This window comes from Panicum virgatum, chromosome 1N, assembly GCF_016808335.1.
Source record: "Panicum virgatum strain AP13 chromosome 1N, P.virgatum_v5, whole genome shotgun sequence".
Lineage (NCBI taxonomy): Eukaryota > Viridiplantae > Streptophyta > Magnoliopsida > Poales > Poaceae > Panicum > Panicum virgatum.
The window spans coordinates 45,698,884-45,767,951 of NC_053145.1; the positions used below are offsets into that span (position 1 = coordinate 45,698,884).

The 69,068-nt window shown below is 50.5% G+C and overlaps 4 protein-coding genes and 1 long non-coding RNA gene across 8 annotated transcripts; 2 read left to right on the plus strand and 3 right to left on the minus strand.

Moving 5' to 3' along the window:
- Window positions 1-21,682: 21,682 nt before the first annotated feature.
- On the plus strand, window positions 21,683-22,605 carry LOC120656097. Its single transcript, XR_005667815.1, has 3 exons — window positions 21,683-22,082; window positions 22,165-22,225; window positions 22,431-22,605. It is a non-coding gene; the product is annotated as an uncharacterized LOC120656097 (long non-coding RNA).
- A 2,809-nt stretch (window positions 22,606-25,414) lies between these two features.
- On the plus strand, window positions 25,415-28,330 carry LOC120656096 (probable serine/threonine-protein kinase At1g54610). The gene is made up of 5 exons (XM_039934109.1): window positions 25,415-26,026; window positions 26,141-26,971; window positions 27,094-27,297; window positions 27,383-27,769; window positions 27,863-28,330. Exons 1-5 carry the CDS (start codon window positions 25,586-25,588, stop codon window positions 28,019-28,021), a joined length of 2,022 nt encoding a protein of 673 aa, XP_039790043.1. The 5' UTR covers window positions 25,415-25,585; the 3' UTR covers window positions 28,022-28,330.
- A 319-nt stretch (window positions 28,331-28,649) lies between these two features.
- Window positions 28,650-30,973, minus strand: LOC120656094 (putative 12-oxophytodienoate reductase 8). Its single transcript, XM_039934103.1, has 4 exons — window positions 30,683-30,973; window positions 30,135-30,406; window positions 29,509-29,682; window positions 28,650-29,340 (listed from the first exon to the last, which is right to left on the minus strand). Exons 1-4 carry the CDS (start codon window positions 30,745-30,747, stop codon window positions 28,745-28,747), a joined length of 1,107 nt encoding a protein of 368 aa, XP_039790037.1. The 5' UTR covers window positions 30,748-30,973; the 3' UTR covers window positions 28,650-28,744.
- A 175-nt stretch (window positions 30,974-31,148) lies between these two features.
- LOC120656095 (COX assembly mitochondrial protein 2 homolog) lies at window positions 31,149-34,211 on the minus strand. 4 transcript variants are annotated; one of them, XM_039934108.1, is made up of 5 exons: window positions 34,205-34,211; window positions 33,630-33,701; window positions 33,428-33,532; window positions 33,182-33,310; window positions 31,191-31,773 (listed from the first exon to the last, which is right to left on the minus strand). In XM_039934108.1, the coding sequence occupies exons 2-4, from the start codon at window positions 33,672-33,674 to the stop codon at window positions 33,212-33,214; spliced, it is 249 nt and encodes an 82-aa protein (XP_039790042.1). In that variant the 5' UTR covers window positions 33,675-33,701; window positions 34,205-34,211; the 3' UTR covers window positions 31,191-31,773; window positions 33,182-33,211. The 4 variants fall into 4 exon arrangements, with proteins under 4 accessions (XP_039790039.1, XP_039790040.1, XP_039790042.1 ...); XM_039934107.1 differs by having other exon boundaries at window positions 31,191-31,956; XM_039934105.1 differs by having other exon boundaries at window positions 31,149-33,310.
- Window positions 34,212-39,737: 5,526 nt separating this feature from the next.
- LOC120654112 (monooxygenase 1-like) lies at window positions 39,738-43,027 on the minus strand. Its single transcript, XM_039931681.1, has 5 exons — window positions 42,933-43,027; window positions 41,843-41,989; window positions 41,650-41,706; window positions 41,372-41,540; window positions 39,738-40,849 (listed from the first exon to the last, which is right to left on the minus strand). Exons 1-5 carry the CDS (start codon window positions 43,007-43,009, stop codon window positions 40,109-40,111), a joined length of 1,191 nt encoding a protein of 396 aa, XP_039787615.1. The 5' UTR covers window positions 43,010-43,027; the 3' UTR covers window positions 39,738-40,108.
- Between the last annotated feature and the right edge of the window lie 26,041 nt (window positions 43,028-69,068).

Genomic DNA, 69,068 nt, shown 5'->3' on the forward strand with positions numbered 1-69,068 from the left:
TAGGGGAATACAGAGGGTTTCAGCCCTCGAATATGTGTGAAGTTTCCTCCGTGGGGGCGCGTCAGTGCACCCACGGGTGTAGACCCCGAGGCCTTGGAGGAGTGCTTGTATTTGTCCAAGGGCTATAAATGTCGCCCCGCTGGGTTGCTTCACTGGGGTGGCCGTCCAGCGTCTTTTTCAGCCGGTATCGGCACTCTTTCAGCCGCCCTCTGCATTCTCAATGCTGGTACAGCGACCTGGTGTTCAACTTAACCATCAGGCGGGCGCGCTTTAATAGTAGGGGATTTGCTTAGACACGCGGAGCTTCACAATCGACGGTCGTCGACTTATTTGAGGGTGCGGCCTGAGCCGCGGTGTGCGAGGAGCCCCCGAGCCTAGGCCCTCGTGAAGGTGTTCAGGGGAACCCATGACTTTGATTACGACCCTCGTCGCCCTTCTGCAGGGAGGAGGGGTGAAGCACACCATGCTACCCATGCCCGGGCCGCGAGCTATGGCTGCTTCTGTGAGCTATTAGCGGGTAGTTCAAGCGGACGTCTGTGCCCCGTTCGATAAGGGTCGGCTCATGGTCCATGGACACGTCACATAAAGTGCTTGCGAAGGTTCGCTAGGCGGGGCTCGGACCCGTTCGATAGGGTCCGAAGGCTCGATGCTCTCCCTCGATGGGATCCCCCTACTAGGCACCCTCGACTGGCCTTGAACACTGCGCAGGATGTCTCAAACTCCGCATTCGAGGGTAGCTTGTACAACACATCCATGCAGTCCCTGACTCTGGCGATCTGGGGCGGTTGTTGAACCCTCGACGGGCCAGGCTTCGAACCCCTGATCAGTAAGGCCTCAGAATGTAATTCCTTCGAGGGTAAAGAGCCCCCGGGAGAAATATTCCGTCACGATTCGCGAACGGCGCGGAGTCGCGGGTCACGCGAGCGGGTTTTTCACCGGTCGTGGGCGACGTGGCCCGGTTCGTGCGGTGAAATGTGGGCGCGCCTTTTCAGGCATCTACCTCGGGCAGGCGAAGCGGCGTGGGCGGCGGCTGACGGATGGAACAGCGCAACAGTCGCGCCACGCCCATCGATTACCGCGCTGTAATTATTGCCGAGTGCGCGCGTGGGAGACTCCGCGGTCGTGGGACCCATCTGTCAGCGATAGCCAAATCTACCGCATTCAATGCGGTAGATTCTGGCCATGGCGGCGGACCCGTCCGCTGCGGTGAAATAAAGCGAGGAGAAAGGGGTTGTTTTGGGCTCACCTGGCCATTTGCCTTCACCTCCCCTGCCTTCTTCGCCTCCCCTGCCTTCTGAGCACGAAGCCGAGAGCGAGAGGAAGTAGAGGAAGGAAAGCGAGAGCGCACCTTAGCCATCGCATAGCTTGCCTCCCCGCGTCCCCCCTTGTTCTGAAGCAATGGCGGATATCCAGGAGCCATTGCCGTGGGGGAGATCCACCGCCACTGAGGCGGTTTTGGAGCGGCTAGTCGAGGACAAGCTGCTCCTGCTGAACCCCAACTCAGGGGCGCCGGCGTGGATCTCCCCGCGGCCGGAGGAGACAGAGCCGAATCCCCCCGCGGGCTACGTCGTGAGCCTCGTGAGGCTCCAATAGCGGAGATTTGGCGTTCCAGTGGGGCGATTCATGGGGGCGTTGTGCGACTACTATGGAGCGGAGCTGCACAACTTCAGCCCCAACTCCATCTCACAGGCGGCGGTCTTCGTCGCCGTCTGCGAGGGATATTTAGGGATCGAGGCGCACTGGGATCTGTGGATCCACCTCTTCCGCGGTGAGCTCTTCGTCGAGCACGTGTGGAACCAAGCAAAGAGGTACGCGCGAGCAGGCGTCCTGACACTCCACTTGCGCCCCAGCTGGAAGAATTTGTACATCTCCAACAAGATGACAACAAACAACGCCGGGTGGACTCGAGGGTGGTTCTACCTGCGCAAGTTCAGCAGCAAGCTCCCGGCGTTCACCAACAGGGTGCTCCGGGAGAGGCCCGAGAAGTGGGACTGGGGGGTATTGCCCCCAGCGCAGCAAGCCAAGCTCAAGGTCCTCACCGATGCGCTGGAGCGCCTGGATCGAAGAGGGTGGACGGCGGCTGCCGTCATCGCGAATTTCCACTGGCAGAGGGTGATCCCTCTCATGGAGAGGGTCCTGCCGATCTTCAAGCTCACCCCCGGAGCCCGGGCCTCGGGCTCGAGGACGTCGGTCGAGCTGCTCCCCCGGGACATCTCTGCCCGGAGGGCGAGGAGCGCAGTGGCAGAGTTCCCCAATGACCCCGAAGATCTTTGGAGGATCAAGATGCGCCCCGAGCCGGGGTACATTTCTCTGGTGAGTCTCGATTCCGGATTCGTTGTTGTCTTGTGCTGTTCCTTTCCCTGCCTCCTGACTTCGACTTGGTTGTGTTTTGCAGGGGTTGAGGTGCCACCCCTCGAGGCCTCGGGTCCCGGAAGAACGCCAAATCAACCGCCTGCACGCAGAGGCGGTGAAGAAGCGAAAAGACATGGCGGAGGCGACGGCCGAGAGGAAGAGGAAAAGAAAAGAGAGGCATGACAAGGCATGCAAGATTGCACGCGCAGAGGGGAAACCGCGGCCCGCCACGCCCGAATCCACGGACGAGGAGGAGGAGGCCTCGGATACCGAGGCTCACCCCCCGCGCGACGATGAGGCGGCGGCGGTGGCGGGCGCGAGTTCCCCGCCGGTCTATCAGGGGGATGGCGACGAGGCGCCAGCGACGGCGGAGCGGAGATCGCCCACGCCGGCGGAGGGTCGAGGGTCACCCTCACCGGCGACAGAGCGGAGATCGCCCCAGCTAGCGACGGGTGAGGGGGTCCCTGCGCCCACGATGTCGACGGCCGGCGATGGGTCCGCAGCGAGCGCGAAGGCGTCTGCGCAGATGGCCTTGAGGCCCCAGTCTGCTCCAAGGGTGACGCCCTCGGATCAGGCGTCGAGGGGCTTCAGTGTGCCGCGGGCCTGAAGGAGCGGCACGGGCAAGCGCAGCATGAGTGCCCGGTCTGGGTAAGTGTCTCTGGTTTTGTTCTTTGCGTTCGTCTAGTTGATTCCCCGTTCATGCTAACCTCAAATTTCCGTCCCCAATTTCCAGCCCCGGGACCGTCGCTAAGGATACAGTCCCGCTCGCGCCGGTCAAAGCCCTCAAGACAGGGGCATGCGCCACGCCGCACATGGCGCTGCAGCCTCTGCCCGTCGTAGATATCGTGGCGGAGGCCGCGAAGCTGCGAGCGGTGATGGCTCGAAGGACTCAAGCGGCGCAATGGGCTCTAACGCCGGGGAATGGAAGTGACGCCGGCCAGAGTGGAGCCGAAGCAACTGCTCTGGCTGACGCCATGGGGGAGGCCGGCTGAGGCGGCGCAGATGATGCCGCCCGGTCGGTCATCGAAGCCGAGGTCGGTCGGAGCGGCGCGGATAGCGCCGCCCGGCTAGTCGCAGAGGAAGGATCTGGTGGGGGTGCGTAGGAGCGCCCCACCGGCCAGGCGAAGGTGGAGACCCTCGTTCCAAAGCCCCCGAGGGCTGGGGTCGAGGGAGTCGCAGAGGAGTCGGCTTAGAGGGCGCCGATGGTGGAGGAAGCCCGCGTCTTGGCGCCCGGAGAGGCCCAGGACGTGGGTGTCGTTGTGGTAATGACGGCGCCGACTGTGTCATTGTGGTAATGACGGCGCCGACTGTGACAGCGCAGGTGGCGACGGACGTCGTGATCCCGGTGGTGCAGCTGTCGGACAGCAGCGGGGAATACGGGGATTCGAGAGACATCGACCCCGCTGTTGTGGCGAGCGCCGCCGACAAGATCGCCGAGTTCATGTCGGCCTGCGCAGAGGTGCTCGATGAGGGGACATCCGGGGGGCCCCAACATGGGGCAATCATCCAGTCCGTGGTCCCCCCGGAGCTTCTCCGCAATGAGCAAGAGGAGGAGGCCGTCTGCCAGGCACAGTACGAGGCAGGTTCTCAGATTCAGAACCACCTCGAACGCGCCCTGGAGCTTCATCGAACGACAGATTACCAGATCAGCCAGGTAAGCGGCTCCTCCCCGAGAATCGTTCGTATTTTTGGCCCTGATTTTGCTTGCTTTACCCACGCCTTTCCTTTCGCAGCGGCTGAAGGATATCTCGCGCAAAAGAGAGCCGAGATGACCCGGCTGCACTCCCAGATAGGCTGGGTCGGGCAGCACAATGCTGAGTTGGTGCTCAAGAATATCGAGGCCAACACCAGGATGACGGATCTGGGGACGCGTCAGCAGGCGCTGGAGGAGGAGTTAGCGCGGGTTACCAGCGAGCGTGACGTCCAGAGGGCAGCAGTAGAGCAGAAGGCTTGGGAAGCCGAGGAGCAAACTGCCGAGCTGCAACGCCTTAGGACGGCGCTTGAGCAGAAGGAGACTAAGCTTCTCCAGAAAGAGGTGACCGTCGTCACGCTCTCCGGGACCCTCCAGGAAAAGGGTGAAGCCCTTGAGGAGAAGGAGGTGGCTATCCAGAACGTGGAGGCCACCCTCAGGGAGAAGGAAAACTCCTTGTCCTCGCTCGAGGAGGCCGCCCGAGTCCAGAGGGAGGAGGTGCAGAAGAGCATCGTGCGTAAGTACTCGAAATTTTGCAGTAGTTGGATTTTACTTTTTCGCGGCTGATCTCGATTCCTTTGATCAGAGCTGAGGCAGAGGGTGGCGGACGAGACCGCGGCGAAAGAGGCGGTAGGCACCGCGCTCATGGCAGCTCAAACGGAGTACGCTGACCTCGAGCGGACCGCCGTGAGCGTGTGCCAGGAGCTCGAGGGTGAGGGCGTTGTATCTGGTAGCTCGGTGATCAGCCGCCTGCGAGCGCTAGGTGGCCGGATCGCTGAGCACGCCAAGAGCACTTTCCGCCTCGGTGTCCTTCGCTCCCTCGCTGTGGCCTCGACGCACTACCTCATGGACCTGCAGAGAGTGTCGTTGGGGTACGTGGTTCCAGACGACGCCGATGCGGATGCCGCGTCAGCCATCATGGACGATGCCGATGCAGCCGCCGAGGAGTTCGCCGCGGTGCTTGCCGAGAAGCTCGAAGCCGACATCCCCCCGATAGCTGAATTCGACGCTGTCGCAGATCCAGAGAGGGCTGATAACAACCTGTAGATAGGCTAGGCCTCGAAGCCCATGTAATAGATTAGTGTTCATTGTAATCGCACTTTATATTTATATATATAAGAAATTCATTATCGTTGAAATCGACAATGTGGCTCATCGAGGCCTTGTGCGTTCGAGCCTTCATTTTCTTTACTTTATTTCCGTGTTCTCGTATGCGACTTAGATAGACTTCTGCGAGGAATTTTGCGTTCATAAGCGACATAGGCGTGGGGTGGTGAGGGGGTGCCGTATCCCGGAGGCGTAGGCGGCCCCACGACTCGGCCGGCCCCGTACCGTAGTTGCTTATGCCTCGCGTCCATTTTTTCCAAGTATACGAGAAGCTTAGAGACGAGACAGAAATATTTCGAAAAAACGTTGGCGATTTTTGGGGACGTTCGGGGGGTTCCCCCCGTAGTAGCCCCCGAGGGAGGCTTGGCTTTGCCGAGGGTAAAGCCAAGCATACCTCAGTGTTCGTGCGCGTCCGAGCCCTCGAGGGCCCGGAAGGTTCCAAAAATAAACAAGTAAAGCATACTTCTTTATTATTTCGGGAAATCGAAAATGCGAGTACAAATGATGTACAAATAGCTCGAAATTCTAAGGATAGAAGCGACGTAGCTGCTGTATGTTCCAAGCGTTGGTGAGGACTTCGCCTTTGTCGTTCGCTAGCTTGTACGTGCCGGGTTTGAGCACCTCGGTGATTATGTACGGGCCCTCCCATAGCGGTGAGAGCTTGTGGCGGCCCCTGCTGTCCTGTCGAAGCCTCAGCACCAAGTCCCCTTTGTTGAGGTCTCGGCGCTGGACTCTCTGCGCTTGATATCTTCATAAAGACTGCTGGTAGCGCGCAGAGTGTAGGAGTGCCACATCTCGAGTCTCGTCCACTTGATCCAGCGAGTCTTCGCAAGCTCGCTGGTTCTGCTGCTCTTGGTATGCCTTGAGCCTTGGCGACCTGTACTCCAAGTCCGTGGGGAGTATGGCCTCGGCGCCATAGACGAGGAAAGACGGGGTAAAGCCCGTGGCTCTACTTGGGGTCGTCCTCAGGCTCCAAATGACCGAGGGTAGCTCTATGACCCACCTCCGGCCAAACTTGTTCAGCTTGTTGAAGATCCTTGGCTTCAGTCCTTGGAGGATCATGCCATTAGCACGCTCCACTTGCCTGTTCGTTTGTGGGTGTGCCACAGCCGACCAATCCACACGTATGTGGTAGCTGTCGTAGAACGCCAAGAACTTCTTGCCTGTGAACTGAATGTCGTTATCGGTGATGATCGAATTCGGGACCCCGAACCTGAAGACGATGTCGGTGAAGAATAGAACCGCTTGCTCGGATTTGATCCTGCCGATGGGTCGAACCTCGATCCATTTGGAGAATTTGTCGACCGCCACCAGCAAGTGGGTGAAGCCCCCGGGCGCCTTCTGCAGCGGACCGACGAGGTCCAGTCCCCACACAGCGAAAGGCCATGTGATGGGGATGGTTTGTAGAACGTGCGCGGGGAGGTGCGTTTTTCGAGCGTAAAATTGGCAACCCTCGCAGGTCCGCACGACGTCGGTGGCGTCAGCAACTGCGGGGGGCCAGAAAAAACCTTGCGGAGGGTACGTGGCGCGGCATGGTGGCCGCAGACGCCGGCGTGGATGTCGCGTATCAGCTCCTGGCCCTCGGGGATGGGGATGCATTGCTGCAAGACTCCCGAGGGACTGCGCTTGTATAGCTCATTGTCGATTAGGATGAAAGACTTGGCCCGCCTAGCGAGGCGCCGCGCCTGAGCGCGGTTCGAGGGTAGGACCCCTCGAATCATCCAGTCAAGGTATTGGGCGCGCCAATCTTGCGGAGTGGGGGCCTCGTCGATCTCCATTGCTTCGGCCATGTCCGCGGAGGAGGTCCCAAAGTCAATGTCCATGGGCTCGACCTCGTCCGCCGGGGGGTTCCCGCTGGAGGGCCCGGTGGACGAGGGGCCTGGCTCCGTCGGATCCTTGAATTCGACGGAGGGCTTGGTGATGTTGCGAGCGAAGATGTTCGGGGGTTCGGTGGTCCACCCCGACGCTATCTTGGCTAGTTCATCGGCGTCCTCGTTGTACTTGCACGGGAAATGATTGAGTTCTAGGCCATCGAATTTGTCTTCGAGACGTCGCACTGCTTTGTAGTATGCCTCCATCTTAGGGTCGTGGCAGCTAGACTCCTTCATCACTTGGTCGATGACGAGTTGAGAGTCACCGCGCACGTCGAGGCGTTTGACGCCGAGCTCGATGGCGATGCGGAGGCCACTGAGGAGGGCCTCGTACTCCGCCATATTGTTAGACGCAGGGAAGTGCAAGCGTATCACGTACCGCATGTGGTCTCCGAGGGGTGAGATGAAGAGGAGGCCGGCACCGGCGCCGGTTTTCATCACCGACCCGTCGAAGTACATGGTCCAGCATTCGGACTGGATTTGTGGTGGGGGTAGCTGAGTGTCCGTCCACTCAGCCACGAAGTCTGCCAAGATTTGGGACTTGATTGCTTTGCGGGGGGCGTAGGTGAGAGTTTCTCCCATCAGCTCCATTGACCATTTGGCAATTCTACCCTCGGCTTCCCTATTGCAGACTATCTCTCCCAAAGGGAAAGATGAGACCACGGTGACGGGATGGGCCTCGAAGTAGTGGCGCAGCTTGCGCCGAGCCAAAACCACCGCGTAGAGCAGCTTCTGAATCTGCGGATAGCATGTCTTTGTTTCAGACAACACCTCGCTGATGTAGTACACCGGCTGTTGGACGGGCAGAGCATGACCCTCCTCTTGTTTCTCGACAACGACCACCACACTGACCACTTGGGTCGTCGCAGCTACATACAGATAGAGGGGCTCGCCGTCCGTGGGTGGTGTGAGAATGGGGGCGTGAGTGAGCGATGCCTTCAGCCTATCGAGGGCTTCCTGAGCCCCGGGGGTCCACGTGAAGCGCTCGGTTTTCCTCAAGAGTCGATACAGGGTAAGCCTTTCTCGCCGAGGCGCGAGATGAACTGGCTGAGGGACGCTAGGCATCCCATGACCCTCTTTACCCCCTTTAGGTCTCGGATCGGCCCCATCTGAGCGATGGCCGAGACTTTCTCAGGGTTGGGTTCGATGCCCCGCTGGGAGCCAATGAAGCCTAAGAGCATGCCTCGAGGCACCCCGAACACGCACTTCTCGGGGTTGAGTTTTACCCCTTTGGCCCGTAGGCAATCGAATGCGATCCTGAGATCGGTAACCAAGTCGTCCGCCTTCCTAGATTTTACAATGATATCGTCGACATATACCTCTATGTTCCGCCCGAGATGGTCTCCGAAAACATGGAGCATACAGCGCTGATATGTAGATCCGGCGTTTCTGAGGCCAAAAGGCATCGTAACGTAGCAGTACATGCCGAAAGGTGTGATAAAAGAAGTCGCGAGCTGGTAGGACTCTTTCATCTTGATTTGGTGATAGCCGGAATAATCATCAAGAAAGGATAAAAGTTCACATCCCGCAGTTGAATCTACAATCTGATCAATTCGTGGCAAAGGAAAGGGAACCTTCGGACATGCTTTATTTAAGCTAGTGTAATCTACACACATCCTCTAGTTTCCATTCTTTTTCTTCACTAATACAGGATTAGCTAGCCACTCGGGATGGAATACCTCCTTGATGAACCCGGCCGCCAGAATTTTCTGCAACTCCTCGCCGATCGCCCGGCGCTTGAGCTCGTCAAAACGTCGCAGGCGCTGCTTCACCGGCTTGGAGTTGGGTCGGATATCAAGGGAGTGCTCGGCGACCTCCCTCGGTATGCCAGGCATGTCCGAGGGGCTCCACGCGAAGATGTCTGCATTGGCATGGAGAAAGTCGACGAGCACCACTTCCTATTTGCTGTCGAGGGTGGCGCTGATCTGCAACACCTTGTCGTTGGGGTGGCTCGGGTCGAGGGGCACCTTCTTGATACCCTCGGCGGGTTCGAAGCTTCCCGCGTGTCGGTGCGTGGAGTCCAAGACCTCGCTTGCCATTTTGTCGAGGGTGGCTGCGAGGGCCTCGTCCTCCGCTTGAGCCTCCGCGTGCTCAACGCACTCGACGTCGCACTCGTAGGCATGCCCGAACGAAGAGCCGACGGTGATGATGCCCTTCGGACCCGGTATCTTCAGCTTGAGGTAGGTGTAGTTGGGGATGGCCATGAACTTGGCGTAGCAGGGACGTCCAAGAATGGCATGATAAGATCCCCGAAACCCCACCACCTCAAAGGTGAGTACTTCCTTGCGGAAGTTGGCTGTCGTGCCGAAGCAGACAGGCAGATCGATCTGGCCGAGGGGTTGGACGCGCTTACCCGGCGCAACGCCATGAAATGGCGACTTGCTGGGGCGAAGCTTGTTCTATCCAATCCCCATGAGCTCCAAGGTGTGGGCGTACATGATGTTTAGGCTGCTGCCTCCGTCCATGAGCACCTTGGAGAAGCGGGTGTTTTCGATGAAGGGGTTGACAACGAGCGGGTACCGTCTCGGATGCGGGACGTAGTCGGGGTGGTCCTCGCGGCCAAAGGAAATGGTATCCTTCGACCAATCGAGGTAGGATGGCGTGGCCTTGGTGACGGAGAAGACTTCCCGGCGCTCACGCTTGCGCTGCCGAGAGGTCATGTTCGTCGTTAGTCCTCTGAAGATGAAGAAGGCGTTCTCCACTGGGGGGAACTCGTCATCTCCACCTTTGTCGCCAGCATCCTTTTTCTTGTCCTCGTCGCGATGCGCGATGCGGTTGTAATACTTCTTGAGCATCTCGCACTGCTCGAGGGTATGATTGACCGAGCCCTTGTGGTAAGAACACGACTTCTTAAGCATGTCGTCGAACAGGCCGCCTCCGCCTCGAGGGGGACCTCGAGGTCCTTTGCGGTCCGGGGCGGTAGCGAAGGCCTCCTCGGAGTCCTCTGCCCGCCCCGATCCGCGCTGGTTCGGTGGGACCGGCTTCTTTCCCTTCCTCCCCCGCTTCTGTTTCTTGGCGGGGGCGTTGGGCTTGGCGTTGCTGCCCTCCGCGGGCGCATCTTCCTTGCGCTTGTTCGGCTTATCGTTGAAAATGGCACCAACAGCCTCCTCGCCGGCGGCGTAGTTGGTGGCGGCGTCGAACAACTCGTTGGTGTTGGCGGGTCGGCTTCTCGCAAGCTCATGTACCAGGTTCCTGCATGTCGTACCCTCGAGGAAGGAGTTGATGACCTCGACGTGGGTGACGCTGGGGAGCTCGGTGCATTGCTTGGAGAAGCGCCGCACGTAGTCGCGCAGGGACTCGTTGGGTTTTTGGCGACACCCTTTGAGGTCCAAGGAGTTCCCAGGGCGCACGTATGTGCCCTGGAAGTTGCCCACGAAGATCTTGACTAAGTCGGCCCAGTTGTGGATCTGGTCCGCGGGCAAGTGCTCGAGCCACATTCGTGTGGCGTCAGCAAGGTGAAGAGGAAGGTTGTGGATGATGACCGCGTCGTCTGTCGCACCGCCCAGCTGGCATGCTAGGCGATAGTCATTGAGCCAGACCGCAGGATCTGTCTCGCCCGAGTACTTGACGAGGGTGGTGGGCTGTCGAAAGCGCGGGGGAAAAGATGCAGTACGAATCTCCTGGTTGAACACCCGGGTGCCCGGAGGCTCCGATGACTCGCCCCTGTCATGCTCGGGGTTGAAACGTCCACCCCGTCGAGGGGTGCATTTCCTGCCGCCGACGATGTAGCGGGCATCGCCGTCATCGGCGTGCCCGCACGTGTCGTGGAGTCGCTCCCTTGCGGGAGCCTTTCCGATGCGGTCGTGCACCGAGGGTGCCTTCGCACCGGGTGCTACGGCTGCCTTGCCCTTCCCTGCTGGTGGAGTGTGCACCGAAGCCTCTTGGTCCTAGCATGCAGTCCCACCGGGCTGCTCCGGGGCTATCGAGCACATACGAGACGCAGAGCTCTCGTCCTGCTGCACGGCAGCTTGCTCGATGAGCTCCTGTGCCTCGCGGCGCAGGTTGCGACCCGAAGGCGTCGATGGCTCGGCATTGCTTGAAGTAGGAAGGCCGCAGCGACGTGTTTTTCGCCGGCTGTCTTCAGTTCTGGAGGTTTGTCGATGTTGTCGTCGGCCAGGATGCGATCTCGGGCAGCGCGCGCCGCCGCCTGGGCATGTGCACCACGCGCGGTGCGCTGCTGCTCGAGTGCGGTGCGCAGCTCCTGTGTCTGCCGGTGTTGCTCGTCGAGCTTGGCTTGAAGCTCTTTGAGTTGTGCCAGCTGTGCTTGTCGCGCCGCCGAGCTTGACGAAGAAGAAGGGGCCACAGGCGGCACCACTGGTTGGTTCGCCTATGCGTCCGCCCCGCCATCCCCATTGTCGCCCGAGGCGTTGTCATTTTGCTCGTCCGCAAGATCGGCCATGAAACACTCCTGAGTGGGATTGTACTCCCCCTCACTGGAGTCTTCAGAGCAGGTGAGGCAATAAGCAGTCGCGAGCTAGAACGGCTGGAAAGCGTCGGGGTCGCGGACCCCGGAGTAGTCCACGGCCTCCTCGGCCGTGAAGTTGTTCATGAAGAAGTTGATGTCGTCGGGGATCGAACTCGCCGTTTCGGGGTAGGATTCGTCAGGAGACGACGCGATGAGGTTGCGGATCGACAGAAGACGATGACCCGACAGATCCTCGTACTCGGTGAAGTTAGTGCTGATTGAAGAGGCGTAGGTGGCAGGGTTGCGCATCCCGAAGGGAAAGGGCGACGGCGAGGTCGAGCCCCCCTGGGAGGCACTGGTGCTGCAGCAGATGATGGTGCCGGCGCAGACGACGCCGAGGCGTGTGATGACGAAGCGGTGGCCTCGTTGTCCGCGATGCTGAGTTGCGACATGCCAGCCTCGACCCAGATGGGGGAGCTGTGGCATGCCACATGGTGCCGCTCCGCGCGTGCTTGTCGCGAATGCTGGCCCGAGCACCTGTTGCGCCGGGCTGGTGAAGTCGGAGTGACGGGGTTGCGCCTGGGCGAGAGGAGTTCCATGAGGTAACCGTTGCCGGTTGCTCTGAACTCGAGACTCCCGAACCAGATCACGTATCCCGCTGGGAGCGGATCCGAGACGCCCATGAGATATGGGTTGGATCTGCTCGCCATCCCTGGAGATCAAATGGGAACAAGAGAGAAAATGTCACGCAGCTTCCCCTACCTGGCGCGCCAACTGTCGGTGTCCTGACCCGGGGGTCCGGATCCCAACTAGTAAATGCTGTGTGTTTCCTCGTCCCAGATGTTGATGCAAGAGGCAACACAGTAACGCATGGGTTTATCCTGGTTCCGGCCGCGGGGCCGTACGTCCAGCAAGAGGGTGTGCGAGGGCACTGTATTATCTTGCACCCGGTATGCTTGTAGTAGGGGGTACAAGCGAGGCGAGAGAGGGAGGGAGGTTCCCAAGTCTCGGCTAGAGGAGGAGTTGAGCGTGGGGAGTAGCGATGTTGGGGCTAGAAGTGAGTGTGTGCTCTGTGAGCGATGTAATGCCTAGAGAGCCGACCGACCCCCTTAAGGGAAGCCTGCCTCCTCCTTTTATAGACACAAGGAGGGACGAGTACATGTACAGGGGATCGCAGAAGTCATCGTTTCTCCCCGAGCTGTGGGGATACAACAGTCGAGTACTGTGGGAAGTACACTGTGGGGTATGGCGTCGGGCGTAGTGGTCATCCTGGGCATCGTCCTTGACCTCGCGGAGTTCGCGCCGGCGTCCTGTCAACCCCTGCAGGCAGCGTGGTCGTTGCTGTAGGGTGTACGGTTCTCCAAATGTGGTGTACAGTTCTCGAGAGGGGAGGTCCGGGCCCCCGGCTGCTAGCGCCGGGCGTCCCTCTTCGGGGGGGCATGTGGCAACGCCGGACCCATTCCCAAGCAGGGGGCGGGCCCGGGGCCATACGTGTGGTGAGGTGGAGTCCGGACAGGGAGTGGTTGGCACTTAATGCCTCCGTACGACGGGCGGGTGAGCGGCAGAGCCGTTTGTCCCTTATGCCGGGGGGGTGGCCTTGTGCGAGGCGGAGATGAGTTGCCCGCTCGAGGGTAGGTTCGCTACCCTCGAGCAAGGCGGAGATGCGGGGCGCAGTCGAGGGTCTTGATGGGAGCCCTCGAGCGAGGAAGAGATCGCTCCGCGGGTCCGAAAGGGGTGCGAATGGGCCGCATGCTGGGCTTCTTTGAGTCCTTTCCTTTCTTCCAGTCTGGAAGGAGGCCGTGGGCCTTCGTGGGCCTAGTTGCCTAATGTGTGTTTGCGTTTTTTAGGGTGACCTTAGTACCCCGATTAGGGTGTCCCTAATCGTGGTACCCGACAATTACCAGAACCAAACGCTCGTGAGATAAGCTTTCCAGGTCTGATTCGTAATCAGCTAAGATAGTTCCACCGGAGCCAGTTTCCCTCTCGGTTTCGAAGGGAGTGCCGTGTTGAAATGGGAGATCGTCAATGCTGGTGACTTCTCGCAGGTGGTCGAGTAGTTTTGCAAGGGTATCACCTCGGCAAGATTTGAGTTGTATCTTAGCCAGCGCATTGGTGATGAAATCCAGGCTGTCTTGAGGTGACTCGACTGGATCTGGGTAGATATCAAAAACGGGTGCCTCCTGGCTAGCAGTGGCTGGTTGGTTTTCGATGTGAAGTAGGCGATCCAAGCTATTTTCATAGGAGGATCTAATCCTCTGTTTGTAAACAGACGATGAGTTGCGCAAGCCAAAGACGAGTTGCGCAATAAGAGTCCCAATCCGAGTGGATTTTGGTTTGAGATCAATCTGAGTCTGAATAGAACTCTAGTTGTATTTGAGTTTCAGCTCGATCTCCTTGGCGAGGTCTGGAAGCAACATGACGCCGCGATCATGAGATCTGGCGAGCTTGTTGGAGTCTTCCGACGTGGAGTTCTTCAGCGTGGGAGAGTTGGTTAAGTGGCTATAGAAGCCGCCTAAACCATTGGCGACGCAGACCCACGAACCGAAGATGAAGGTGGCGCCTCTGGGAGGCGTCATGGTGGTGAAAGTGAAAGTGGTCATCGAACTCGCCGATGAACTCGCCGAGTCCCCTACCTAGCGCGCCAGCTGTCGGTGTTTACCGCCAAGCCTGCTTAGGGATACCCTTAGCAGTAAAGTTTGTAGGTAGGGATCAACGGCTCTGGAACTCGATGGTGCAAAGAACACAAAGATTTAGACAGGTTCGAGCCGCGAGTTGCGTAATACCCTACGTCCTGTGTGGTGGTTTGTATTGCCTTAGGTGTAGATGTGTTTCGAGGGGGTCTCTGCCCGCCCTTATATATCCGGGGGATAGGGTTACACGGAAAGTCCTATCTGAGTACAGTTGGAGTCCTTCTACAACACGATCGGGTAGTTTCCTTGTATTGCAGCTAGTACTATGCCTATTCGGGTAGTTACAAAAGATGTAAGGTACATCCATGAGTTATTCCTTACTCTAGAATATTCTATGCCTGTGAGTAGTCCCGCTGTCCCGGGTCTGACACAAAAACCATGTGAGATAATAGCTGATGCTCATATTAGACGATTCCTCTTTAAAACCACCTAAATACAGTTAAGAATGCTATTTGGTTTTCTTTTTTACATGCTCTTATGATCCTTTTTTTCTTTTTAATTATTTTATCTTTGTTCTCCTATTCATAGATGTTATTTGTCCTTTTTCTCAATTTTTTTAGAACCCGTGGTTCCGAAAGCGTAATCCTTATTTTGGCTTTGTTAGAATTATGTCAATTAAGTAGTGGAAATGGGTCTCTTCGCCTTCTTTTGTAATGAGGTTAGCTGTTTTGATTCAAAAGTGGCATTTGAATGCCAATTTTTTTTGCCAGAAAAAAACCCAGGTCTTCTTTATAGATGTTCATCTCTACACTCAGGTCCGTTTTTAGGCCCGTACGATCGCAAGGGGCTCCCAAATTTCCTGGGGGGAGGCAAAATATAACGACTATATTAGGTATAGTTATATAGCAGATTTTGTTTTAGTTGTCTTTTCTTTTGAGATTATACAATATAACTCAGACACTCACAACGCACTTACACTCACACCTCTATGAACACACGTACGCAAACCATACTCCTATGAGCATCTTCGAAGACTGAGCTGGCAAATCTTCCATTTCGCTTGTTTTAGTTGTCTTTTGGCCTAATACGAAGTAACACACACACGCAAATCCTACCCCTATGAGCATCTTCGAAGAATGAACTGGCAAATCCTTCTTTTCGCTTGTTTTAGTTGTCTTTTGGCCCAATATGAAGTAAACTGTGACCCAGATATGTCACAGAACATTCGCTTGTTTTAGTTGTCTTTTGGCCTAATATGAAGTAAACTGTGACCCAAATATGTCACAGAAGAGGAAACGTGCCGCTCAGATATCGTTTCCGCTTCCGCCATCACCGCTCGCCAAGCCCAAATATTGTTTCCGCTTCCGACATCACCGCTTGCCAAGCCCAGATATCGTTTCCGCTTCCGCCGTCACCGCGGACTTCACATACGCAAACCCTACCTCTATGAGCATCTTCAAAGACTGAACTGGTAAATCCTCCCTTTCGCTTGTTTTAGTCTAATATAAAGTAAACTGTGACCCAAATATGGGCACTGAGCAGGGCCTCTGGATTTGCCGGTACGGCGTCAAGAAAATTATTTTAAATAATTTTTTCACACGAAATAAGCAGATGAGATTTGAATTTGGGACCTCTTGGCTCGTGCGTATCTTTACCATCTCACCTATACATTAGTTGTGGTTGGAAGGGAGATGATTTTCATTTGAAGTAACTTGTGGTGGGCCTTCTTGCTCGGATTTTCTTGCTACTGGTATTTTTTGGGTGGATGGAGGCGTGTTTAATTTTCTCGCAGTGCAAGTTTTTATGTTGTCTTGTCCTGGAGTCACGAAAACCAGCCTTCGCTTTTGCAGCCCCATTGAGACACCTAAGGCATGCTTTGTTTTCCTTTCTTTGACAAAAGACTCGTAGGGCATCTTATATATGATTTGTACTAAAGGAAGAAAACATGAATAAAGGCTCGTTTGCTCAATTGACATCAGCGGCCTCAGACAACAGAGACTCCGAGAGCGCGCTTTATTTATTTTTTTATTTTTTATTTCCGTTTTTTACAAAAATATATTTTCGATATGATGAAGTAAGACAGCAGCTGCCTGGTACCGCTCTCTGAAGTACCTTGTGCATCCGTATATGATGAATTCAACTATGCCAACAAGAGGAAATCCACGAACATGATGCATTACCATATTGTAACACTCTGCATAGTTGGTTGTCTCGATCCCATATCGACGACCACCAGTGTCGTATAGAATTGACCACTTCTCCTTAGGTGCATCCTTAATCCACTGTGTGAAAGTTCCGCCGCCGGAACGTCTCCGGTTGGAGGTTGAGGCCTGTTCCTTTAGCAGCTCGTCGCACATGTTATCCTAGCACCTGCCACAATGCATCAAACTTCCGCTGCTGATTCTGAGTGCACAATCTCTTGAACAAATTCATAAGTTCCTTATTCTTGAAGCGCTCATAAAAGTTTGCACCATATGCCTTATGCACCACCTACTCACAACATCTGGCCATAGAGGAGGCTGTCCTCGACTTCCTTCATGTAGTTGCCTTATTGCTGCTAGAAGACCAGCATGTCTGTCACTGATGAGGCAAACATCAGGCCTACCAGCAACAACGTTAATCTTCACACGTTCAAGGAACCAGTACCAACTCTCTGTGTTCTCATTCTCAACAAAAGCAAAGGCGATGTGAACCACCTGCTTATTGCAATCAACTCCAATCGCTGTCAGTATTGTCCCCTTATATCTTCCTGTCAAGAATGTGCCGTCAATACATAGAACAGAAAGACAATACATAAATACCCTCACACATGCATCAAGGCAGAAGAAAGCACGAAGCAGAAACCCAGGTCCCCCATCTAAACTCGGTACAATGTAGGTATCAGCCGCGCTTACAGGATTTCTCTGCACAATTGCTGACAGCATGTGAGGCAAGTTATCATATGATGCCTCATATGTGCCAAATCTCATCTCAAACACCTTTTGTTTTGCCCGCCAAGCCTTTGCATAGCTGATTTTGTATTGAAAACGGTCGTCGATGTCCCTAATTATCAATTTTGGCTCATAATCAATTTTGTCCAGAATCACCCCATACATCTTCTTGGCAATGAAAGTGGATGTGATGTTACGGTGAGTTTGAGCAACATTAGTTAATCTATATGTATGTGGTGTAACAATTGAACACTCCCAGTGTGTCTTGTACTTGCCCTTATAGGCATGTACTCGCCATGTACAATCGACATTGACACACTTCACCTCATATTCTTTGCTGCTAGACTTCACAACTCTGAATTCCTTCCTCAACGATATAGCCCAAAGCTTCACAGCATCTTTCACAGCTTCAATGCTAGGATACTTTGCCCCCTGCACAACCTCATTCTCTCTGTATTCGTACTCATTACTCCTAATATCCTGTATCACTGGATTTCCAAAACCCTTGCCTCTTCATTCACCTAGCAACGGGTAGTCCTCATCGTCTGATGAGTCCCCACATTCTTCCATCATTCGAGTCTCTTGGTCTTCATTCTGTACAGCTTCCACAATTCCAGGTATCCGCTCACCCTCATCAGCTAAACCTTGCGGCTCAGGTTGAATGACATGCACGTTCTGATCTTCTTTTTCTCCTACCTGATCAGCTATACCTTGCGGCTCAGGTTCTGTGACAAGCATGTTCTGATCTTCATTTTTTTGTTCCACTGCTTGGTTCATATGAGATGATGTACTTGTTGATCCTTCACCGAAATGGGCTGCTTTCTGGTGAATCTGAATTAGCATTGCAAGAGGCCACCCGCGGTCAAGAGCTGCTTGCATGTAAGTCCGCCATTCTTCGGTGTTTGCTATAAGCATCAACTCCCAGAAATCCCCTTCAGTTCCCCAATTTGTCACAGTCTGAACGGTTAGGAAATGAGTCTTTAGATTCACATTGAATATCTCGTGAAGCCATTTGCGTATGGAACCAAAACTCCTCTCTAAGGGTTTATCTATTCTGCACTCTCTTCGTTCAAAAGCTGATAGATCTACTCCATACGCATCATGAGAAATATATCCGTCACCATAATGAACTTTAAAACGAAGCTTGCTCGACATATCTGGACACACAATCATTATATTAAATTGATTGCTAATCTACTGTTTCAACAAAAATAATTGCTCGCCATATCTGGACACACAATCATGCTATTTGTAAAGCGTAGAAGAATTTTGGTTATCTGCAGTCGCCGGCTCGAAAATCCGGCAGGGCTTCGCCTCTCTCCCTCCCTCTCTCTTTTTTTCTGGGTTTCTGGAATTGTAGTGATGCAAATGAGAGGTGGAGGGACCAGCCAACTCTTATATAAGGGTGGGAGAGCCGGTCGCCCAGCAGCTGAGCGGCCAGTGGGGGCCGGCCGCCCAGCTGCTGGGCGGCCAGGGGGGCCGGCCGCCCCGCAGCCGGGCGACAAGACACAGAGACCTGTCTGTAATTTTTTTCGTCTTTTTTTGCGGATAAGCCCCTGCCGCCCGGCAGCGGGGCGGCCGGGGTATATTTCTGTAAATTTCCAAATCGAAAATATATTTTTGTAAAAAACAGAAATAAAAAATATAAAAATAAAAAAAACGCCTCCGAGAGCGTTCTGGGAAGTTTGTTTTGTTGCATTTTCATGTTGGTTGGGCCAGGCCAGCGGCCCGCGGGCCTTTTCTTTTTTGAGCGGGCCTATTTTAGTTTGTAGGAGTAGAGTAATTTTGATAGGCCTTCCACTGCTTTCACACACACAATCGATGCATGACTCCAGCATCTCCCTAGTGTAAAAACTCTCAGATGATTAGATCACCACCATTACTTCATCTACTAGCTAAACAATTTTTTTCTAAAATACTCCATCTGTCTCCAAAATAAATGTATTCTATTTTATGCTAAGTCAAACCATCTTAAGAGTGACCAATTTTTTTATAAACAAGAGCATCAACATTTATGACACCAAATAGATATAGTATATAAAGATATTTTAAGCTGAATATTTTGAATTTTCCATACATATTGTTATCATAAGTATCCATAGTTTTTTGTGAATTTGATTAAACTTTAGATGATTTTTTTTGAGAAGAAAACTTTAGATGATTTGACTTGAGAGTTGAGACAAAACTAGAATGACGTTCTTTTCAAAAACGGATGGAGTAAGCGGAGAGGTGTACGTCTTTGAATTTTGAATAAGAACAATTAGTGCAAAGGTCTACTACAACCGCATAGTATATAGAAACTAACGTTTGAAGCGTTATTGTTGCATTGCGAGTAATATATAGCCGCTAAGTTTCAATATGCTAACTTTGAATTATTAGTACCTTGTAGTGGTAGGCTGGTAGCATTTCCCGTGCAACCACTATAGCATATGTTACTGTGCGCGGCCGCTATAAATTCTTTATAGTACTTGCTTCAAAATTTTCAGCAGGAGGCAATCCACCTTTCATGTTTATTTGCACCAACAGAGTGTTCGAGATTGAGACAAATTCTAGCGATATAAAATGGCATTCGTTTCGTATCATTCCTACCGTATGTAGATTGTTATGCATGTACGTAGTGAGATGGCACTCTCATGCATGCTCGCTGTCATTTACCACTCTCCTTTCTAACCACTATCATTTGCCTTTATTCTTGTACCACAGTGTTTGTGCTCTTCTGCATGGTACAGCAGCATCCTAATACATCTTTCCCAATCTTCTTATACCCAGATAAACATTTTGGTGTGTCTGAGTTGGAAACATTTTGCCAATCCTCATTGGCTTCTGTCAAGTGTGGTTTTGATCAAACATCGAGGAGATAACACAGCAAAATACATTGCATTGATGCACCAAGAGTGTAAGAGATCGTACGCACGGGGCTCTAGCTGCTGCTGAAGTGAAGTTTCATCTTATTACTGGATTTAGAAAGAAGCTTGTACATGTTCTCTGTGAGAAACAAAACTTGCATTTATCAGCAGGAAATCTATTCATCGACATTTGCTTCTTGTGGGGAGGGGTGGACATTACAGGAATAATATTTGTTTTTTCTTGTGAAATTACCATGACTAATCAGTTGTGAGGTCTGCAAAGTTGTTTGGAGTTTAAGCTTCAGGCACGTGATGTTGCCAAACAGCGGGGTGCTACTGGCCAGGACCAGGAAAAAGCTGTCGCTAGCTGCTTCCATAATGATTGTTTGATGAATCATGGTATGGTTGCTGCAAAGAGCCAAAGAGTACATAATGCATCTTAGTTATGGTTAATTCCATGATTGCTGGATAAATAATAGTGATTCAAGGAGTAGGGAATGCAAATTTGTAACTTATGAGTGATCTCAACCAGTGATATCTTGTCCGCTAACCATGCTTCATTCCTTCAATCTCCGAAATGCAGATTCCCAGTAAGCTAAACTACTGAAGAATGAGTTCTACATGATTGATAGCACTGGGACTCCTGCAAATGGGTGCCCAGGTGATTCTGGCATTTCATTTTCGGCTCTGAGTCCCGGGAATGGAACACATGGTCCTGATTAGCTCTGCTTTTCTGGTTCGTAGTAACATATTGCGACAGAATGGCGCCCGCGCGCGAGTCGCCGCCCCTTCACCGCACCGCCGCCGCCATGACAGAACGCGCCCGAGATTCGCCGCCACCCCTTCAATACTTCGCCATGTTGACATCAGCATGGGATTAGTGTCGCGAAATTTGTGGAAAGCACTGGCGAACTGCAGTCTGAAGAATGCGCAGATCATACGAACTCTGAATGTTCCTTTTCAAAGGGAAAAAAAAAGAACTCTGAATGATACTCTGAATGTGCCTGAGAGTTATGCTTGGATATGAAATTGAACTCAGCAGTACAGCTACTCCCTCCGTTCTTAAATACATACATGACATCATTGATTTTTTTTATTTGATTATTCGTCTTTTCTACAAATATTTATGCAAATAGCCAAATCTTCAAGTTAGATTCAAGAGACTCTTGATAAAAGACGTAAAGGTACTCATTTCACTTTATTTAACTAACTGATTAATTAAATAATATTAGTCAAAGTTGAAGAAAAAAGAACAGTGTCGTATAAAAAAGAAGAGTCTTTTACCTATATGCCATTACAAAAATTGGTGGTTATCTGTGTACTACTAAAAAAGTTGAGACGCACCCTTATACCATCGCACAAAACTTCTTTTTACGTGTGTGCCATTCCGTGCGAGTTCCGTCCACTTCCCCCGTTAGGCAGCCCTGGTATGTTCCTCTCTCGATTACTCTCTTTCTTCATGAAAACGGCGCGCGCTCAGCAGGGCCGGCGTCCGGCCAGCGGCGGCCGGAGGCGGCGGACTCAGATTCGGTAACATCGCCACAACATGTCACCATCAAACATTGGAGTTATCTGGAGCGTTGAAAATGAATCGGACGCTCTGCTGCGCCGGCCCACCCATACGCCTCCGTTTTGACCTGCCCCTCCGTTTTCATCCGGCCGCAGCATCCTGTTAGGCCTGCTGCCCCGCGCTCGCGCCCAAATCCGACCGCGCTCGCCGCTCGGGCCCAAATTGGCTGCTCCCGCCGCCCTAGCTCGCCCCAGCCCAATCCCGCAGGGACTCCCGCCGCCCCGCGCTCGCCCCAGTCCGCGGACGTCTCAATCCCGCACGGAGACGCCGGGCCGCCGCGACCGGAGTTCGGTGGCCAGCTGCCGGGGCAGGCGAGCGGACGCCGCGCGAGGCAGGACCGCGTGGGCGCCGCGTGAGGCAGGCGAGCGGGCGGGGGCCGCGCCGCTGCCCTGAGTCCGGTCGACAAGCTCGGCGGCCCGGACAGTGAGTGCTCTGCTTTTCTTTCCGTCCTGCTTCAGTTCCTCAGATAAGTTTACTGATGAAGCCTGCTAGACGTGAAGGCGACGGCTTCAACCATCCAATGCAATCTGTTAGTATGATTCTGCTTTTACAGAACATGTAGGCATGCATTGTTCTGGCCGAATTCTGCTCGGCTTGGCTGCTGACCGGAACAGAAGCGACGCCCAGTCGGTGCTCAGATTGATGGGCATGAAAGGCCTCACTCTGAAAAGCCACCTTCAGGTTTGAACTCGACTTCCTCGCTGATTCAGCATGCCTAGACACTTGTACTAACAGATTGTGACATTGATACTGATGTGCATAGAAATATAGACTGGGAAGACAGGAAAAGAAAAGCACAGGGCCGGAACTTGCCAACGGTAGTGGTATGAACCTTGCACTTCCTCTCTTTTTGGTATGAACCAAATCAATCTCAATCAGTTTGCCCAAGTGAATCAATTTGCCAACTCTCACAATGCCAACTCACAATCAGTTTACAGAATCAATTTGCCCAACTCTCAATCAGATTACACTGCCAACTCTACTTCCAATTAAGAGTATGCTTCCCAGATCAGTTTACACTGCCTGCAGATCACCACGCGGCTCGACGGCCTGCACTGCACTTGCTCGACGGGCACCGGCGGCGCATTCCAGTGCCGGCGGCCCCCCTCTCAGCAGCCTCCTCTAGGTGACACCAGCCCGCCGCCACCCGCGCGAGCCGCCGCGAGGGCAGGCCCGGTGGCCGGCCGCTCCTCTGCTCACGGCGGCAGGGCCACGGCGGCCACCTCCAGCGCCGGCGTCCTAGCGGCGGATTCCAGCGCTGGCAGCCCCGGCGGACTGCCGCGGCGCCGCCCCCCAGTCCGTCGGCGTCGTCACCGGCGGCGGCCCCGCCGGCCTCCCGCGGCGATGACCCCGGCGGAGTCCCGCGCCAGCGGCCCCAGCCTTCCATAGCAACAGCCACGGCGGAGTCCCGCGGCGGCGCCGACTCCCCTCCCAGCGGAGGAGCGGCGGGCGGCTGTGGGGGCGGAGGAACGGCGGGCGGACGCGCTCTGGGCGTTTGTCCTTGGCGGCGCAGTTGAAAACGGGAGGATGAGAAGGCTTGCGACGGGATGAAAACGGAGGGGCGGGCTCAAAACGGAAGTGCATGGGCGGACCGGCGCAGCGGAGCGTCCGATTCATTTTTAGTGCTCCAGATGGCTCCAATGTTTCATGGTGACATGCTGTGGCGATGTTACCGAATCTGAGTCCGGAGGCGGCGCCCGCGCGCATGACCGCGCCTCGAGCTTCCGTAGCGCGTCGTCCCGCGCGGCCACCTCCGCGCCTAGCTCCCGAGCCTCCCTGCGGTGCTCCTCCGCCGCCGCTTCCCACCTCAGCAGCCAAAGCATCATAGTCAATCAGCGGACAAAGCGACGCTAGGACCCTAAACACGGAGAGACGCGTGGCCAGGAGGGGGTAACCTGGCCGGCGTCGCGGAGCTCCTCGCGGGCGCCGTGCTCCCGCTCCTGCAAATGGGACACAGGCCTGGAAGGATCGGGAAGGCCAGGCGGGGGTGGATGATCGGCTCACGCGGAGGAGGCGGGGAGCTCGGAGACGCTGGAGCTGCGTCAGCACCGACGCCATTGCCTCCATGGCGCCCGCGGTCTGTGTAGTGGCTCTGCTCCACTATTCACCCATGATTTAGGAAATAGTAAATCATTTAATCATTATATGTATATATACCTATATTTTTAGCTAGCCAATTCAATCCAGCATCAGCTAGCGATAATTTGTCATACTAGGGCCGTGTTTAGTTACAAAAATCAAAATTCCAAAAAAAAAATTCCGGCACCTGCATGGAGACTTAAATCTAGACGAAATAAAAAACGCATTGCGATTGCTGTCTGTAAATGGCGAGACGAATCTAATGAACCTAATTAGGCTGTAATTAGATGCTAAATTGATACAGTAATGCTACAGTAAATAACCTCTAATTACGGATTAATTAGGGTCATTAGATTCGTCTCGCGATTTACAGACGAGTTCTGCAATTATTTTTGTGATTAGTCTATGTTTAGTACTTCAAATGTAAAAAGATGTCTTTTCAAAATTTTTACAGAGTGCAACTAAATACGGCCTAGTACAAGTGATTTGCTAGAGCAGTGAGCCGGCGCCGCCACGCACTAAAAAGTGGAGCAGAGCCGCTACGGGCCGCGGGCATGCGTGCACTGCCGCAGGCCGCTGCCGCGGGCGTGTGCGCGGGCCTCTCCGACCGCCGCGCAGGCACGAGCACGCCCTACCGGTCGCCACTGGCCGGCCGCCGGCTCTGCTGAGCGCGGCAGCGCGCCTGGCCTCCTCCCCTCTGCTAACCTGAAGAAAGAGGATAAGGGAGAGAGAGGAAAGAAAAAAAAAGGCAGGCCCAGCTGCCTAAAGAAGGAAGTGGACGGAACTCGGACGGAATGGCACACAGTTAAAAAGGAGTTTGCGTGATGGTATACAAGTGTGTCTCAATTTTTTTAGTGATACACAGGCAACCACCAATTTTTATAATAACATATAGGTAAAAGACTTTAAAAAAAAGAACGGAGGGAGTACAAAGATTTCCAGCGCCCGATGACATGGTCCATTTCATATGGCATATGATCTCCATGGCGTCGTGCACGCGCGGACTCCATTGCGGACGGGCGGCGGCGAATCACGGACGGCCGGCGGACTCCATCGCGGCTGATGTTGGAGCGCGGCGGCGACTGACGGGCAGCAGCGCGGCAGCGACTCACGGGAAGCGCGACACGAAACGATGAGGGCGGCAGCGACTCGCGTGTGGGATTCCGACGGGCGAAAACGAAACGACGCCTCGCGGACTGAAGTCTGGGATTTGCGGGGGCGATTTGGAAAAAAACGCGATTAGCATGGCTAATGGCGGGCGTTTAAGTGCAAAATACACCCATCTCTTTCCCTAGCCATCGGATCAGCATTTTATGGTCTTAGATTCATAGTTTGCAAGTTTGCACAGTTTGTCAGGTTTTCACTAGATACGCTGCCCAATAAATATGTACTAATAATGGATTAATTAGTCTTAATAAATTCGTCTTGTATTTTACAGACAAATTCTGTAATTAGTTTTGTGATTAGTCTATATTTAGTATTTCAAATGTGCAAAGATTCTATTTCAAAAAACTTTACACATTGCTTCTAAACAAGGGCTTGATTTCATCCTCCGTTTGACATTTGATGACAGGCATCAGACCCCAACCAACAACCAGCGGCTCGCCACATCGACCGCCCAAATCATGGGGATGGGGAGCGCCACACGCCGGGGGGGGGGGGGGGGGGGTTCTTGCTGGTCTACCTAATTGGGGCGCACGTCTCGTCGTGCGCGCCACTCCCCCAACCTGGCCGGCGGCCACGTCGCCAAGCTCACTGACGCCCTGGCTCCACCGGTCCTCCGCGAACCGCGCCAACCGCCGCTTGCCCCTCCCCGTCGCTTATTCGCAACGGTCTCGGCGTCCTCGAGCCCCCCTCTCTTCGTTCTCGCCCCCGCTGGCCGCTGCTCCCGCGCGCGCGCACCCCGTGTCCGGCCCCGCCGCCGGATACCCGCGCGCGCGCCCAACGTCCCGGCGGCCATGCCTGCCCGTCCACCTCCGCTCTCCCATCTCCCGTCGTCGGCCCCGCCGCCTGCGTCATCCTAGCTGGCCTTCTTCCTTCTCTCCTCCTGCCGCGCCGGCTCTCGCTCGTTTCCTGGACGTTTGATTCGCCCGGCGACGTCGGCGATGGGCGGCCTGTGCTCCAAGGAGGGCGTCGCCGAGCCGCCGCCCGGCGCCCCGCCGCCGCTGCAGAAAGCGCCGAGCCAGTCGCTGAAGCAGCTCATCACGCTCGCCGCCAAGGACGAGGACGCCGCCCTGTCCCGGACGGCGTCGAACACCAAGGCCGGCGCCGGCGCCGGCGCCGCAATCGCGCCCGCGCCCGCCGTCGTGGTCATCACGTCCCTCAGCAAGTCGTACAGCACCGCGGGGGCGCCCACGCATCCCCGCCGCGCCACGGCGGACTACTACGCCGACGGCGGCGCGCCCGAGGTGATCTCCAGCGCCCCGCAGGGGTTCTCCGGCGAGCACGTCATCGCCGGGTGGCCCTCCTGGCTCACCTCCGTCGCCGGGGAGGTCGTCCACGGCTGGCTGCCCCGCCGCGCCGACACGTTCGAGCGACTGGACAAGGCAATTAATCCCCCTCTTCTTGCAAAACACAAAACCTCGATTCCTCTCTTGGTTGGTATAGTAGTAGTAGTACTCATTGGCATGATCGCTAATCCGCCATGGATCCGCGCGCAGATCGGCCAGGGCACCTACAGCAACGTGTACAAGGCGCGGGACCTGCAGAGCGGCAAGATCGTGGCGCTGAAGCGGGTGCGCTTCGTCAACATGGACCCGGAGAGCGTGCGGTTCATGGCGCGGGAGATCCACATCCTCCGGCGGCTGGACCACCCCAACGTCATCAAGCTGGAGGGCATCGTCACCTCCCGCCTCTCCCACAGCCTCTACCTCGTCTTCGAGTACATGGAGCACGACCTCGCCGGCCTCGCCGCGCTCTCCGGGCAGCGCTTCACGGAGCCGCAGGTCAAGTGCTTCATGGGCCAGATCCTCGAGGGCCTGCGCCACTGCCACGCCCGCGGCGTCCTGCACCGCGACATCAAGGGCTCCAACCTGCTCATCGACGGCCGCGGCGTGCTCCGGATCGCCGACTTCGGGCTCGCCACCACCTTCGACCCCGCCAAGAGCCAGCCCATGACCAGCCGCGTCGTCACGCTCTGGTACCGCCCGCCGGAGCTCCTGCTCGGCGCCACCGAGTACGGCGTCGCCGTCGACCTCTGGAGCACCGGCTGCATCCTCGCCGAGCTGCTCGCAGGCAAGCCCATCATGCCCGGGCAGACCGAGATCGAGCAGCTGCACAAGATCTTCAAGCTCTGCGGCTCGCCGTCGGAGGACTACTGGGCCAAGGCCAAGCTGCCCGACGTGACGCTCTTCAAGCCGCAGCGCCCGTACCGGCGCAAGATCGCCGAGACCTTCAAGGACTTTCCCCCCACGGCCCTCGAGCTCCTCGACACGCTGCTTGCCATCGAACCGTCGGCGCGGGGCACGGCGGCCTCGGCTCTCGACAGCGAGGTAGGCGGCTCTGGGTGGGCTCTCGCCTCTCCTCTCCCTCCTTCTGGCTTCTGCTCTGTTCTTACCGGCAGCCGCCATTGACACCCTGCCCTGCTGCATTCCGCCGCCATCCATCACATCAGTTCTTCCGGACGAAGCCGCTGGCGTGTGACCCGGCGAGCCTGCCCAAGTTCCCGCCCTGCAAGGAGTACGACGCCAAGCTCCGAGGCCAGGAGGCCAGCAGGCAAAACGCGGCGGCCATTGGAGGCAAGGGCTCCGTCTCCATCAAGCCCGGGAGAGACGACACCAAGGCCGCGCCAGCCCAGGACGCCATTGCAGACTACCAGGTTCGTGCTGCTCTCAGTTCCTGATGCTCCAACACCAGGAAGAGGGAGTCCAAACTTTTTGTCTGAAAAGCTTCTCTCGTTTCAGAGGCGGCATGCGCGCGCCAACCAGAAGAGCACGAGCCACCACTACAGCTCGCAGGAGGACAGCGTGCCGGGCTTCCGGATCGAGCCGCCGCCGGCGGCGGCCGGGCGCGGGCCGGCGGCGATGCAGACCGCCGGGTTCGGGTCGACGTGGTACAGGAACGACCAGCGCGGGGTCCCAACGCGGACGTCCAGCTCCGTCAGGGCGTCGACGCTCACCTCGCAGCGCTCCTACGCGCCGTCCCGGGGCACCGACCTGCACCCGAGCTCGTCGGCCGCCAGGAATGCCAACCCCAGGTACAACCGGCTGGACGTCGCCGAGCCGGCCAACGCCGTCGGCCGGCCGGGCTCCTCCCACCACAAGGACCTCGGCGTGAGGGACACGTCGGCCGTGAGTACCGACCACCATTCAGCTCATTGGCAATCTTGATGAGACCAAAATTCAGGCAATGGCTGATCACCATTGCAACCGTCAACTTTTCAGGGATTCGGAGGGAGGAACAAGAGGATCCACTACTCGGGTCCCCTGATGCCGCCCGGCGGGAACATGGAGGACATGCTCAAGGAGCACGAGAGGCAGATCCAGCAGGCGGTCCGCAAGGCACGGGTCGAGAAGGAGAAGACGAACAGGCACCATTACTGAGGGGGGAAAAGAACATGCATCAAGTTGGTAGCCATACACGGCGAATCCCATGGTCTCAGACCAGAGCATTCGTGTGCGTCTCTCCACGGAGCAGATGGAGGTGAGATCATTGCTGGAGGGTAGATCCACACATGAATGAGCCGCCTCGCAGTGCTCGGGGCGGCTAGGAGTCGGGGCTTTTCTTGATCCATGTGTATAATAGCAGTGGTAGAGAGGCTTGGAAAGCCTGACAGGGAGAAGGAAGAGAGACACATGTATGCACGAGGCAGATTGTAAAGACACCCAAAAGGAAAATGTGTGTGCATCCGATCCACCTGTTGCAATTAGAGACGCTAACAAAGTAGTTGCGATTAGAACAACAAACTCTACAAGTGTAGCAAGTTAGCAACTACGAAATTGAAGAACTTGAAATGAAAGGAACTTGACCAGAAAACCCACTGTGCATCACAGCCAAGGCTGGGGCCTGCAGCCGGCTTCCCATGCCGCAGGCCTGATCGGCCAACCAGTGGCGCGGCGCAAGTGATGATGCATGTTCAGTAAGCACTGAAACCTAGCTACAGTGTTTTTCAAATTTCCAGGAAAGAAGAAACCGCACAAGTTTTATGAAAAGTTAACTGTGACAGCTGTGGAGTTCATAATCTCCAGCGTGTTCAACAATTTTATTTAATTTGGGATTCCATGTCAATATCAAGTATATATAGCACCAATTTTGTTCTCAAGGAATCACACAGACGAAAGATCAAGAAAAGGGTAATCGGTATACCCGACAAATGGATCAGGAGTGTAGAACGTTGATCTGTCGTACTTGTTCAGAGGTGCATTCTGCTCAAACCGCTTCGGCAAGTCTGGGTTCGCCAGAAACCATTTGCCATATGCCACTAGGTCGGTGTAACCCTCGGAAACTGCCTTGTTGCCTTCTTCCCTGTTGTATCCTCCGGCAACAATGAAAGGACCAGCAAAAGCCTTCCTGAAATGCAACAGCTTGTAAGGGATTTGCACCTTGCCATCCACTTTGACCACCTCAGGCTCAACCATGCTGCAGTAGAGGACACCCAGCTTGTTCATGGCGTGGATCATGTACAGACCGAGTGCGTCTGGGTCTGAATCCCAGCAGTCCAGACAGTTTGAGTATGGTGAGAGACGGACACCAACCCTCTCTGCTCCGATCTCATTGATGGCTGCTTGAATTACCTCAAGAGCAAAGCGACAGCGGTTTTCCATGCTTCTACCATACTTGTCCGTTCTGTCATTGACGCTGTCCTTCATGAACTGCTCAATTAGGTAGCCAAATGCGCAGTGGATTTCAACCCCATCAAAGCCTAAAGTTCATGATGGTAACTCAATAATAAATGATATAATCTGGTTAACAAGGTACATATTGGCCACCTGGGAGCTTTTTAGATTTTAACTTGAATAAATCACAATCATGATTTATGAAGATGGGTAGTGCAAGTTAAAGGTAAAATACAATCATAGGAAGGACATACCTGCTTCAATGCAATTCCTAGCAGCAAGCTGAAAATCACTGACGATTTGAGGGATTTCATCTTCTCTAAGCCTCCTTGGGGCAGAGAATTCCTCCACAGTTCCATCCTTGAGAACCTGAGGCATGATCTGCTTGTCCGTACAAGAAACTGGTGCTTGTCCATTGGGCTGATAATCTGCAGTGTATACCAGAAATAGCTGTCAGGGGAACCACAAAACTACATGGAATGCATCACTTGAGGAAGCAAAGATATGTGTGAATAATAGGCATTGACAAGATTAGCTTGAGAGAAGAACATTAGAAATAGGTGGTCTTCAATGATTTCTGATGCTTTAGTTTAAGCTCAAGTTCTAACGGTTCTTCAAGACAAAAGATATCAATTTCTTCAGGACTTCTGTCCATAGCCATCATAAAATTTCAGATGCCTAGCACAATGAATCAACAAAATCCACCAGCCTATCCTGCAGCAAATTATTCAACCAACATACGAGAATACTATGATGTCATGCTCTGAACAAATCCAGCATGAATGCAATAACTAACAATTCAAGACCATAGAGAACATATGCATAATCCTTTACTCAACACATGTTAACTTGCAGGGTCATTGATAAGAAGCGAGAGTACCATAAGTAGACGCCCTCCCAACATGCCATATCTGACAGAAGAAAACCCCGCCCTTCCGATGCACTGCATCCACCACCGGCTTCCAAGCCTCCACCTGCTCCTTGGTCCATATGCCTGGTGCATTGGGGTACCCCTGAGCGGTTTGAGAGACCCCAGTGGCTTCAGCAATCAGCAGGCCAGCCTTGGATGCCCTCTGCGAGTAGTACAGCGCGACATGCTCTCCAGGAAGGTTGTTATAGCACCTCGACCTTGTGAGGGGGGCGTGGACAACCCTAACATCAAGATCAACAGAGGATGCATGCTCAGGTCACTTGCATATGCAGAAATCAACCTCCAAACATCAAAGGTTTCCAAGGCGGTCGCTCTGCAGGCTGTGAGGCAATTCATCGAACTCCTTGCGGGCGCTCACCATAACAGCAGAGGGAAGGGCTACCTGCAGAAAATTCTTATGCCGACAAACAACTGGCTAGCCTAGTGAATGCCCGGGATTTTGAACTGACCATTTGCTACAAAACCAAAGCTGATCGAAGCTGGTGTTTTGAACTCACCTGTGAGAGAGGTGGAATCCCCCCATGGTGTAGGGAGTTGGTAGCGGGATAGCTTTTGCTTCCATGGATGATTGCTATCCTTCGTCGCGCCGTCGCGCTACTCGGCCACCTCTGGTAACCTCTGAATCCTGACGCCCCTCTTCTGTTTTAATTTTTGGTGGAAAAAGAATATAATTGCAACCTGCCCGCAGTCGCACTTGCAATGTAAGTTTCCGAGCAATTACCGCGAGGAGCCTTTAGGTTGCTCATTTGGAAAATACTGGGTTATTTCATTTTTGGACTATGAATTACTTTACTGTTGTAAATTGTATGTACGAGTACGTAGGAGTGTATACATCGGTCAATAGGGGCTTCCTGACTGCTGCTGCTGTCTGATCAATAGCTACAGTTCCCAGAGTAAGGTAGGGCAATACAGAAATTTTTTTATTAAAAAACGAAACAGGTAGAAAGAGCTGCCGATTATATATTAAGAAAAAGAAAAGACCCAGACTGACATTGCATCACCGTGTAAACAAACAATAAGCCTTGGGAATGCTATATTATCGTAGCAAATATTAACGGTGGCAAGAACAGCATACGAGCTACCAATGCTTCTATCGGCGGCCCCAGGAGCAGTATCTCTTGCTCTTAGATTATGAACATCCTAGCAAATCGACATTAACTTGCGAACAACATCCTGCTCGAAAAAATCCACACCTGTGGAACGTGCTCCTTCCCAGGCAGAGGCAGATACCACATGAATAGTGAGAGAGGCTTTGCCTCCCTATTGCCCACCTCAAGGACTGACACTGGGATGCTAACCACTGCGCATTTCCAGCCAATTCACCAGTGATCTCTTGTTATTAGCAGGTGCTACAGTGATTGCATTCCTGGTGAATCCATGACTAAATGGTGGTGAGTGGTGACCTCTTGCTGATGCTCCTGATTTGCCAAAAGAGCACTTCTGTGTCGAAAGACCTTAGTTGTTTCATCGCCAGATGTAGGATACCACTGCTTCAAGCTGCGCAATTGATCATGTCTTCCCCACCAGAGAACTATTCTCAAGCTTGAGCTGAATCCATGGCTCCTTCAGCTAATATATCATCAGGTTCCTAATCGGAATGAGACAGAAGGAAACAATCAGTATTTGGAGCTAAATGTATCACAACCTTGTGTCATGGGGTAACCAAGAACTAACCACCATTCCGTATAAATGCAAATATAAAACTATGGAACTATAGCTTGACAGAGAGCTCCTCCAATGAAGTCGAACACATGCTAGAGCAGTACCTTGCCTAAAACATGTACGAGCGTGAGACCAATATATGGTGAAAGAAAATTATTCTCGGCATAGATTGGCCCATGAGTGTCAAAAAAAAAAATCGGTAAGATTCCAATTTAGTAGTTATGAGACAATAAACACCAAGTAACATAAATGATGTCATGGAATTTATAGAATCAAGGTCAAACTCTTGCGTATGCAGTTTAGCAGTACTCAGGATTAGCAAAACCTCATTTTTGGATTCCAAAATGAAGGTTAATGAGAGGCATAACCACATAAAGTAACCTGAATTATGAACATTGGAAATTCTGAAAGGGTTGGGGAAAAAATCCTCCTATGAGATGCCTGAACAAAGCGTTGGCCAAGGCATGACCCCCAAGCTCATCAGTGGGTGGCTTGATGCTGTAGTAGAAAAATAGATCCGAACACTATTGCAGATGAGTGCCAAGTCTCCTATCCCTGTGATAAAGTTCAGTCTTCAAGCCAGATGGCAGTAAGGATTAGAAGCAACCGAGACATTGCTCTCTATACGACTATACCCACCTAACTCAACAATGTCAACAGTATTAACAGCAGGTGAATATCCATGCTGGTATCCAAAGCTTCAAAGGCTTTAAAATTGGAAGTCCTAGGACATTTACAAATTTTTGGTGATGAATAGCCCCCACAACCACATGCTGTTAAAAATCTTAATGAGATCAATAAGATCTTCTATCCCAATTTCATAATGATGATTCTCACACAGTGTAAATTGTTACGAAAATAAAACTGAATTCTATTATAACTGGAAGGTTGGTTTGATTTGTCTGTGTGACCAAATATAGCTGGCTGTGATATGTTTAAATCAAACAGCAAACACATTAATCAGATCAAGCAAATAACTAGCCAATTTGAATGTACAAATTTCCGTTCAAGAAAAAATGTACAAATTTCAAAAGATAGGCAAACCAAATATATAGCATAAATAGTGAAAGTATAGGGCAGATTAAATTCTTAATAAAACTGCTTGAATTAAGCAATAAAGTGATATGTCTATGTATGATACAAAGCTTCATTGTTATTACATAAGCATGGATGAACAGGGAAAAAGCAGCACATCTTAGAATCAATGAAGAACGTAAACCTCTAGCTGCTGGTTTTAGCTGCCACTCATCATGCGGAAGTTTTTCTAGAAGCAATACAGTTCAAGCACACTTGACGCAATTGAGGACATCCTGCCACAGATAAAGAGCATCCACCTTTAGTTCCTTGACCTTTGTTCCAAGTTCTTATTCCTGGTTTTTCTCTGCAATTTCTCTTTTGTAGGCCTGCAGCTGTTCTTTAAATTTCTTGCTTTCTTCAAAGTTTGCCTTTCTCTTCAAGGCTTTCTGAATTTCAAGTACAGTAACGTGGCATTTAGAAAATGAGTCTCTTTCTTTTTGGGAAAAGACCTTGGCTAAGGTTCAGAACTACAAGATAAAAAACAAGGAACTAAAAGCACTCACCTCTTGTCGGAAGCAGCGATCTAGTTTGATTTTAAGGTCTGTGCACTCTCCGAAGAACTTCTTGACAGGGTGGTCTAAATGGCACTTCTGGAATTCTTCGATAATCTGGTGGAACAAATAAAAACGGTTGATCTTACTAAGGCAATGCAACAACATCAAGACGCAAATACTCAAAAACGACAGAAGAATATTAGTGAGGTACCTCAGCGCACATAGGATGCCTGTGTAAAGTCAGTGGGGGGTGCATTTCCAGAGGAAGGTATGGATACCTCAACTGCATGATGGATTGATGGTAGATGCATTAGAGCCTTAGAGCCACAATTGTCACGATGCTATGCCACCCGTACCAACATGAAGTTAAAATATTACTGCAAGAGAAAATATCCTCCATACACTTATCAACACATCATCATGGCACAGCCATGGACATCTGTCATGCAAAATTTCTTTTATGGTTACCAGGAACCTCTGAAGGAGGCTAAAGTTTGCACGTTTTCCAAACGCTTAGCGACTCCAGGTAGTTAGTTGGTGGCCTATGGTTTTATATCTCACCTGTCATCTAAGTATTACAGAGCCACAGATCGCTACCGCGCGATGTTAAGCCCCGCCAAAGCTTAACGAGAAGGCTGCAAACGGGGGCAGACCGAGGCATTGGACAATTTTTTTTTTAACAAAACGGAAGTTAGTAGGTCACTCAGATCCGAGCACAAATAGCTTTGTTTGGGTTTGGGGTGCTCCGTTCCGCCCAACGGAAGGGAAGAGAAGGGGCGGGCATACCTGGTGGCTGCACAAATAGATTTGACTTATACCTGATAGATATAGTTATTTGTCGCATTTAGTATAACTCGAAAATGGGATAAATACGAGCTCATTCCGGTCGAAAATGAGATCCTGGTAAAACGGGTGGGGATGGACCCTCTCTCCTATATCCTGTCTCATTTCCATTTATTCTTGACCCGTTTCCGTCCTGTTTTCGGAATTTTCTATTCCATTTCTGTTTAGCCGCAAATTTAGAATAAATGTAGAAATACGGATGTACGGAAATTAGAATTTTTTCTGTCCGTTTTCATCAGATAAGATGTTTACAAACGAAGGGTGCCGAGGACTTGGCTTTTCTCCACGGTCGAGGCAAGGCCGGAGGGAGCGGCGCCACTCCGGCGTGGACTCGTGCGCTCCAACGCCGCGCCGGAGGAGATGATAGCGCTGCCGCCCACGAGGGAGGCGGGTCGCGTCGCCGCCGGGGCACCATTTATGAGCGAGTACTAGACTGTGATTGGCGACCTGACTCTCCGTAGCCAGTCTCTGCGCATGCGAGGCTCACTTTGTTTGATCGCATGGTTCGCTCCAACCAGGTCAAAGGAAGATATGTGTTTGGTTGCCCGCATGAACACACGCTGCATGAACACACATTAAGAGCATCTCCAAAAAGCTATGTAAAATAAGTTGGTTAGTTAAAAATAGCAAAATTGGAGTTAAAACCGGATCCAAGAGGCTCTATTTTCATCCCCCTCGCTATCTTGCTCGCAAAAACCTCATCTCTGCTAGCCTTTTTTTGCCAAGCCGGCGTGATTCGCCATCCTGGTTCCCGCGTGCTGTCCTGCCCTTGCAAGCCCTCCAGCGTGATCTCCCTCCCTTGCTGCCACGGCGCTGCTACTCTTCCACCCTCCCTTGCGACCTCCCTCCCTCGCTACCGCCTCTATCCACCCTGTCGCCATCGCGCCTACGCCGACTGGTTCTAGCGCTGGAGGAGGCGATAGGCGGGCGGGGAAGGTGAGTGGTGGCGAGGACGGCAAGCGGGTGAGGATGACGAGATGACCGGGAAGGCGAGCGGCGGGTGCGGAGGCCGGCGCCAGAGGGGAAGGCAGCCTTCTGCTCCTCCTGCTCGGCACCGTCGTCATCCTCGGAGAGCGTGAGTGGCCACTACAGTCGAAAGTGAAACGGCTCAGAGAGAAGCGGGAGCGGAGCGTCTCTGGCGAGGCGAAGCTGGACGAGGCGAACGCAATGACCGACTCTCAGGGGAGGAGCTTGGGCGGCCGTGCCGCGATCTAAAGCCCCCCACGCACCCCGGCCACCAGGGCGGCGGCGCCAAGTTGGAGGAGGTAGCAAAGCAGGAGGTGTCTGACGAGTCGGCGGCCACATCCAAGGAGAGCAGCGACGTGCCGAGCTCGGCGGGCCTATGCCATTGCCGCCGCGGGATCGACAGCAGGAAGACCGAGGAGAGTGTGATGCTGGCGGGGAGGATAAATAAGTATAGAGGAAGAGATGACGTGTGAGACCCACACATCAGTATGTGTGGAGGGAAGAGTTGAAGGAGCTGTTGGGATTTGGAAAGTGAGAAATAGAGAGTTGATTGGAGTCTCTCACTGTATGGAGAGGAATGTGTTTAGAGAGTCAAATAAAAAGCTAAAAATAGCTATTCTCTTGGAGTTGCTCATAGTGTAGCCACATTTGAAGAGCAATTGTACGAGCACTCTGAAAACGACACGTTAGATCATATAGTATTTTTAACAAAATATTAGCCCAGCCCAACAATATAAAATTAGTACACTAATTCAGCTCAGACATCTAATGTACACTAGGTGTGAAACCAAGCCGCGGTCATAGAGTAACTTAGAGCATGCTTGATGAACAGGTAAATTTAAGATTAACTAGCCCTGTAGGATTTTGAGCAGCCCCTCCCTCCGTCCAACACCGGGGATGCGGTGGTCCACTGTGAGCGGCACTGCGAGGGCGTCGATTGGATAATGAGAAGGGCTGGAGGAAGAGTTGTCAGAATGCTAGGAGAAGTTGGAAGACATGATGGAAGAACCGTCCATGGCAGTGGAAGCAGAGGGAGATCGAGGAGCAAATGGATTCATGAAGAAAATCGCTTGTTTTTTTAGATAAAGGAAAAAATCTATCTTAAACATTCACATGTCAATGTCTACTCAATCGTTACAAGAGTTCTTAGACTCCAAACCTCAAACAAGAATCTAAAACACAAGAAAGAAAACTCTAAAACAAAGAAAGAAATCAAGAATACTAAGCTTCAATCCTTCTCTTCGTCCACGTTTCCTCCTTGCAACCCTTACGCAGCACCAAATCATCGCATCTCGTTTTCTTAGAAACTCGATTTCCAATCCATCTGATGCCGCTGAGGTAACCAAGTCATATCGATGAACCTCCAGAACAATGCTCCAAGTAGCAGTGGAGGCATGGAGAAATCCTGACGACACCCTCAATAGGGACATGATGCACCAGGCGCAAGCACAATCATCGCCAGTCTGAAGCACCGGACATGTGGATCCATCCTCCATGCTAGGGACCGTCGAGAGCCAGCCCATAAGGGCGGCAACGGGCGGAGGCAGACCCGTAGGTGGCGGCGGAGATGCGAAGGCGACCAGTAACCGGTCAGGCCGGAGGCTTGGGGCCGGCAGAGGATGGCTGGAGGTGTCCCATAGCACCGCCCCCAAGAGGGACATGATGAAATCAGGCGCCATTGTCGCCAGCCGGAGCACCAGTCATGGTTTTCACCAAGAACCAACCTCCAAGAAGCCACGGTTAGTTCCGAACGGGACCAGCATGTGGTGGCCAACATCCGGCCGACGAGCAAGCGAGCCGCAAGAGGTGCACCACCTGCAGCCAAATCCCCACAACGGGGAGCCGCTCAGCAACCAGAAAATCGCATTACTACAAAAAACTTAATGGAGGCGGGCAAAATTGCTTTAGCAAGACGGGCAAAGCAAACTCCTCAGACGCAAGATCACGATTAATCAAGACATTTACCGCGGCGGTCGCCCAACCGCCTCGGTTCATTCTTAACCGAGGCAGTCTTTTTAACGTAACTATCACTACTACAATTCTGAATTAAGCGAGGCACTTTAAAAAGGCCTATGAGGCGGGCATAAAAAAATAATCGTCTCTGTTAATGCCCAGTATTGGCAGAGGCAGTCATTTCTTATTAACAGAGGCGGTTGAAGAAACTGCCTCTCAAAATCGATTAACAGAGGCGGTCATCGTAAATGCGACCACCTCTGTTAATACTTCTATTTTTTCATACGGTTTCCTTATATGGGCCCACCTCAGTTAAGGGACCGGGCCCAATATATCCAAAGGAGCCCAACTCCACCAAACCCTAACTCATTCTATCTTTCTCTTTCTCTCTCACTCCTCCCTCTCCTCCCGCGCCGCCAGCTCCTCCTCCTCTCTCTCTCTCTCTCTCTCTCTCTCTCTCTCTCTCTCTCTTGTCTCCCAAGCGGCGGCAGTGCCTGAGTGGCGGCGGGCTCGACGCTCGGCCTGAGCCGCGGGAGGCCGGAGCGGCGGCGTCGCTGCTGATGGGCCGCGGATCCGTGAGTGGCAGTGTGGCTGGGGCGTCAGCCACGAGCCGGCGGCGGTGGATCCGGCAGCGGCCGCGGCGGGCGGTGGGCGGCCGTGGTGATCTCGATGCGAAGATCCGCACGCGGGCTGCGGGCGGCGGTCTAGGGTAGCGGCGGTGGGCGGCCACGGCGAGCTCGAGGCTGGGTGCTGCACGGCGGCGGCCCCACGCGGCGCAGATCCACGCGCAGGCCGGCGGGCGGCGGCGGCCGCCGCGCGCGGGCTACGGGCGGCGGCGCGGTAGGCGGATGTGCTCGGCGGGCCTAGATGGGCTTAGCAGGCTCGGCTATTTTTTTATTAACAGAGGTGGGCATCAAAAACCGTCTTTGAAAATGATGTATTTACACTGACGATAGCTCTGAGACGTTTTCTATAACCACCTCTGAAAATAAAAAATGCCCGCCTCTGAAAATATTTATGTAGCAGTGCATCTCTGTTATTACTTACTAAGCGAGGTGGTTGCCTTACGACCCCCACCTCAGCTATTCTTTATTAACCGAGGCGGTTGTACGAACGGCGGGCCGGCAACAGTTAACCGAGATGGGCCGCCGGCCCGCCCGCCTCCGAGTGCATTTTTAAAGGTCACAGTTAATATTTTTCTAGTAGTGCGGGCCCAGTTGTGGGAGCCGGCCACCATTCACCGGTCCCCGCCGTGCAGCGCCATGCGCGAGCTGCCGTGCCCTGCCACCGAGAGCCGCACCGCAGGGCGCGGAACCACCATGTAGAGGCGTGCCGCCAGTCGCTGAGGCCCCGCCGCGGGTGATGGGTAGGGAAACCACATATTCGGCACCGGAAAGCGTAGAACCCGCCACCCGAGGATCGGAGGAGCCCCCGCCATCGACTCTGGAGCAGCCCCCACCGTTGACCTCGGAGCGGTGCAACCATCGACCAGGATTTGGAAGGTGAGGGGAGAGGGAGGAAGGGAAAGAAGACGAGCAGGAATGCGAGCGGCACCGGCTTTGGGCTGCCATTGACCGCCACGGCCGGCCGGCCATTTGCCGGCGAGCGACGGCAGCGGCAACTGCCCGCCCTAGGGTTTGGTGGGTGCGACGGTGAGCAGGGAGAAGGCGCCCCCGAGCCGCTCCAGAGAGCGACGCCAGGGAGGGAAAAAGTTTTCCCATGAAGAGAATCGCACTACTACACCATTCTTTCCAGACGCGGTTGAAAAACGTTTTCAGAGAGGCAACCGCCTCTGAGCTATCGCCTCTGAAAATGAAGCATTATCAGAGGCGGTTGGTCTGCCCGCCTCTGTTAATGAAATAGAAAAAACAAAAAAACCCATGGTCCCGCCGAGCCCATCGGGCGCTCGCTGCTCGCTGTCGCCACCGCCGCTCGCTATCGCTGCCCACCTCCACCGCCGCCGCGGCCGCCCGCCGACCCGTCTGAGCCGCGGATCCGGCCGCCCCGCCCCTCGGTCGCCGCTGATCTGGCCTCCACGCGTGAGCAGGTCCCAGCGGCCGGCGCCGCCGCCGTCTATGGCCGCCTGGAGACGCTCGGGCCGCCGGCCGCCTCCGCCATCTTCGAAGCGCTGCCGCTGCCGCTGCCGCCGCCCGCCCACACCGGATCTGCCCCGCCCGAGCGCTGCCACCGATGACGCGGAGCCGCGCACGGCCGCCGCATCGAGCTCCGGCCTCGGACAGTGCTTGACCGGCCGCGTTGCGCTGGCCCCACCACCATGCTCTTGCCTCGCCTCGGCCCCGCGCTGCGCTCCGCCAGCCTTGCCCCGCCGCCAATGGAGAGGGATAGGGAGAGAGATAGGGTGGAGAGAGATAGAGTTAGGGTTTGTGGGATTATATATATATCTATGACCGCCTCAGTTAATGCCGAGTATTAACTGAGGCGGTTTTTTTTTCCTGCCCGCCTCTGGGGCCTTTTCAAAGCGTCTCGGTTAATCCAGATTTGTAGTAGTGTCGCTTGTAATCTACTGATACCATGAAAGAGCGTGGACAACCAACCATACTAGCCAACCATACTATTGTATTGATCAATCATATACATATAGATTACAAGCCTTGGGCTACGGGTAACGGCATGCACAGCATGCAGTTCTAGTCTCCAGGGACCAGGGGAGCCTGGCGAGATAATCGCTCACGACTAACTTCCAATGACTAAGTTACAGCAGTACAAGCACTCGCTAACAGCCTTGACAGCAAGCAACCAAAATCCTTATTAAGACTTGAATTTTGATGCTTACTCTATATCCTTTAAGTGAGCATCAAATTGTTGGGATAGTTTCAACTTTTTATTATTTGTTTAATTTATTGTTTGTTTAAAAATAGCATAGTTCAAAGAGAGAGTGCCCACAGCCCAGAACCAGAAACGCAGCCGCTAGAGGCGACCGCAGTCATAGTGGGTGTGCCCCAGCGAGTTGGTGCCCAGCAGAGTCACGATGGCGAAGCAGGCGAGCCTTGTGAGCAGCGACTTGGTCGCCAGCAGCGTCCCCATGGCGAAGGACTCGAGCGACAGCCTCGCCACCCTCAGCCTCCTCTCCCTGACGTACGCCCCCATCGCCGCGCCGATCTTCTCCTCGCGCAGCTCGCCGCGCCCGTCGGCGGCCCGCGCCAGCGACCGGGCGAGCACGAGGGCGTCCTCCAGCGCCGCCGAGCCCCCCTGGCCGATGTACGACCCGAAGACGTGCATCGCGTCGCCGGCGACCGTCGCCGTGCCCCTCCGGAAGCTGCTGAACATGACCTGCCACGGCGGCCGGTACCAGATCCTGGTCAGGACGATCAGCGACTCGGGGTCCAGGCCCCGGACCAGCTCGACGATGTCGTCGGAGCACTGGCCCTTGAGCTTCTCGACCAGGAACGCCTTCATGGCGCGCGCGTCCTTGGTGGCGTCCCCGCCGGGGTGCCAAAAGGCCACGAAGCAGCTGACGAGCTGGTCGGTCATGGGCGAGCGCCCGACGAACATGCCTTTGCATCTCAGGCGCAGGAAATGGGGCCCGAATGGATGCCCGTGCGGGTATCTCGTGTATCCGCGAAGAAGCATGCGTGGGGCTGATCTCGGCGGGGTCAGGCCCAAGTGCTTGGCTACCACTGAGTTTGAGCCGTCGCATCCGATCAGGGCCTGTGCAAAAGGAATTTTTTACACATCAGCAGAGATTGCCGGATTTAATATTTTTTTAGTTTCAATCATAAATCCCGTCACCTCATATATTTAAACAATAATTAGCAGTACTAAATATAGTCTTATTACCAAATTAATTTCATAAGACATAAGTCGTCATCATCACGAGATGAATCTATTAAATCTAATTAGTCCATAATTCGACCACTAATTGCTACATTAATCATCCACTAATCATGTATTATTTATACTTAATAGATTTATCTAGAGCTCTAATTGCAACTTATACAATTAGTTTTGTATTAAGTTGACACTGGAACATTGAATGTGACAGCTACTTAAAAACCAAATGAGAACTTACTTGAGGTTAGAACAAAACAACAACAACAAAAAATGAATTTTTTACGGTCCCTCAGCTCAGGGGATATGTACCTGCTGGACTGTAGATAAAAAAACCCTCTAAAAATATAAATAAGCAGGTTGAAACAGCACTGGATATATGCTGCTGGATGGCCGCGCTACCTTGGCCCTGATGACTCTGCCGTCCAGTGTGGTAAGAACCGCGCCGTGGTTCTCAGGATTTGCTGGATGTATCTCCGCAATGTGGCAGCCGAAGCGGATTGCTCCTGAAGGTATGTTCTTGGCCATTGTCTCGATCAGGTCCTTCCTTTTCAACCATCGGAGCTCCCCCCTGGCCAAATGATGGCGACAAGATTTGCTCTGTTTTAGTTAGTGCCTTAATTTAAAGATAGAATGACAAGGGCTCTGATTCTATGAGGTTGTTTTGTGGCAGCTGGTACCTGACAGGTACCACGACGCTCTTGTTTCCTTGCTCTTTCTGCCACACGTCGTGAAACCTGAAATGACAGACGCGAGTTAAGCATTTCCTTGTACCGAAGGGTCAATTCCAAACATCTGAAATCATCTGGATGTATTTCCGAGGGAACTTATCAGAATCAAAGACAACAATCCGGGGAACTAGAAACTACTTACTCAGTAACTACGTCGGCAGTCTCCCGGAGCTCTGGAGCAATCCCAAGTTGCTCTAGGACACACCATCCATTGGAATGGACACCAATGGACCCGCCAGCCGCTCGTAGAGTCTCGGACTTCTCTAACACGAGGCTAGGAATCCCTTTCCTGGATGGCAAATAAGCACAGATTTTTTTGTTCACAAATCACAGATACTTCAGAAATCAAAACTTCAACGCAAGTGAAGACTATGGCATGGGGTCCAGAATATATTAAAAGAAAAAAATATCTTGACAAGGCTCAAGGCATCAGCGGTTTGATTTTTTTCACAGCTGAGTCTGTTTGGATCCATTCAACTAAATTTTAGTTAGCTAAAATTTCAGTTTTTAAAGATCAGCTAGCTAAAATTTCAAAGCTAAACTTTTGCCAGGTAAAAGTTCTCCCAGCTTAACTTTAACTGGGGTGTTTGGATCCTCTAGCTAATAGATCTAACTAAAATTTAGCCGGCTTTAGCTATATTGAAACAGCTAAACTCAGCTAAACTTTAGCGGGAGCGTTTAGATCCCTAGCAGTTAAGGTTCTGTTTGGCATAGCTTCAGCTTCTCCTAAAATGACTCCTGAAGCAGTTGGTGAATTAGCTTCTCTGATGAAGCTGAAGCTATTTTCAAAATTATTTGTCAAAACTTGGGCCCACGGGAGAAGCTAGATGAAGCTACGATTTCCAACTTCTTCTCTTTAGTGTAAGCTGGAAACAACTTCACCAGATGCTCCATGCATGAAGCTGCTAGCAAAAATACCCATTTGGCACGGCTTCAAATGAAGCTGATGAAGCTGTCAATGAAGCTGTGCCAAAGCTGCTCATGAAGCTGTTTATGAAGCTGTGCCAAACGGGGTCTAAATTTAGCCAGTTAAAATTTAGTTGGTAGATCTAAATAGATCCTTGCTAAACATAAAATATTTCCAGGCAGAGATTTGATGTGACTGAACATCACCAGCGTATTGTGAAACTAATCGTAGAAACAGAAATATACTCAAAAGAGGAAAACGAAAGGGGAATGTGACGAGAAACTGCTGCGTCGAACGACAAAACTAAAGGGCCGATGGATGTTACCGGTGAAGAGCAAGAGCAGTGGCGAGGCCGCAGATGCCGCCGCCGACAATGACGATGCCATGTACCTCCTCCTCCATGTCTCCTCCTAGTCGCCGTTGGTGCCTGGAGAATGGTTCACGCATATTCATAGGCTGCTAATAAGGCAGCCGCATTTGACTTTGATGAAGTCTTTGTCACAGGCTGCTAAGGTGTTTATGACGTAATGTGCAAGTGTCGTCCCTCGCTGACAATGATAATAAAGTAATGACAGTATAATAACAGCGGCATGTGTACACTTGTTGGGAATCAGCGCTTCTGGGGAGATGCGAGCCAATCCCCAGCTCCCCACTGCATCAGATTCAGAGGCAACCCCACTCTCCAGGCGTGGACTGCTCAGCAGAAAGGGCGCAGCATGATCATTCTCTACCCCTCTGAACCTCCATTGAACCAACTCCTGAAGATTCTAGTTGAAGCCTACCACCAAAATCGTATTCAGTTTCGGTCTGCCTGTGGGAATCGCCAGCGAGAACAGAATCAGTAGCATGTCAGTGATTTCATGGACCGAATAACCAAGCACCAATATCGAATGCTCGATGAGCACGCGGATGCTTCTTCTGCATTTCTTTTTTTTTTGGAAAAAAAGTGGAAGCTTCTTCCGCATATTAGGGCAGATTGCAGAGTACCTTGGCTGCGCCAAAGAGGCATGGGGCCTCCAGCAGCTTGCGCGCGGAGCTGGAGCTGGTGTCCCAAGAGTCCGAGACGAAGAAACAGAGCTGTATCGCTTTGGTGGAATCTGGAGTGGATCAGTGGCTATGCCAAGCTGGAGCGCTCGGCCATGGGACAATATACGCGTAATGTCATTTGTCATTGAAAGCAATCGGGTGTTCTAGCTTAAAAGGGGGAGGGGGTGAATTAGACACTCTTAAAACCTTAACTTTTGGCTCCAACTAGTTTGCACAAAACTTAAACTAAAACAAGCTATCTAGATGTGCAACTACGGTTCACCTTAGTGTGAAACCATCATCCCAAAAGAGTTTTGCAATCTATAACCAATCCCAACAAGATACTACACTAAGAAATTAAATGCACACAAGTTGTAATATGAAATGCGGAAGCTAAAAGAGAGGGATGAGAGGAAGCGAACTCTCGACACGAGGATATATCCCGTGGTTCGGTTTGCCACAAAGGCGCCCCTACGTTCACGTTGTTGAAGCACTCACGAAGAGTATCGTTTCCCGGCAATCAAGTCTCTTCCGTGAACACAATCACGGTCACCTCGATCCCGATCTTCACTAAGAGAGATTGCCCACGAAGGAGGAGTCTCCGTCCCCCGCACAATGTCGTCGACGCCGCTCCACACCAAGCCGGAGGGTCGTTGACTTGCCGGCGAGCGACCAAGGCTCCAAGGATGGCCGGCGCACCAAGATACAAGGATGGTTCACTCTAGAACCACAACACAAGGATCTAAACCTTACTTGATCACTCACTTAAGAGCTAACCTTGCACTAACACTCACAAAGCTGTGCTAAGGACTAAGGATTTGAACTCTATGCTCTTGGATGGCTTGAAGGTATTCTTGGATGTGTGTGTGATGTCTTGAGACTCCAGCAAGCTTCAAATGGCCGGGGGAACACATATATATATGCCACCGGCTAGCCGTTGGTCAGTTTTCTGCGTAGGTATCGGAACTTCCGGTGCATAGAGCATCGGTTCTTCCGGTCACTCTGTGCTCTGAAGTAACCGTTGGCCTCTCTGACACGCTGCAGCAACTTCAGAGACCATCGGATGAACCGATGCTAGAGCGTCGGAACTTCCGGTGACACTTGTCCTTCATATAGCCGTTACACCTTGCTGACGTCATTGCACCGACGCATTACTCCGGTAGCCATCGGATCTTCCGGTGCTGAAGGTTTGACTGCTGCATGTTTGACATCGTCTCTGGAACATAGTACGTTGAATGCACTGATGTTTAACTTGGCCTCGTCGGTTCAACCGGTGCTTCACTCTTTCTTCACTTGATCTCCAGAGGTGCTCAGACTTGCACGGATGCCAGAGCGTCGGATCTTCCGACAACCATCGGATGCACCAATGCTCATGCATCGGTTAAACCGGTGCCTCTGTTTTCTGCCGAACTCGTCCAATGCATCGTAGCAATCAATTGGATTTCCACTATGGTTTGACATCTCTACGGTGGATTGGACTTGTCATCTTGATGGTGGATTGGACTTGGTGTCTCGACGATCGATTAGACATTGCGTCTTGACGATGAATTAGACATGTTGACTCATATCCATGGGACCTAAAAACACCTACAAGTGTGATCTCACAAACTTGTTAGTCCCATTGATTATGTTATCACCCAATCACCAAAATCACAAACAATAGCCTAAATAGGGTCATGTTCCTTAAGTCATCCACTCATGCTCGCTACTATTCCCCAATGTTGATACCTCCGTGCCCACCATGTGCCATTGTCCCGTCTCTAGCCATATGATCTCTAGACAAATCCAATCTATCTCACTCTCGTTCGTACCACAGTCAATTCCAGCTCATATCCACACCAACTAGTGAGGTGATCCGCGCAATGATATTATAAATATATCTTATATTTTTTATCTAATTATTATTTATAAATTTAAATCTTTCTCATCACATGCTACTTCTTTCGGTAATCAAGAGTGCTTCTCTGCTGCTAGTGTAGTGGTGTCTTCTTTTGCCTATATTTTTCTTTGTCAGTGATGTGTGGCCACATGACAAGCTCACAATCCTAATCTTGTCACTGCCTATCTCCTCGATCTTAGCTACTACCATTCGCTGTAGTAGTAGTAACATGTTTTTTATCTACCAGCCCTTGCAGTAATGTTGCCCACTGCTCAATTCAACTGACTCATTTGGTTTTTTGCTAGCTTTTCTATTTTATGATCCTCTTGATAGTCTGTTGCTACTATGTTTAATTTTGTCATCTGTTGAATGACGTCATGCTTCCATGACATAGTTTCTGTTGGGAACAATCGATCCAAGTTTCTTGCTTTTTAGAAGCTAACAAATCTCCATAGTGCAAAGCACAAGATTCCGTTCAGAATTTCAGCCTATGCTTGTGTTCATGTTGAAGCCTGATGAGTTTACTATACCAATCATGACCTGATTGATATTGTCCTGGTTTCTGATATGCTTGTGATGTTAATTTTTTTAGTTTATGGTGTTAATTATGAGGTGCGGTAATGTCTTGTAGCAATGTCGGCAACAAACCTTTAGAGTAATGTCAAGGACCCTCTGTTGGCAAGAACAGAGATGCAGGAGGATTGTGAAAAAGAGTTAGGTTGGACGTGCAGTGGCCTTGTGCTTGCATTAGGCCTGCAGACATGCACGTTCACATCATCAGTAGGCAATAGGTGATGGACAGTCTTCAGACTCCACGGAGGATGAAGAAGCTTGCGGCACACTCTTAGCCTCCAACTCTGTGATCCTTATCGCTGGCCCAACTTTGGCCACCCTCTCATCATGATCACTGCAGGCCAGATAGTAGTCTAATATAGTGCAAAACCTAAAATTATCTTGTTTATTTTGACTAATAATAATATAATAGTGAAGGTGCATTTGGAAGTTTGGTAATATGATAAGATATACGTGTGGTAAAATATGTTAATTTCTTGTGTATCTAGTATCATATAGGTATACACGATATGTAGTTTGATATGCAAAACGATGGAAAAATTTATATTTATAAATAGAAATATATTTTAATGGCACTAGTGGGTAATTTATAAACATATATATATGGGTATTGTAGGCTAAATTTTTTGTAATGGTAGTGGTAGGTAATTTTTATTTTTATTTTTTCTTTTATTAATGTAGGAATTTTCAGGCTTTGAGAGCGAACGTGGAAGCTCCGTTTGTTGGCCAAATGATAAGATAATAGAAGATGGTAGGGTCAACAGCAATGTTATCAAATCGGCTGACTAATTATGATTAGTTATAACTAGTTACTCTTATCGGTTCCTTGATACTGATTATACCCACCGACTCAATTAGCTTGACTAGATTACGAGTTGTCCGATTAGTTATCAACTATTCGTCCGACTAGACGTAGGATGACTAATATCTGAATAATAATACACTTCTTCCAAGTTTGTACCATTAGTAATCCTCATAATTATAATGTAGCATCTGGCAATTTAGTTAGGAATAATTATTCTGTGAGATATTTATGTGCTTGACCAACCAATTATGGTTGAACCATAATATTTCTAGTTAGCCTACTAATCTTCTACTGTAATTTATAGGGTTTGTTTGGTAATGGTCCGGCTTGTTCAAAAACAGCTCCGGCTCTAGTTTATTTGGTGGAGCGGCTTCTCTGGTACAGCTGGAGCTGTTTTGAAAAATGTTTGACAACTCTTCATCTGCTCTGTCTTTGCGTCCGCAAGAATTGGCTCATTGAGAATATGGGATGAGCCTGTCATTGCTCATCACATATTGCTAAGAATCGCCTAACGGGCTGCGCGACGGTTGGCGACAGCCGCGGCGCTCGCCCGAGGAGCTTCGCGTTGGTTCGTGCCGGCCGCGTGCAGGATGCCCGCTCGAGGTGCCGCGGCGGACGCCCGGCGAGTCGCGGCACACCAATGTGAGCGGCCGCGACGCACACCCGTTGTGTGTGCGGTCTCGTTTGCGCGGGGTTGACAGAGGGCCCTGCTCGGCTTCAGGAATCTTGGGGATGAAGCGAATTTTAACCTCAACGGGGATGTTTCTTAGCAAAATTAACCGCAGTGGCATATAGGAGGTCAGAATTATTATCTGATACTTCCTCTGTTTCAAAATTCCAATTTTCTTGAAGACTCGAACTACTTTTATATTTGACCAAAGTTATAAAAAAAGATTACAAAGATTTATAGGACCAAATAGATAAACTATGAAAGTATATTTAAAGATAAATATAATGATATTTATTTGGTATCATAAATGTTAGTACTTTATTTTATAAATTTGGTCAAATTTAAAATATTTTGATTTTCCGAGAAAGTTGAAATGACTTAGAATTTGAAATGGAGGGAGTACCATTTAAGGATCATTTAAATTTTGATGGCATAAAAGAGATAATTATAATTTTTAATGGCATAGAAGAATTTTTCTATTTGAGAGTTTTATGTGTTAATCAGTATGGCAATGCTTTTGATCGTGAACTTTTGTATCTTTATTACGCTATCTTTCAATTACTAATTGTTTCTCTTTTTAGCATATATATATATATATATATATATATATATATATATATATATACTCCCTCTAATCTACAAATACTTAGCTATGTCATCTATAAAGTATGCACCTGGCAGTTGACATTAGAAATGTTAGGAGAAATTTTGGCATAATTTGTATACTCCCTCTAGTCTACAAAAATTGTTGCTTTGGACAATAACGTGGTCATGGAAATAGAACTTGGCCGCAATTTTATATTAGAATATTTTTATAAAATTAGACACATCACAAGTGCACGATAGTAGAAAAAGTACTCTTCAAGATAACTCCATGCAGTACTTGTGCACTTGAAACTAAACATTTTAGAGGTTATTGACATTCGACATTTTAAAAGATTGACTTCCAAAAAGATAAATAATTTACAATCGGGGAGGGAATAATTTGGTTAGCATGAATATTTTCATGCACCTTGGGTGTATTATTATTGTTGTTGTTATTGTTTAGATGATGTGGATGGATAGCAGCATCGTCTCTGATATATTTGCTGACACCAATGACTCATGCAGGCTAACAACACCGGCCCCCTTCATGCTGCTCGAGAAGTCTATAGTTAAGATAGAATAGGTCACCTTGGGCGCAGCTAGGTATCATCGAAGGTGATAGAAACCATTTTCATCACCCGAAGACTGCGACCCACGAACTCCTCTTTCCTCGCCCGTGTGCCGCCCACCATTCTCGTCTGCGGCGGCTCCTGCAGCCGGATCCAGAGCTAGCCTCTGCACCGCTCTAGCAAGCCTTCCACCGCCCCCACACCCTCCCCCACTGCTACAAAACAAGCCTTTCGTCCAGCACATTTGTCCCGGCTAACATTGGACCCGGGACCAATTGGGACTTTTATTCTGGGCCGAACTGCTAGCCAAGCAAATGTGGGGTGCAGAGGCCTTTGATCCAGGTTGAAATCACCAACCGAGACTAAAAATTACTTATTTATCCCAATTGATGGCTCTAACCGGGAAAAAAGGAATTGATCCCGGTCGGAGGTTGCAACCGGGACCATTTGGTAACCTTTTGTCCCGGTCCCAACAACCGCCCGGGACAAAAGAAGGCGACCGGCCCCTCCCTCCCGATATTTTTCTAAGTGCGCTGGCTCCTCTCTTCTCATTTCTCTCCATCTCCTCTCTCTCTCTCTCTCTCTATATATATATATATATATACCTTATCTTCTTCCTCCCGCCCCCTTCCTCAGCTCTCTGATCCGATCCCCTACCTCACTCCCTCACTCCCTTAGCTTTTGCGGGCGCCGCCGCCGCCGCCAGCGGGGCCACCCGCGCGGGCGGGGGTCTGGCGAGCCGCCGCTTCCCAAGTACCGGCGCGGGCGGGTGCCCGGCGAGCTGTGGGGGGCGCGGCCATGCGCCGGCGGGGCAGCTCGGCTTTGGGCGGCGCGGCCAAGCCCCGGCTTGCGGCGCGGCCAAGCCCCGGCTTGCGGCGCGGCCAAGCCCCCACGGGTGGTGCGACTAGACCCCGGCGTGGGCGGCCGACCGGCGAGCGGCGGCTCAGCGTGGCCCCGGCGAGCGGTGGGTCCCGGCAAGCGGGCTGCGGCGGGCGCAGCGCGGGCGGCCTTGGCCAGGCCCCGGCGGCCGGCAGCGTGGCGCACAAGGCTAGTCTTCAGGTTTTTATTTTATTTTTTTCCAAATATGTATATGGACTGGGATTCTTATGTGCTTGTGAATGATTCTACCCGATTGTAATTGATTTTGCTATTGCAATTATGGAGAAACATTTGTAATTGATTTTTTTATTGCAATTATGGAGAAACATTTGGAATCGGAGAAAAAGGCGTGCGTGCGTAGACGAGCTGGCGTGCTGCGTGCTCAGATGGAGCTGATTTTTTTTTGTGAAAAATCTCATTGATCCCGGTTCCATAGTTACTAGATAAAAGGATGGGGTATATTTGTCCCGGCTACATAGTCCCGGTTGGAAAACCGGAATAAAAGCTAGTTCCCAACCGGGACTATTGTAGGTTTCTGCAGTAGTGCCCATTCCCCCGCACTGCCGCCTTCCTCGTCTCTAGCGGTTCCTGCCGCCGAATCCGCCACCACCTCTGCCACGACTTTGTTGAGAAGCTTGCCATACTCCCTCCCCACCTCCACCGCCCACCGGATGTCCTCCGCCACCCGCGGCTAGCGGCGCCCCACCGTCTTATCATCCCGCCTACAACACATGGTCACCGCTAGTCCAATATTGATGTTTGAGGTCCAATATAAAGATAACTTATCAGCTAGCATTCCAATAAAAGTCATCGTCGAGTAGTTCGATGAAGATTGAGCAATTATTGAATATTTATCTCACTGCAGTAGAACCAACAAACTGATAGCGATCTACCATCACCACTAGTTGGATTGAACCTAACCGAGACAGTGCTAGTGGTAGGGCGATAAATCGAAAGCCACAAACCCCATGAATCTAATTGCAACAAGGTATGAATTCAAAAAAATCTTAAATAAAGCCAATACCAGAAGCTATCGACTAATACATCACACTCACGTGAACTTTTTATGATGTGGCAATTGAAGTAACATAACAAATGTATAAAACATGCTGCTAGCTGATAGATCTTATTCAAGGCGAGATAATTTAATTTTACCATAACTAGCAAGAGATCAAGTTGATGCAGTCTTACAAAACGTAATAGGAATCGACAACGGGTAGATGAACTAGACGAGATTACAACGATGCGCCGATAGTCAAAGCCTAGAGCACATGAGGATGGTGATGCTTGCAAACAAGCCGAAGGTTGAGACGATGCAGCCCTGCTCATCAAAGAAGTCACAGGAAAATCTGCATTACTCCTACTCCTAAGGTAAAGTAATGGCATGAAGCCAAAAAGATAAATTGTGTTTAATTGATCGTGTTGGGTTGTCGGCTTCTTTACAACCCAATCAAAATGTATACACGAAGGTTGAACAGGGTAAAGTGGCAGAGTGTCGCCTTCGTATTAGCACGTGTCTAGTACAGATTGGTTGGGGGGGTATTTATACCCATAACCTTTGTTTCATAATGATTGTTATGCCCCTACCTGCCCGGTATATTCTACGAATATTTCGGGCCGAAGGTCATTTCATACAAGTTGGAATGTATAATTTGTCTACCCTATCCGATTCGTAGGCGAGACATTACCCCGAAGGTTTATCAGGACCTTTGAGTGGTTCTGGAGACCTTCGGGAGACATCAAGGACCTTCGGGAGCCACCAGGGACCTTCGGGTCCTGGAGAACTTTCGGCCTCTCAACACCCTCGGATGTCTCCTCAAACCTTTGGCTGGTAGAGACGACCTTCGGGCTCCAGACACCTTTGGATGCTTCCAGGAACCTTCGGCTTAACTTGGCTCGCCTGCCTTGGAGCTTTTTGGACAACCTCCGACCTCCGAGACGGTGATCCCCAACAGTAGCCCCTCGCGGGCAAGGGCCGACTCCGACGGGCTGAACCCTCGAAGCATCTATCACCTACAATGAAAAATGTCTCCCTCCGTCGGAGGTTGGAACGAGCCGAAGGTGATTTCTTTACACGTGTCGACTCTTTGTTGGGTGGCCTTTGGTATTCTTCTCGATTTTACCGTTGATGCAACTGTTCACGTTTACCCCCCTATATAAGGGGGGGGAGGAGTCGCTTTCACGCCCTCTTCTTGCAGCGAAGCTCTGCCAGTTTTTTTTAGCTTGCCACGTGGAGCGCTGCGATTCGCTAAGAGCTTCGAGCTTTTGCGCCTGTGGGTTGCTGCGGAGCTTCGCGTTTCCTAGAGTTCTTGTAAGTTATTTTTTTGAACGTTTTAGCTTGGTGATTGACACAGGGATGGCTCACATTCGATTGACCGTGAAGGACATCTCCGAAGGTGCAGGCTCTGGGGAGGAAAAGGATCACGTTTCAGAGGAGAAAGATTTGTCTAACGTGGACGCCGACCCTTCCGAACTAATGAAGAGGGACAAGCCAGAGCCAACCTTGAGGTTCGGACCCTCGTTCATGTCCGCGGCTTTGCTTGAATCATACGTTGAGAAAGGGTATTTTCCAGCGGGTGTTTGCCGGCCACCTCAAGCAGAGGAAACGCCGAACCCCGAAGATGGGGAATGTGTTGTGTTCCGCGATTTTTTTGTTGCTGGGCTCCGGTTTCCTCTTGATCCGGTTGTTCCAGAGATTCTGGCTCGGTACAAGGTTAAGATTCATCAGTTAACGCCCAATGCGATTGTGCAACTATCGAAATTTTTCTGGGCTGTCAAGACTTTCGGGGGCCCTATCTCTATTGACGCATTTTGTCTCTTATATGAGCTTCATCCACAAGGCCGGAAAGTTCGATTCGAGGATGAGGATGAGGTGTTCAGTGCACAGAGCGAATGCTGCACTTTCGTCCCTCGAAGGCCCAACAGGACTCAGAAGATCGAGCGTTTGGAGCTGTCCTACTGCCAAAAGAACCGTTGGGATGATGACTGGGCCCAGTTCTGGTTTTATGCCAAGGTTGGCTTTTTCAGTGCCGAGAATCCTGTGAGGGTGTCGTATCCTCTGGCTTCGAAGGTTCAACTTGTGGAGCATATCAGCCAAGCCGACTTCCGAAGGTCAAGTGCTGGCTTTCAGGACTGCTTGGACGCTTTTACAACGGCGGCTGGCGTGATCAGTGGTAGAGATTTGATTGAGGAATTTATCTGTGCAAATGTTTGGCCCTTGTCAGATGGATGGCTTACGGGCTCACTTGCGAAGGTTAGGGTACGCGATCTAAAAGAGACGCTCCCCTTCCCAAAGTTTTCTTTGTTGAAGCCGCCCGGAGAGTCGAATGAGGCTATTGTCGCGGAGGTTGAACGGAGAGCTTCGGAGCTAGCAGGGCCGTACCTTTCTAAGGAGTATGATTCATTTGTTATCTGCTGCTCGGGGGGAATCCGGGTGAACCGGTCATTTGCTGTCATGGGTGTGAAGTACCCAGATCGGGAAGAGCCCAAGAAACCCGAGAAGAGGAACAAGGGTGCTTCGGGCGAAGATCCCGTTGCTAAGAAAAGGAAGCCTTCGTCAGACGTGGTTGAGTCGTCGAATGTTAACCCGAAGGTTCAGGCGTTGAGGCCACCTCGCCCGCCACCGAAGGTTCCTTCTGCAAAGAAAGGTAACCGCTTGGCTCGTTACCTTTGGGGGGTTTCTCGTAATGAACTGTGTAGCGAATCTTTTTTACGAGAGTTGGAAGAGACAATAAGTTACTCCCCTCTCCGGGGAGAGCCCATGGAGCTTTATCTTGATCAATTTGGGTCCATTCTTTCAGGCCCAGATAGTGTTGGTGATGTGGTCTTGAGCCTTCACCGATCAAGTGGGATGGGTCTTCGTAGTGTTAGTTTACTGGACCTCGAAGATGAGGGTGCAACTATTGATCCTGATGTGCCTAAGACAGTGGCCACTGCTAAGCAACGCTTCGCTCCAGTGAAGGTTGTTGCGAAGGTTACTAGCATAGTTGGCGCTGCTCAGGTCATTGAACATTCGAAGGTGCTTGAGAGTGCAGATGGCGAGAAGACCGAGGCCGTTCCTACAGTGCATTAAGAGGACCGGGTGGACGCTGCGATGATTTTGATGGGTGGTGAGTCGAGGGATGGCGGACAGCTTCACTTCGAAGAGCTAGGTGGGATTATACTACCTCGTTCTCTTGATTTTTCAAGGGCCGGATATTGATCCTTATCTCCCTTGGGTGCGTGAAGTAGATGTTGCTACCATGATGGCAGAATTGAGCCGTGTGATAGAGACTGGTGCCGGAAGGGTGCCTCCACCTTCGGGTGATAGCTCTTCGTACACCGAGGAGCGTCGGCTGGAGAAGGAGTTCTTCGATGTCGAAGGTATTTCTTTGAACTTTGGTATATCGTGTTATGGATCATTTTAATGGCTCTAGATTTTTGGTGGCTAGGTTTCAAGAAAGAGCTCGAAGGTTATGGTACCGGGGATTTGGGCCGGGTAATAGCGGCGATGAATGCGAAGGTTCGTGTTCCTGCCGTGCTTTGGGGTTTATTTGGTTTCAGAGGTCTCACGCGTTTTTGCACAGGCTCTTGTTGCCGGAGGTATGTTGCTTCGGAGGGCGAAGGCTGAGTCCGATAGGATGCTTGACTTTTCGGCTGAGAGACTTAGGCTGGTGGTTGAGAATTAATGCTTGAAGAAAGAGGTTGCTACGTTCCAAAGACTTGAGGATCTTCATGGTAAACAGAACGAGGAACTGGAAGAGAAGGTTGAACATCTGGATGTTGCTTTAGCCGAGATGCATAAAGAGTTGGACTCGAGGGAGGCGACCATCGAGGGCTTGAGGCAGGAAGTTGTTAAGGGAGTTGACAACACTAAGAAAGCTAAAGGTCATGCCATTCAACTTTCTACCGAATGTTCCAATAAAGATCAACTTATTGAGAAATTGCAGAAAGAGGCTCGAGAGAATATGCATATGCTCAGTGAGGCAAATGTCGTGATTGAGGAGAAGAGCGATGCTATCTTTGAAGCTTACCGTGACGCGCTTGCTACTTTTGGGGCGGAGCCCGAGCCTTTGGTGAAGTCTGGTGAGCTGGAGCTTTTTGGTTTGCTGGACTGGATGCTAAAGGAGTTTTCAGTGTTGGGTAACATCTCGACAAATATTTCAGAAAACTCTGTGGTTATCTCGTGCGAGAAAGCTTTCGCGTTGCTTGAGCACGAAGGCTGCCAGGACTGGGTCAAGATTTCCGCTCCTAGGTATCAGTTCCCGGAGTCCTCAGAGTTGGAAGCTTATTCTAGCAGGATTCAATCCGTGAAGAAGGCTTTCCTGCGAAGGTTCTGGTTATCTGATGGGCGTCAAGTTTTGCGGGACACAGCCTACCAACGTCTTGAAGAGGTTAGGGCATCATCCTATGGGTTTGCTTTGTTTGTGTGCTAAACATTTTTCTAACTGTTCTCTATTTTGTAGTCCAAGCGAGCTCGTGAGGCCGCGAAGGGGATCGTCAGCGAAGGTGTAGACGCTGGAGAGCTTGAGGGGACGTCTGGTCAAGCTGGAAGCGATGACGAAGAAGACCCGAAGGTCTAGGATTTTTGTCTTTATGAGATGAACTTGTCTTTTCTGATGTGAACTCTGATGTAAATATTCCCACCCTGGCCAAGCGGTTGTGACGGCAGGTCAAACATTTTCTGTGGCGCCGCTTCGAATCGGGCGCGATGGTGTCGCTGCACTTTGGTCTGACTGGGAGCGATTCAGCTTCGCGCACCCCGGGCGCGAGTGTTGCCGAATTTTTGAATGGTAGTGGAGCTAGAAGTATTTAAGTTGCGTGGTGGATGATACTCTTGAGTTGAAAACTTGTGGACCTTATGTTTAATGTAAATGGATGTCGTGCTTGGCTTGCTCTGACTTTCGTCACTGCGATTTTGTCTTGTGCGTTTATTTTTTGTGCCGATATTTTAGGCGACTTGGGTAATTTTGTCCTTTGAGAGAAAATGACTCCCCCCATCTTGCTCGTGCTAGTTGAATCTGGGAAGAGGTTCTTGAGCTTCGAGGCTAAAGCTTGTTAATTCTAAGCTTCGATCAGCGTAGGTAACTTTGAAAAAACATCTCCCCCCGCCTTGCCTATGCTGGTTGAAGCTGGGTGAAGGTCTTGTGGGGTTTCGTCCTTGTGTGGTTGATTGAATGTCTTAGACAGCATGGGTAGAGCTTGTTTTCAGAAAAAAACGTCTCCCCCACCTTGCACATGTTGTTTGGGGCTGAGCGAAGGTGTTCTGGGGTTTCGTCCTTGTATGACTGGCCACATGCCTTAAACAGCATGGGTAGAGCTTGTTTTCAGAAAAAATGTCTCCCCCCACTTTGCACATGCTGTTTGGGGCTGAGCGAAGGTGTTCTGGGGTTTTGTCCTTGTATGACTGGCCACATGCCTTAAACAGCATGGGTAGAGCTTGTTTTCAGAAAAAAACGTCTCCCCCCCCCACCTTGCACATGCTGTTTGGGGCTGAGCGAAGGTGTTCTGGTTGGACAGCCTCTTCCCTCTTGGTGCTTGTTCGTACTTAATTTTTAGGGCGAAGATGTTTTAGCTTCGACGCTAGGTCAACAGCCCCTTGCCTTTTAGCGCTTGTTGCACTTATTTTTAGGGTGAAGGTGTTTTGGCTTCGACGCTAGGTCGACAGCCTCTTGCCTTTTAGCGCTTGTTGCACTCATTTTTAGGGCGAAGGTGTTTTGGCTTCGACGCTAGGTCGACAGCCCCTCGCCTTTTAGCACTTGTTGCACTTATTTTTAGGGCGAAGGTGTTTTTACTTCGACGCTGGGTTGACAGCCCCTTTCCTTTTAGTTCTTATTGCACTTATTTTTAGGGCGAAGGTGTTTTGACTTCAACGCTGGGTCGACAGACCCTTGCCTTTTAGTGCTTGCTGCACTTATTTTTAGGGCAAAGGTGTTTTGGCTTCGACGCTGGGTCGACAGCCCCTTGCCTTTTAATGCTTGTTGCACTTATTTTTAGGGCGAAGGTGAAGGGTTGCTTTTAGCGGTGAGGGCAATTATTGAGGAAGCGTCTCCCCCCACCTTGCCCAAGTTTCTTAAAGCGATGTTTGGGACCCCTTAGGATAAGTATGCTGGGCTCGTGAGGGAAGCGAGCCCAGCTGACTTAGCTTTATGAATTGTGTCGAGCGACGATTGAAGTTTGCAGCTTTAATGCTGCTTCAACTGTCGGGAGCTTCGAATATAGGGGAAATTATTTTCATTCATAGTGATGAAATTTACAAGGGTCCGCCTCATTAAAAATATCACCTCCTGAATGGAGTCCTCTTTGTGAGGAAAAGAGTACGGCCCGAAGGTTAAAAAATGAGAAGAGTGGAAAAAAGCACCTAGTGGGTCTGGTCCTGCTTATAGATTTGCGGTCCAGCCCGTTTTACATTTTGATAGATATAGTATTTTTTGAGGCTGTCAGCATTCCATGAATGCGGCAGCTCATTGCCTTCGGAGTCGGTCAGATGGTATGACCCAGGCCTTTTGCTGGAGATGACGAGGTATGGGCCGTCCCATTTTGGCTCCATTTTTCCTACATTTTCTGTGTTTGGCCTCCGCTTGAGGACCCAATCTCCCACAGAGATGTTCTTCTTGACCACTTTCTTGTCCCTCCATTTACTGGTTTCTTTCTGGTATTTGCTCAAATTGGAAGCTGCTTGTAAGATGTCAACCTCTATTAGATCTGAGTCGTCCGGAGGTTCATTGCCTTCGGGTGCGGAGGTTGCTCTTAGGCTTTGATTTTTTTAGCTAATCTGGACTCATGGCTTCGGCACCATACAGTAGCCTGGATGGAGTGAATTTGGTGGTTCTAGTTTCGGATGTGTTGTGTGACCAAACAACCTTTGGGAGTTCGTCAACCCATTTACCCTTTTTCTGATCGAAGAGGCATTTTTTGATGCCTATGAAGATGACGCCATTAACGCACTCCACAGCCCCGTTGGATTGGGGGTGGTAGACTAAGGCGAACATGAGTATGGTTCCTATGCTTCGGCAGAATTCTCTGAATGGTTGTGAGTCGAACTATTTGCCGTTGTCAACCGTGAGCTCCTTCGATACCCCGAATCTGCATATGATGTTCTGCCAAAAAAAAAATCCGGACTGCCTCGGAGGTAATTTTTATCAGGGGCTTAGCCTCGACCCATTTGGTAAAGTACTCTATGGCAACCACTGCGTATTTGTAATTTCCTTGGGCAGTAGGCAGGGGGCCTACGAGGTCCATTCCCCACCTTTGGAGAGGCCGGCGGGGGCTATCAGCTGTAAGGGTTCCGAAGGTTTGTTGGATTTTGGGCCCAACTTCTGACAGGCTTCGCACGTCTTTGACCACTTTTCTGTATCTTTTAGTGCTGATGGCTAGAAAAAACACTGCCTGAAAGCTTTTGCTGCGAGGGGTCTGATTCCTATGTGAGATCCGCAGATGCCAGAGTGAATCTCATTGAGGAGTTCGATGCCTTGGGTAACTGGGATGCATTTGAGCCAAGGGGTTACTACCCCTGATTTGTATAACTCGCCTTGCGAGATTACGTAGCCTCTTGCTCTTTGAGAGAGCCTTTTCTCTTCTGCTTCGTCAGTAGGTTCGTAGTGTCCCGGAAGGTACGCCATTATCGGCGCCCTGCAATCTTCGCTGAAGATTGCATTGATTCTGCTTTCCCTCCGTGCCCTGGTCGAAGGTGTAGAGATTTCCTCAAAGAAAACATCTGGCGGGAGTTGCTGCTTTCTAGCAGCTGCTTTCGCAAGCTTGTCGGCTTCGTCATTCTGGGCACGGGGGATATGAACGATTGTGAAGCCTCTGAAATATTTTTCCATTGCCCTTACAGCATCCAAGTATTGGATGAGCTCGGGTTTCTTGGCCTCGGATTCTTTTTCTATGTGGTCTGTTATGACCTTTGAGTCTGTCTTGATGACACAGTTTTGATGTCCAAGTGCCTTCATTTTGCGAAGCCCAAGTAGGAGAGCTTCATATTCAGTTGTATTGTTTGTTGATGGTGTTGACTGATCAAAGTTGAGACGGGCAGCGTATCTTATTTTTGCTCCCGAAGGTGATTCGAGGATTGCTGCAATGCCGACACCTTCGTTCTGCCAAGCTCCATCACAGTGAATTGTCCATGTTTCTATGGGCTCTTCTTCATGAGCTGGGGGATGTCCAGTCTACTATGAAGTCAGCCAGGACCTGAAATTTGATTGATGTTCGCTTTTCAAAGTTAACTACCAATTCTGATAGTTCTGAAGCCCATTTAGCTATTCTTGGGGAAGCTTCTCTATTATGTAGCAGGTCATGTAGAGGTTGATCAGAGATGGCTATGATTCTGTGGGCTTCGAAATAGTGGCGAAGCTTGCGAGAGGCCATGATGACCGCATAGGCTATCTTTTCAAGTTCCGAATAATGCAGCTTGGATCCTGCTAGAGCTTCGGACGCGAAGTAAACTGGGAGTTATTTGTGAGTGCCATTTGTGTCTCTTTCGACAACTAATGCAGCGCTGACAGCTTTTTGAGAGGCTGAGGTGTATAGCAAGAGTGTCTCCTTCGGGTCCGGAGAGGTTAGTTTGGTCATATTTTGGAGGTATTATTTGAGGGAGTTGAATGCTTCTCTTTGTTATTCGCCCCATTCGAATTTCTGAGAGCTTCGGAGCACTTTAAAGAATGGCAAGCTTCGGTCTGCCGAGCGTGGGATGAATCTGTTTAGAGCGGCGATTCTACCCGTGAGCTTTTGCACATCCCTTATTGACTGTGGCTCTTCCATGTTACAAAGAGCTACGATTTTGTCTGGGTTTGCTTCGATGCCTTTGGTTGAGACCAAGCATCCTAAGATTTTCCCCTATGTACTCCGAAGACACATTTTTCGGGGTTAAGGCTTAGGTTCGCCTTCCGGAGGTTGGCGAAGGTTTCTGCCAGGTCCGAGATGTGGTCTCGTCGTGCTGCACTGATGACGACAATGTCATCGACATAAGCTAGGATGTTTCTTTTTAACTGTGGTTCCAAAACTCTGGAGGTCATCCGCGAAAATGACTGGCCGACATTTTTCAGACCTTCGGGCATCCTTACGAAATAGTATGTGCCGAAGGGTGTTATAAATCTAGTTTTTTCTTCATCTTTCTTTCTCATCCAGATCTGGTGATACCCAGAGAAGCAATCCAAGAGTGACATTAACTGACTATTTGCAGCGTCATCAACTATTTTGTCAATTCGTGGGAGAGGGAAGTCATCCTTCGGGCATGCTTTATTTAAATCTGTAAAATCTATCCACATTCTCCATTTGCCATTTTTCTTCTTGACTGGTATTGTGTTGGCAAGCCAAGTTGGATATTTAACTTCGCGGATGACCTTCGCATCTAGCAAGCGCTGTACCTCCGCTTTGACGGCGGCAGCCTTTTCATCAGACATTTTGTGGGGCCTTTTGCTTTTTGGGCTTGGCGCCAGGTTTGATGTCAAGGCGATGTTCAACTATGTCCCTACTGACCCCCTGAAGATCTTCTGCGGACCAGGCGAAAACATCTTTGTTCTTGTTTAGGAAGTCAAGCAGTTCTTTTTCTTCTTCGTCAGAGAGTGTTGCACTGATTGTTACAACCTTATCTGGGAGGTGCTTGTCCAGGGGTACTCTTTTGACTTCGCATTCTTCCTCGAATGTTACTTTTTGTTTGTTAAGCTTCTCGGTGACTGTGCTTCTTCCAGCTTCGAGGCATGAACATTTCTTTGCCCCGGAGCTACTCCTCGCTCAATGTCTCTGGCAAGCTGTTGATTGCCACGTACAGTAATTATGCCCCTTAACGCCGGCATTTTCATGCACAAATACAGTTGGTGCACGACTGCTTCGAATTTGTTGATTAGCCCCCGGCCGAAGATGGCAAGGTAGGGATAGTTCATTTCGACGACGACGAAGGTAATGTGTTCTGTTCTTGGGTTAGAGGTGTCACCGAAGGAAACTGGCAGCGAGATTTTGCCGAGAGCCTCGACTCTTTTCCCTCCGAACCCGATTAAGGGGATTTCGGCTGGCTGGAGGAGGTTTCTGTCGATGTTCATTCTGTCGAAGGTGCTGGAGAAAATGATGTCTGCAAAGCTGCCAGTGTCAACTAATATTTTCCCGATGGTCCAACCTTGAATATTGGCTTCGATCACCATTGCATCAGTGTGAGGGTAGCTGTTGAGGCTCATGTCCTCCTCTGAGAAGGTTATCGGCATATGAGGCCAGGGGGTTTTCTTGGCCGGGCCGTCAACCAAGATACTGTTGACTTGCCTGAAGTAGTCTCTGTGTCGTCTCTTGTTTTGGAACTCAAGGGTAGAGCCCCCCCGTAATGGGCATGATCATGCCGAAGGATGGTAAAGCAGCTGTCTGAGGAGGTTGAGAGCTTTGAGGCTCTTGCTTTGGGGGTTGCCCCGGGGGTAGTGGAGGTAGTTCCTCTTGAGCCTGTTGTTGGCTCGAAGGTGGAGGTAAGGAGAGTGGTTTGGGGTAAGCTGGTGGTTGAGGGGGCCAATTGTTTGGGTATGGGTTATAGGAGAAAGCAGGCGTGGGTTGGAAGGTTGGATTGTACAGAGCAGGTGCTAGTGGGACCATTTTTGCCTTTTTTTTCTTCTTCCATCCGCTCTAATGTCCTCTTTTTCTCAGGGCAGAAGTTGGTTGTATGATATGATTCATTTCCATGGAAATGACAAAAGAACTTTTTTGGTCCGTGCGGAGGTCCGCGGCCTTTTTCGCGACCACGTCCGCAGCCTCGGCCTCTGTGTCCTGAATGATTGTGGCCTCGGTCGTTACGATGATCTTCGGGGGACTTGTTTTTGGGAGTCATGAATGGGTCCTGACCTTGTTCGGGGTTGGTTTCTTTCGAAGGTTCCACAGGGAAACGAACTGTGGGTTTTTGTTCTGATAGTTCCAGTTTTTTTTCCGGCCTGCCTCATTATCCTTCGCTGTTCGACCCTTCGTCTGTGGTCTGCATCTGACCTGGCATATTTTTCTGCTTCTGCATACAGGTCACTCAGTGTTCTGGGTGGCTCTCTGGACAGGTGTGAAGCTAGCCGTCCTGGTAGTAAACCAGCGATGCACTTGGCGATCGCATCTCTCTCTGGGAAGTTTGGAATGAGGGCCTTTTTCTGGACAAACCTTCGGAAGTAGTCATAGAGTGGCTCTTTGTCCCCTTGGAGACACTGGAAATTTTCGATGGTGTTTGGGTCGAGTCGCCCGAAGCCTTGGAAGTCTTGCCTGAGCATCGCCTTTAGTTGAGGCCAGCTTGAGATGGAGCCTGAGGGTTGGTAAGAGTACCAGTTGGCTACCGGACCTTCGCAGGGCATGATGAAGGATTTTGCCATGATAGGGCCGTCGCCGCCAGCCGAAGCTATGGTGGCTTCGTAGGCCATGATGAACTGAGTAGGGTCCACAGAACCGTTGTACCTGGGGAGCTGTGTTGGCTTGTAGCCCAGCGGCCATGGTATGTGTTGCAGAGCTGCGCAGAGTGGCGAGTTTGTGTCATATGTGCCGGCCGAAGGTATAGTGTAGTGCTCTTGGAAGGCGTGATTGGTTCGAATGTTATGGACCTCATTCTGATGGGAAGCCCCTATTGGAGGATGCTGTGGTGGCTGTTCATGATTGGTCTGAGTGCTTGCACATTCTTGCTGCATTTTGTCAATTTCTGCCTGCATGGCTGCTACTTTGCGCTTGGCCTCGGCCAGTTGGTTTGCTCGCTGCAGCGCGTTTTGCTGCGTGGCCAGCTGCTTGGCGAGGATGTCTTTTTGCCTTTCCAAGGCCTGGAGCTAGAGGCTCACGATGGTGAGCTCATCTTGGTTAGACCCCGAAGGTTCTGTGACTTCGGGTGTGGTATTGGGTGGCTGGTTGTCGTGTGATGGGAGCTGCGTGGATGGTTGTTCCTGGGAGGTTCGGGAATCATTTTGGTTGTCCTCCACAGCTGGGTCTGTGGGTTTCCTCTTTTGTGGTGCCATCGGGGGTTGGTTTACAAGCTGGGAACACGGTGGGCGCCCTTGTTGGGTTCTCGGCTTTTTTACAACCCAATCAAAATGCATACACGAAGATTGAGCAGGGTAAAGTGGTAAAGTGGCAAAGTGTCGCCTTCGTATTAGCACGTGTCTAGTACAGATTGGTTGGGGGGTATTTATACCCCTAACCTTTGTTTCATAATGACTGTTATGCCCCTACCTGACCGGTATATTCTACGAATATTCCGGGTCGAAGGTCATTTCATACAGGTTGGAATGTACAATTTGTCTACCCTATCTGATTCGTAGGTGAGACGCTACCCCGAAGGTTTATCAGGACCTTTGAGTGCTTCTGGAGACCTTCGGGAGACATCAAGGACCTTCGGGAGCCACCAGGGACCTTCGGGTCCTGGAGAACTTTCGGCCTCTCAACACCTTCGGATGTCTCCTCAAACCTTCGGCTGGTGGAGACGACCTTCAGGCTCCTGACACCTTCGGATGCTTCCAGGAACCTTCGGCTTAACTTGGCTCGCCTGCCTTAGAGCTTTTTGGACAACCTCCGACCTCCGAGACGGTGATCCCCTACAGATAGAGGGGTAAAACCTTCTATAATGAACGGGGTACATATTTATACCCTAGACAATCTAGCCTATTAGGGCATAAGTTTGCTAAAGGATAAATATTTGACTAATATTAAGATATATAAACTCTATTTTTCCTTCTGTAGAACCCTCCTCAATTAAGCTTTTTTTCAGACTCGTTCGTGGAAAGATCAGCATGCATGCGTAGTTAACCTGGACTACTTCCCATGCTGCAATTTGCCCTTATTTTATTCTAATCACTTTTGCCCCACGCGTGCTGGTGTTTCCTCTTTGATCCTCCCTTCTTTAAATATTATTTTCTTCCGACTAATCACACGGAATCTATCTTTGCACTAGAACTCGAATACGTACTGCATTCTTTCAGCTTCATTGGCTAAATTAATCCGATTACCTCTGCATGCACGTTACTGCCTGCATGTATGTTGCTGCCTTTGTCTGTCCGATCCCGCCACTGTCAACCTCGCATTTCAACGGGACGTGAGATTTTAATTTACTGGGCAAAACCTGGTGTCAACAATTTTATTATGGAAATATCTATAAAATATGGGAAAACTATAATCTTAAACTATATTTTATGACAAGTATACTCTTATCGCTTTCCAAAATAAAAAATATATATTGTAATTTATAAACAAAGTTTTGAAATGGTAGTCTAAGACAACCCAAAAAGTCATTTAATTGTTAATGGGGAAGTAATATAAAGAGAATCACATCTTTTTTTTTTTACACGGAAAGGCACTTCCATTAACATAACAGCACGGTGAGATCACCGGCCACCAGGTTCTCCAAGCTTTCAGGCATGCAATCCCAGGAAAGGTCCGCGTTTGGAGAACACTTACAACCTCTCGCAGCTATCTCATGCGCTACGCTATCACTAGATCTGGGGCAATAACTAACAGAGAAAACCGAAAAACAAGAAGAGGCCGCTGCTTTGATCTCATGGACCAGGGCGCCCGTCGGAGCCAGAAAGAAATTGCTACCATCGATGGCCATCTTCAGGATCATGGAGTCCTTCTCGACGATGACCTTCTGCATACCCTGATCACCTTCGGCTTTTTTTTTTGATAAAACGTACCTGTGTTACTGGATAAGGGAAACGTACATATACGCATACACATACGAATATAGATACGGGTGAACAGGAAACAGAGACAGCTGTCCCAACCAGCACGCATTGAAGCCCCTAGAAATTACAAGAGAGTCCCTATCCGCCGTGCGCATCCACCTCGTCGGCGCACTCCGCCGCCGGTGAAGACCGGCACCAAGAGCAACCGAAGCCCAGATCCGGAGAAGCCCCATCGCTGCAAAGCTTTGACACGAGCCACAGTAGACACCTGTTGGCGCTCCTTAAGTACCCTTTTATCCCTTGTTTATCCTTGATAATGGCATTAATTTAATATCAAAATCACTAACCGTCCTAACCCCGGCCTAATTATTGGTCATTTTCACACTTGCACATATATTTTGGAGGAACTTCGTTTTTGCAGGTTTTTGGCCTATTTTGGAGCATGAAATGATGAGGCCCGTAATCGAGTGCTGACACGGGGAAAGACGAAGGCCAAAGCCCAAAGGGAGGACCAAAGCCATGTTGATTCGAAGCCCATTCACGCACATCCATCCTCCAAGAGAGCCCAAAGGATCGAGCCCACGAAGATGAGATTAAGATACTTCGGGATTAAGCAAAGCAAATGAAGATTTAAGGAAGGATTCCCTATCCTATCCTTTCCTCGAAGATATCTCCAAGATAACGACGTTCAAAGGGGTGCAATCGTGAAGGACATAAACTCTAGAAGATGCAAGGAGTCTACACGCGAAAGATGAGACCGAGACGAGCCCGAAAGGGGGTAGGCCGGCCGGCCCAACCCGTTTTCGAGGCGGTTTGGCGTCCCCTTCGACCGGTGGCTTCCTCGGCTTATAAATAGCTCGCACCTTATTCAACTCAGAGGAAAAATCCACCCAGAACTCGACGAAAACCTAGGGCCAAGACCGTAGGAGGTTGACGGCCGCCGCAAGTCTTCGAGGGTACCTAGGAGATGGCTTAGGCCACCCCTAGCCGACATGGCCTCCCTGCGAGGTTGTGCCATGGTGGAGTTCGGGAGTCACCCCAACATTCGTCGGGGTATGTACACACACGATGGTGATATCAATCTACTCTTTATTCTAGTTGTCTCGACTTTGGTCTACTTCAATGCATGCTTTCTTTCTCATATGTGATGCATCCATATGTTCAAAGTAAGATTAGATCTATTCGTGGTGATTAGTCTATATCTTGCGGATACATTGATGTAGCGTGTTTTAGCTAGTTGATTGATTACCCTGGTGTGGTGACAGCATGGCGGAGGGAAAAATTCTAGCGACGACATGATGAGATGATTTCGTGTACCTTTAGTTGAGATGAAATCTATGTTTTGATCACCTTTTTTACTAGAACTGTACCTAGAGACGATAGGCCCTAGCTCCTTGGTTGTGTTATCTCATCTACGGTTGTGGGTGTGATGAACACTTATGCTTCATTCATATCTATCAAGTGTTCAGTTTATATGCAATCTTTGCTTCATGTTTAGGATAGGTTCGATAGGTTAGATGGTAAACCCTAGTCGGTTCGCTTCCGATCTACGGATTGATAAACCTTGGGGGAGTACTCTAAGGGAAAAGCTACCACGATCCGTGCGCTTGCGGTACGTAAATTGGCGCTCTAAGGAGCGTCAACAAGCTTTTCTGGCGCCATTGCCGGGGATCGGCAACTCGAACCCTAGGGCGATCTATCTAGTTTTTTGGACTAACCCTAATTTTTATTATTGCATATACCCTTGTTTTCTTATTTGTGTCCTTGAAAGCAGGTGAAAAAAGTTAGACACCAAACTTGGACTTCGAGAAGTCCATAATCCACTTCGACAAATTTCAACAATCGGCAACAAGATGATCGAGGAGCCTCGACATGGAACATCGACAACGTCCACATCGACATAAGGGCAACAACATCAAGATTCACTCTTTAGTGGTAGGTGCTAACTTTTGTTAGTGGCCCAGCATCCGCTATCGAGTCCCCACTCCCCAAAGCAAAAGATGATAAATAAGGTACGCCGCCGTGTCAATTGATTTTAAAGACTGATGTTTTTGGGAAGAATTGTTTGTTCAAGCAATAGGTATGAAGCATGCCCGCGAAGAAAATCGTGCGATCATCATCATCTATGAAGTGTTACTGTTGTGATGAGTTTTTCGTCCAAGATCAGAGAAGTACCATGAGCAAATAATAGATTAGAAGAACCACGACACCACCTATCTTCTCCAGTGGGATGCTCGATATACTTCTAATCGAGTGATGCTATCAAGGAAGGAAACCGTTCGGATCATCAACACGAAGCACAGGAGCATCTTTGATCCCGACACCTTAGGCAAAGCAAGAACCATGGAGACAGACCATTGGAGCCATGCTACTCGCTGGTGAATCAATGGTGATGACCTTGAAGCTAAGGATGCACGACACTACGCTCCAGAGACCACATGATCGAGATCATTGACATCTTCGGGCGAATTCACAAGAAGATATTGTTCTCATCAATGTCCAGCCCGACCTCAGAAGCAAAGAGCATCATATTTTTGGATATTCAAAAGCTTCACGAAGTTCTCATTCCAACAAATCAAGAACCAAGTCAATCAGAGATTCCTACAAGCGGGTATGGCCAAAACATTAAAGGTTGTGCACTCTGAAAATTTCTGCACAGCACGCAGCGCCAAAAGTGAAACGGGCATAACTCTCTCGTTTGGATTCGGTTTAATATGAATGACCACTCATTGGAAAGGTAATTTCATAAAAATTTCAATAGATCTATATTTTGGTATATGTTCTGTTGAGTATACAGGAGAGATTCCACAAAGAAGAGGCAGGAGCAACGCGATGAGAACAAGATAGAGAAGATGACGATGACAACAATGAAGGGAAGCTTGGGCGATGCTTTCATCAAGCGTACATGATAAAATTCAGAGGCTTGGAGCAGAGGAAGAACCCCAATGACATTGGCAAATGAAGACACAAGCGGTCGACTTTCGACAAATGAAGATGTTGCGAGCAAACCACGATGGATTACAAGAGGCGACATCAAGCTGCATGGACACTTCGGATTCTCGCACGAAGGACCATGGCTTCACATCAATGAGAAGGTATGTGAGAAAGTCAAGCTCTATGACTTTAAATGAAGCGCTTTGCGGGAGGCAACCCATTCATTTTATTTATATATATTAATATGACCGTCTACATTGCACTCTTTAATCGGAATATCAAGTAACATTGTACCGTTGCTCTAACAAAAACCACAACTTCATGTTGTTCATTCTAAATGTTACTGAGAGAGCACTTTGTTATTTGATCTTGGGAAACTTGTAGACCTTTTTGTGTGCCTATTAGCGTTTTGAGTCTTTTTCTTTGTGTCTTTTTAGAGAGATTTATGAAGCATTGCACCACCCTTTGTTTCTAAACTTGTGGCTAGTTAACTTAGGCTAACTTTTTGTTTTGTTTTAGACCACCTCATCATGTCATATCATTTTGTTCACCAACCTCGTGTTGTATTGCATACCATGTTGTATTAAAAAAAACTCTTTTTTAAAAAAACATTGCCTAGCCTCGCTTTTGAGATCCTAAAACCCTTAGGAAAATCACTCATAGAGCAATCCTAAAACCATAGGTTATGTTTTTCATTCAAAAAAAATCTAACTTTTGTTTCTCTCTAGTTTTTTTTAAAAAAAACCCACCTTAGATAGAATTTCTATACCCAACACTCTCTCTTCAAAATTTTTGTTTTAAGCCAAAAAAATATAGGAAACCCATAAACCAAATTCTAAAACCTTGTTAGCTTGGTTGCTTGATCCTTTTCGATAAATAACCTTTTCATTGACAAAAGTCTCACTTCTTATGAAGTGTCGCGAAGTCTTTTTATCACTCTTAGCAATTGTTTTTGAATAAGCTAGTTGCAGAACAACATCGAAAGGTCCTTTCAACCCTGCTAACGCTTGTTTTTGCTAACTTTACATTTGCACTTTGCATCCATTCCATTGTTCATGCACTCATTTTGCTAGCTTGGTCTCAACTTTATTGATGAAAGCTTTCATATCCATGTTAATGCTTCACGTGAGCATTTTCCTTTTTGTAATCTTGTGTAAACATGGTGTTTAGACATGATTGAAGACCATCATCATTTAGTTACCAAGCTATGAGGTTGCATTTGGTTGGTTTATAAGCTTTGCAATGTGCTTTATTTTTTCTTGTGCTATTAAGGACTATTGATCTTAGGATAGACATGGCGTTTTGACCTTGGTTAAATAAGTCTTTTTGGCTATGGAGAAGTTCGGCAACCTAGTTCTAAATATGGTGTTTAGAACTATGTGTAAACATTGTATTTGTTTATATACCTTTTTCTCATTTGCATTTACACTAGCACACACGTACACTCACTAGTTTCGCTAAGCTAACTTTGCCACAAATTGAGATCTTAGGAATGGTAGGTTTGTTGGCATTTGTTTCTACTCCCGACCATCACCCTGGGGGTAGTATGTGTTTAAAATATTTTGCAGGCATGAAGAAGCGTTCCCATGAATTCGTGATCAAAGAAGAAATCAAATTCGTCAACATCTTCAAAGTTCGAGAGCAAGGCCTGCTGTTTTCATCAAATTTTGTGCATGGACAGAGACATACAAGGAAGAAAAAGTTGATATTCAGAATCTCCATGAAATTCCCATTCCAACGCATCTAAGATCAATGAATTTGAAGACCCGTACAAGGAGATATGGCAAAAACTTTGAACGCTGCGCGTTCTGAAATTCGAAATAGATTGCAGCGCTGGGATAAAATGGACATAACTCTCTTGTTCGGAATCAATTTTGGGCGAATAAGGACTAGTTGGAAAGAAAAATTCGTGCACTTCGCAATGGAGCAATGTTTCAGTATATGTTATGTTCTGGA

What these genes read in the sequence shown, in the direction of transcription:
- LOC120654112 (XM_039931681.1), bottom strand. Translation starts at nt 43,009, where the DNA reads ATGGAGGAGGAGGTACATGGCATCGTCATTGTCGGCGGCGGCATCTGC. An exon ending in AGCGTCGTGGTACCTGTCAG is followed by an intron (nt 41,541 to 41,649) that starts GTACCAGCTGCC and finishes TCATTTGGCCAG; the next exon opens with GGGGGAGCTCCGATGGTTGA. An exon ending in GCAGAGTCATCAGGGCCAAG is followed by an intron (nt 40,850 to 41,371) that starts GTAGCGCGGCCA and finishes CCTTTTGCACAG; the next exon opens with GCCCTGATCGGATGCGACGG.
- LOC120656096 (XM_039934109.1), top strand. Translation starts at nt 25,586, where the DNA reads ATGGGCGGCCTGTGCTCCAAGGAGGGCGTCGCCGAGCCGCCGCCCGGC. An exon ending in ACGCCATTGCAGACTACCAG is followed by an intron (nt 27,298 to 27,382) that starts GTTCGTGCTGCT and finishes CTCTCGTTTCAG; the next exon opens with AGGCGGCATGCGCGCGCCAA. An exon ending in GCGTGAGGGACACGTCGGCC is followed by an intron (nt 27,770 to 27,862) that starts GTGAGTACCGAC and finishes TCAACTTTTCAG; the next exon opens with GGATTCGGAGGGAGGAACAA.
- LOC120656094 (XM_039934103.1), bottom strand. Translation starts at nt 30,747, where the DNA reads ATGGAAGCAAAAGCTATCCCGCTACCAACTCCCTACACCATGGGGGGA. An exon ending in GGATTCCACCTCTCTCACAG is followed by an intron (nt 30,407 to 30,682) that starts GTGAGTTCAAAA and finishes TCTTGATGTTAG; the next exon opens with GGTTGTCCACGCCCCCCTCA. An exon ending in TAGGAATTGCATTGAAGCAG is followed by an intron (nt 29,341 to 29,508) that starts GTATGTCCTTCC and finishes CATGAACTTTAG; the next exon opens with GCTTTGATGGGGTTGAAATC.
- LOC120656095 (XM_039934105.1), bottom strand. Translation starts at nt 33,674, where the DNA reads ATGCACCCCCCACTGACTTTACACAGGCATCCTATGTGCGCTGAG. An exon ending in GGCATCCTATGTGCGCTGAG is followed by an intron (nt 33,533 to 33,629) that starts GTACCTCACTAA and finishes TTGTTCCACCAG; the next exon opens with ATTATCGAAGAATTCCAGAA. An exon ending in ATCGCTGCTTCCGACAAGAG is followed by an intron (nt 33,311 to 33,427) that starts GTGAGTGCTTTT and finishes CTTGAAATTCAG; the next exon opens with AAAGCCTTGAAGAGAAAGGC.